General features: G+C 49.3%; 1 long non-coding RNA gene across 4 annotated transcripts; it reads left to right on the top strand.

Moving 5' to 3' along the window:
- Positions 1 to 16307: 16307 nt before the first annotated feature.
- On the top strand, positions 16308 to 30654 carry LOC114005551 (uncharacterized). Of its 4 annotated transcripts, none has more exons than XR_003547391.1 (8): positions 16308 to 16932; positions 17456 to 17565; positions 20978 to 21061; positions 23052 to 23242; positions 25618 to 25788; positions 27732 to 27877; positions 28582 to 28824; positions 28937 to 30654. It is a non-coding gene; the product is annotated as an uncharacterized LOC114005551 (long non-coding RNA). The 4 variants fall into 4 exon arrangements; XR_003547390.1 differs by having other exon boundaries at positions 28441 to 28824; XR_003547393.1 differs by having other exon boundaries at positions 22369 to 23242; positions 28441 to 28824.
- Positions 30655 to 54464: the final 23810 nt, after the last annotated feature.

Genomic DNA, 54464 nt, shown 5'->3' with positions numbered 1-54464 from the left:
CTGTCTCTATGTCTCTCTCTGTCTGTTTGGCGAGCGCACGCGCCCTACAGTGAAAATCTCTCCAAAAAAAAAAAGAGCTGGGCCGAATTGACAGCCATCGCTTTCGGCTTTCTCAGCACGCGCTGGCGAGTAGCCTACAGGACTGGCTTCTAGCCGCGTCAGTCGGAGTCTCACAGCAAAGCAATGGTTGCATTCACGTCCGCTGATACTGAATTTTTATCTACTTTTGTAACGGAAGACACACCAGTTCTTAGTCTGCCGTTACGCTGGAACACCGGAAACACTGCATTTTCTTTGGAACTTAAATTACCAGATACGGAGTGGCCAAGGGCGGAAACTAAACACAAGTCGCCTCTTGCCAAGATGCCCCCGACTAGCCTGCGGCCACCTCAGGCGATACTTCCTCCTCCAAGAGCCTGCATTCCTTGGTTTTCCCCACCCAGGAGTACGTGTCCGCGAACCACCGGCAAGCCCGGCTCCCTGGTATGTGGGGATGACTGACAGGTAAAACATGGCCTTTTTGTCCTGCCCAGAAACTCAAATACCAGCACTGCCGATGGAGGTTGTTGCGGTAATCTTGGAGCAAGACGCCTTAGCGGCGCGGCCAGGAGAGAAGCATCTTTAGCCTATAGCTCCAAACCTCTCCGCTTTGCAGGTGCTTTTGGCCAACCCGAGGCCTTCCCGGGCAGAGCTGAACAAACGCGTCTGTCCCCAGGTGTGAGGAGATGGAGGGAGGGCTTATGCCAATGTGAAGAGTAGGCCCCACATAACACAATGGCATTTTTTGTCTGTTTATTTTGCTAGAGGGCACAGGAGCTCAGCAGAGAGAGACAGAGGGAGGGGGAAAGAGAAAGAGAGACAGAGACAGAGAGATAGCGCTCCCTGGGGGATGGCCACACTGCAATCCCTTTGCCTCCATTCTCTTCTTGGGATTTTGGGCATGCACATGCACCCAGACTTTTTCAAGTCTCTGGGTCTTGGACTTGAACTGTGCCGTCGGCCATGTGGGATCCGCCACCTTAGCCTCCACACTGCCTGCAGGCCCAATGTTGGTTTTATAATGAGAAGAGGAGAGAGAGAGACATGTCCGGCAGGGCCTTGCCACCAGTTCCTCCGGCCCAGACGGCAGATACCGAGGTGTGCGGGAGGCCGGGGCTGTTGCTGCACTGCACACTGCAAGGAGCCACACTTTGCCTTCCTAAGACGAACTTGACTGCCCCGACCTCGCGATTGCCGACTGGCGCTAAAAACCACCGACTCACTCACTGCGACACGACCCTCCTTCCTCGGGCTCAGGCAGCCAAGGAATGGGGCGGGCGCTCACCCTCGGGCCACCAGTCAGCACCAAGATCTGGGGCCACGGTCTTCTTTCTGCTCCTCTGGGAGGGGGAGGAAGCCGTGGTCCTCCCCACTCTGCCCACGCTGGCCCTCAGGTCACCTGGGTGGGCAGCCTCCTCCTGGGGGCCCTCACCTCTGAGAAGTGCAGCTCCGGGCAGGCAGCAGACTTGACACGTGGAGAACATTCCGTATGTACTTCCTTCGAGGGTCTACAAATCTCCCCCAAATACTGCGAACAGAAGTTGTCAAATTTTTATATCCCTACAAGTTTCCAAGGAAGAAAAAAAAAGTTAAAAGGAAGGAAGAAAAGGAGGGAGGTGAGAAGAGGAAGGATGGGGAGGAATGGAGGGAGGGGAGGGGAGGAGAGAAAGGAGGGGAGAGGGGAGGGGGGAAGAGAGGAGAAAAAGGAGGGGGGGAGGGGAGGAGAAAAAGGAGGGGAGAGGGCGAGGGGAGGGGAGGAGAGAAAGGAGGGAGGGATGGATGAAGGGGGAAGAAGGAGGGAACAGAGGGAGGGAGGAAATAGGGAAAGGAGGAGGGAGGGCGGGACAGAGAGAGGGATGACGGAAAGGGAGGGGGAGGGGAGGGAGGAAGGAGGAAGGGAAGGCAGAAGGAAGGAAGGAGGGAAGGAAAAAAAAAGACAATTCTGGGCAAAGCAGCCCAGAAACTGAACTGCTGAGGCCCGTTTGCCCTGCCTCTGTGGGTGAAAGGCCAACTCCTTCCTCCCCCACTTTCTAAAGCGCCGGCTCCAGCAGGAAAACCCCGGCGATTACTAACAGCAATGAAAGGAGCCACTGGTAGCCCCTGCGTTCACTTGTCAATACAGCCGCGCCACACCTGCTCAGCAAATCGGTCCATCAGTGCCCGAGTTCTCATGGTTAGTTTGCGATCGTGATCTGTTACTTTTTAAACACTACATTAACATTGCTCGGGGAAAAAGCGGTGCTTTGGCTGCACAAACATAGCTGTGCAGGTGAGTCCGTAGCTGAAAGCTGTTCCCTGCAGCACTGGGACACCCAACGCGGTCAGCTCTGCTGCAAGGACGGGCCTCCTCAGCCTCCAGAAGGGCTTCGTCACTGCATGGGAGAGGAAGTGGCTAAGATGAGCCCTTGCACTGGCCCGTCCTGGCTAACTTCAGGCTGCGTTGTTCACGAAAATAGCAAAACGAACCCCCTCATCAGAGGCTGTTGGAGAGGCCCAAGTGCAGTTTCACGGCTGCCGACCAGAGGGCACAGCGGGTTTCCGGGACTCATGGCGCCTGGGCCTGCGGTGTCCTCAGGGAGGCCGGCGGGTGCCTGGGGAGGTGGGGACCTCGCTCTCTCATCATCTGGTCATTAACGTCTGTAGCAAAGCAAAAGGGCCCGCCACGCTCTTCTAGTTAGCAGGACTTATTTAAATTCCTCTCCTTCCCCATTCCCCTTTTTATAACCTGCAACAAATTACCAGTATTGATAAACCATTAGAAAATAAAATAAGAGACCATTTTATTGGCAGCTAGGGGAGGAATGCCCGCGTTGCGGTGGTTCTCAGCGTTTTCAGCGCGGGCTTCCCGTGCTCATTGAGGCTGCAGGCAGCACGTGCTACATTTTTGATGTGTGCAGCACACGGAAATCTTGATCTACATTAGCCGACACAGCAATTTGCACCCCGGTTGCACCCTAAAAGGCTGATTATCGTGGTTTCTCAAGGCCTATCAATGAAAGGGCCTGGGGCTTTTAGTGGCCTCCCTCAGCTTCATTTTTGGATGCAGCAGAACTTGTCAAGGTCCCTGTCTCTCGTTTACCTCTGTTGTCAGCGTGGACAGGTGGCGTGACACCCGACTGTACTTCCTGGAGTGGGGCGAGGTGCAGGGGTGCAGGTGTGGGGAGAGCAGGGTCAATCTGGCTGGAGGGCCTGTCCTTACGGCTCCAGGCTCCCATCTCAGGGAGTCGAGGAACCGGCTAAGAGCTCACGTGATAGACTGTCACTATTCACAGCCCAGAAGACACGAGAGCCAAGAAGACTCATTAAAACCCATGGATCATTTTCCTCGGTTCTTTTCCAGATTTGTTAGATAATTGGTTTCCCAGAGTGATGAGTTAAAAGTTCTTCCTTTATGGTGGGAATTCAGAGTATTTAGGAGCAGGTCATTCATTCTGGGTCTATAATCCCAGAACTGAAGTACTCCATAATTCCGCTGCCTTGGGATAGGAGTTTGTCACGTAAATCCCAAAGACCTCAGAATGCTCACCTGCCTGAGGGGGACCGCTGGAGGGGTCAGCCTCTGTCCTCGCTGGGGACAAAGGAGCTGCTGCTGGCTCTGCCCTTCTCAGCAAATCCGTCAGCTGGTGGGGCCTGTGACTTAACACGTCTGTGTCAGACGCTGTGTGAGGTGGGTTATTCTCGGTCCATAGTGTGAGTCCTTCAAAACCTGGAATGCTGCGTCTCCCCCGCGGTCGCTGTCAGGTTACTGTCAAGTTTGCCTTGTACCGGGAAAATTGACTCAGAGCCAACACTTTCAGTCAGGATTATGAAATAGTCTATCATGGGATCCTGATATTTGGCAGAATTCTGAAAAGAAACGTGCTGGCCTGGAATTTAGGAGAAAATTTCATTGAAAAATTTAACTGAGCTTTTTGGAGGCTTTAAATGCTGCTTGTGTAACAAGAGAGTGTTTCACATTTTGGCAAATGCAGCTGTAAATTGTAGCTTGCCACTAATTGTCTAGGTAACCTCAGGGTGGCTGCCTAATTACTTTGGCCTTTGGTTTCCTTACGTTTAAAACAAAATGAAACTAAAGTACCAATCTTTGAGGTAGTTGGGAGGATTAGGAAGGATTATGTCCTAAGACACTTAGGGCCAGGCCCAGGAGCGTGTGCTTTTCATACCACATGTGGCCTTCGCGAAGCCACCAGAGGAGCCAGCGCAGACTGAAGAGGAAAAGCAGGGCAGGCCACCGGGCGGGGCCACTCCACGTCAGTGGCTGTCCAGCCTTGGCCACGAAATCAACCATCAGCAAGGGCTGCAGAGGCTTGTCTTTCAAGAGAGGTCCTGGGAGGGGGCAGGAGAGGAAGTGACGACAGGGAGCATGGCAGTCCAGATTTATGACAGAAGGGGCAAACAACTGAGGGGAACTTAAAACTTAAAAATAAGATTAAGGTCCCACAGGTTCGGCACGGCAACGTTTACGAAGTCATTTAGAAGGGAAGACAAGTACTGCAGGGCCAGCGAAGCCATCACCCGTGTTTTCAGAAGGCCAGAACCGAGCAGGCACTGAGGGTGATTAAAAACACTTCTTCATAACAGAAGGGACACTGTGGGCCCAAAACCAGAAACTAATTTTGGATCAAAATTCGTTATTTAGTGATACTAAATTGAACCCACTAGAACAACAGAAGTAGCATTCAGATGAAGAATTGCCATCTAACGGGAAAGGTACCCCAGGGTGGAGCTCTCTGTCCTCAGCTTAGCTCTCCTGGAGGAGCCAGACACGGGGAGCAGACGCTGCTCAGGTAGGGCGTGTGTGCGGGGCGAAGGCAGGAAGCGTTTCTACTACCCACAAGGAACGCCCCAGGCCGACGGCCCTTGGAGGGAGGCCACTGATCTTGCCTATGAGGGGAGACGTATCCGGAGGGAAGCTGGAGTAGGAAAGGGCTGCTGCACAGGAATCGACGCGGCGAGTGAGAGGGGACAGAGGGTGAGCGTCAGCAGCAAGTTCCAGCAAGCAGCTATCGCCCATGGGCGTTTCTCCAGTCCCGCTTACCTTAGGGAGTTACGATGCGCTAACCCAAGAGCCCCTGATCCTGCGGTAGTCGATAGTCGATAGTCGAAGAGAACAAAGGAAACGGAGAAGGACGAAAGGATCGAAACAGCTCATTTCTAAGACAACGGCCAACTCTGCTGCTCAGAGCAGCAGCAGGTGAGGGAGAAGGCTGCCCAGTGACACCTGCAGACCAGCGTATCCTCACTGACACACGGGCGTAACGGTGCACAGGAGGGCGTCCTTCCCTCACTCGCCCTCTGCCACATTCTTAGTCTAACACCAACGTAGCTTTGTGGCTGCTCCTGCCTGTGTCTACCTAGGAGGTCCCAGGTGGAGAACCCAAATTCTCCTCCTGGAGGGATATTAACCTATTCATACTCCTTTCATTTAGGTAGCTACAAAGGAACCTATTGACTTTAAAACAGTCCTGCACCCCATGTTGTAAACTGTATTTGCTATCATTGTGAATTATTTTGATTGCAAGAAACAAAGTTCCATCTTAAATCAGTAGAGAATTCATTTCCAATTTCATCAAATGTAAGACACCAATTATAACACGCTTCATTATTGAGTGAACCACTAAGAAAAGAAATGCCAATTAAACCAACACAATCCTCTCTAAAGACCAAACATTTTATTTTATACCTATCGAAAGAGAATTATACTTCTATCTTGCTGTATCACATACCACATATATGCTATATACTATATGTTATAAATGTATGTATAGATACAACCATGATATTCTTTCTAAAGAATTATTCATTTAATTTTTATTTGTCATTTATAAATTTTATTTCTCTCTCTCTTTTTTTTTTCCAATTTGCTATAGAGAACTCATGCTCAGCAGAGAGAGATGGTGGGCTGAGGGGTGAGAAGGCGAACCACCAGGCCCTGGGCATGAACCGCAGTCCAGCAAATGAAGTCCAGCACCCCAGCCACCATGCCACCCACAGGCCCCTGCTTCATGCCCTTAGAACATCCGCATAGTCAGTCGAACAGAGTCCATTTTTTAAATTCAGGCCCATCAATATCCATGTTTTTTTTTTCTATTTTTCTCTGTAATATCAAAAGTATTAGCGATAACAACATCTCTTAAAATATGGCTCCACTACTGCCTTGTGAATTTTCTTCCACGCATCGACACTCATACCAGTGTTTTCTGTTTTATTTTATTTTTGCTTGTCACATAGTAATTGTACATACTCACGGTGTAAAATTCAATATTTCAGTACCTGTGCATGGTGTGATGGCCACGTCAGGGTGGTTATCAGAACTACCACCTCGAACATTCCTCATTCTTTGTGGTGGGAACATCCCAACCTCTCTTTTAGCTGTTTGACACCAGGATGCAAGATTTGATACTGTTTCTTTCTTTATCTTTTTGGAAGGTGTCATGGAAGGTTTTCAGACCGGAAACTGGATCCTAACTCTAACACCCTCCAGTGGTTTCACTGGATGTCAAGGGGCTCTAGTGGTCGCTCATGTCTCAGGGAATAGCAGCCAAGCTGACACACAGGCAATGACAACATGTGAGTCCCGCCTGGCCAGCAGTGACAGTAAGATGTGACCATGGCAGGACCCACCTGGTTTCAGAGGTGCTGAATAAGGAAAGGGCAATGTGGCATCCACAAAACGCCCTGTGTCACCTCAGGAGAGACCTGGAGATACCGAGGCTCTAAGGCAGGTACCCTGGAGGCGCAGCAGTACCAGGGACCCAGGGAGCCTTCGCACTCCTGCCCAGACGTCCCCACAGACGCTCCCGTGCTCAGTTCTCTGCCTACAGACCCAGACGTGGGAGTGCCAGCAGTCATAAGCGGACACGACGTCCAGAGGAGTCAGAGGGATGCTGGTTCCAGGGTCTCTTCATATCAGGATCAAGACGACCCCGCTGGAGAACCTTCCACTCCCACCGGCAGGACAGGCACGTCCGCCCTGACTACACGCTGTCTCGCTACTTTACAGCAACTGAGGCTGCTGTCAATGGACCATCTGGTTTATCATAAACGTAATCAGAAAACTGTTCTGTGGAATACCCTGATTTTAAACCATGCCTCCAATGCATCAGCTTCTATACTGTTCCAGGGTGCCCATTCACAGTTTGGAAACTAACAGAGCTTCCGTGACAAGTTCCTTTGGTAACCTCAGTCAGGAGAAAAACCACGAAACCATGTCTGCAGCAACCTCAGGGGTACCTGCACTTGTCCTGTGTGCACCCAAGGGCCCAGGCTGCCTGCAGAGACGGGGTCTCCACGCAGGAGGGACAGGACCCGTGCCAATGGGCAGTCGGCTCTGGGGCAGGACGCCTAACGGAGATCCCTGGGGCTCCCCTTCGAGTCCTGACTTGGCAAGTGGTGGTGGCACCACGAGGACCACTGAGAGTCGTCTCAGCAGACGAGTGGACGCTGCCTCAGTGCCGCCTCACTGCGGGTGGGGCCCACTCCCCCCACCCCTCCAACGCCAGTGCGTTCTACCAGCCTCTCCACGCCGGCGGGACCCTCGTCCCATCTCCCTGGCAGTTCCTGGCTCTGACCCCTGCCTTGGACTGTCACTCGCGTCTAAGTTGTTCTGCCCAGAGATGTGAGCTCGGCCTCCTGTCACTGAGCCATTGTGTCCTTGCAGCTCCTGTTACAGTGCACGGCTGGCCACGCCCTCCAGGCCTCGGCTCCCAAGGCTGCGTAATCCCAGCCACAGCTGAAAAAGAAAGAAAGAAAGAAACACTTGATAAACTCCACAAATCAAAGTCAACAGCTATGGGCCTAGGGCCTACCCATCCAAGGCTCTTGTTTTTTTAAGAGAGGTTTTTGCTATAGGACACGTGCTCAGTGGAGAGACAGAGAGACAGAAAGCGAGAAATCAACCCCAGGACGGTGGCCAGGCCACAATCCCTTCTCCTCCCTTCTCTTCTTGGGATGTAAATTCCCTCCTTTCTCTCTCAATTCTTCCTTGTCTCCATTTCTTCTTTCTTTCCTTCATCTAAAAAACTTTAATATTTTAAATACTGTTAGTATGCAAAGAAATTGGCTTATTCTAAATACTAAATAAGAAATAAAGAACAAAAACTCACACCATGCGTGTAGCCACCACTGCTGAAACACCACAGCGAGTACTCAACATACTCCCTCTTGGCTTGTCTTCCGGTCTCACTTTATTGATTGACTGACTTTTTTTTGAAGTTTTGATGGTTGGAATGAAGAAGATACTTTATATATATACCTACCCAAATTTAGCTGTAAAAATAAACCATTAATAGTACACAGCAGCAGTCTGCGTTCTGGACTACAGGCTACACAAAAGACAAAACATGTCTAGTCATTGTTTCCTACGATCGTTCTGTTGGCACAAGAGGTATTACATAAACATTTCCTCAGTAAGGGAGTATTCACATGATAAAAACCTAGATATGGTTAAGTACTATCCCCGCCAATTTTGAGTACTTCCCCGGTTGTTTAAGCTGATTTTGACTTCTTACCCGAGCAGGTTTGAGTATGAGAGTCCATGTCACCTTAATAATAAGTCGTTTCTTCGTTAGATTAGACGACTATCTGGTGGCACTGAACAGCTCCAGGTACTGCCCTTCACAAGCGTCGCGGTCAGACCTGGCACGCAGTAGGCACTTCAGACGCGTTTGTGTCAGCACCTGCCATCCTGCAGACTCGTCTAAGCGAGACTGTCTGGGCTTTGAAATGGCTGTAGAGTCTGTGCCCTCGCTGTTTAATTACGCAGACTCTCCTGGACTCCCAGTGTAAAAAAGAAAGACGATTGAATTCGTTTTTCCACTGGACTGAATCCATGCTTCCCCTGAATGAAGGGATATTTAAAACGTGCACATTTCCTATAAATAGCATAAACGTCCAAAGATTAAGGAAAAAATTTGTCTTCTCAAACAAAGACATCCCCTAAATGCACACACAAGACACACACACGCGTGCACGCTCACACGCATGCACACGCACTTCATCAGAGGCGTGCTCACGGCCCAGGCACTGTGTTCCATTTCTGTGTACAAATCGATACTAAACGGAAGCTGTTCGAACAGTGCTTAGCATTGCATAACCAAGCTTTCCGGCACTCAATTCTTAAAAATTCATCTAAATGGAAATTAGAGTTTAAAGAGAAATTAAATTATTTTTATCTAGCATTTTGGATTTTCCTGAGAGTGCTGAGTTTCAGGCTTAAACACCCTTACAGATTTTCCACAAAGATGTGTGAACTTACAGTAAGCTGACTTCCTCATAGACAATGAAAACCAGCAGTGAAGAGGTTAGGAGACTGTCCCGGTAAAGGACTCCTGTCCCTGTCTCTGTGGGCTATTCATTAGCTAGGCTGCTTGCTACCGAGGACTCTCCCCATTAAAATATGCTAGCAGGAAAAAATTGCTTTGCTGTATCCGACAAAATGGTAGCATGCATTTATTTGATTTGCTAATCCCAAAGCTAACGTTTGTGTGCAGCGGGTTTTAATCAAATTTTCAATATACTGGGCAGCCAGCCAGTGCGCACAGTCGCTCCCGTCATAAAGGCTGTCTTGGCTGGCAGCTACCACCTCAATTCCACGAATCCAGAGAATTTTAGAGCTGCTAGGAAACTTGAAATATTTGTGACTTGACCTCCTGGCCACGTTAAAACCACTCTTTGTACTCTGTACCTTTTCTGTTGCTAAATTCTTATGCTCTTTAAAAGAAATAAAGCCTCTTCTCTGGATGTTTTTATGGGGCAGCTTGTTAAAGGGTGTTTGGTAGAGTCCTTTTCTGCTCACCAAGTTTAGGTGAATTTTGGAGTCTTTTCTTTTTGGAGAGGTTTTTGCTATAGGGCGTGTGCGCTCGCCAGACAGACAGAAAGAGACAGAGAGACAGAAAGCGAGAAATCACCCCCCAGGGGGGATGGCCACACCGCAATCCCTTCTCCTCCATTCTCCTCTCAGGATCTTGGGCACACACGCACACGTGCCCGGCATTGAGTTTTAAGCCACCGGGTCCAGGACACGAACCACAGTTGACTACATGGGAGTCCAGCAACATAGCCATTACACTAACTGCTGGTCCCAGTTTTGGAGTCTTTTGACAAATAGTGGTCAAGAAGTGATTTCCTGCAAGTGAGGAGACTTGGACAAGAAAAGGCAGAAGAGGAAGCCAGCCCCGTGGAGTGCCTAGTAGGTGGCCGATTTACTGTAACTCTTGATATTTGCTTTCTAAAACAGGCATTGTCTCCACTTTACAGATGAAGACATTGAGACCTAAAAAGTCTAGAAGTGACTTGCTTGACATCTGGAGTTAGCAAGTAGTGAGGTGGGGTTCAAGCCCACTTCTCTAAGGAGTCATCTATGGCCAAAATGTCTTTTTTTTAAAATACTAAACTGTTCCATTGAGTTATTTATGTTGTTGTTGCTTTTATTGTTTGCTTGTTCCTTTTTTTAAAAGAGAGATTTTTGCTATAGGCCACGTGTGCTCGTCAGAGAGACAGAGAGAAAGAAAGTGAGAAATCATCCCCTACAGGTGACGGTCACGCTCAATCCCTTCTCCTTCATTCTCTCGGAATTTTGGGTGGGCATGCACACATACCCAGTGTGAATTTTAAGCTGTCCGCTCCGAGACTCGAACAGCAGGTAACTATCTGAGAGTCCAGTGACATAATCATTATGCCATCTGCTGGTCCTCCCACTGAGTTTTGTTCAAATATCTAAATAGAAAGGCAGTTCACAAGCTTCTACGTGGGCACGGTAGACACAGTCCTTCAGAAGACTCTTCAAAGCAGCGTGTTCAAAAACCTGAAGGAGAGGGGCTTGTATTTTGTCTGGCCGCTTGATCATTATAACTGAATGTGCTTTTACGGGGGTCCCCTCATGTCAGAGAGCTATGGCTGCCCCTTTAGGCGCTGCTGTAGACTGTACTTAGAAATTCTAAGAACACGTAGGACCAGCCCAACCAGGGTCAGGCGCTTGGTGCAGACATTTAAAACTAGGCCTTCGAATCAGGTAGGCACGCTGATCGCTGAAGGGCTTCCAAGCAGCCTAAAACACAGAAATAAGTTTTTCCCTGAGGTTCAGGCGGACTCCGAAGTCAATTCTATCGACACAGTGTGGCCGTTCTTCTGTTTACACCAAGGACAGGAAAAAAAAAATGAAATTCCTATTTTCTTCCCCAGCCCTACCAACCTGACAGACAAAGAAAAAGAAAAGCAAAGGAAAAAAAAGGAATCCTAATCGGACTTCAGGCTTCTAGACCCGGAGTCCAGAGGCAAGCATTACTAAAGGAAAAAAAAGGAATCCTAATCGGACTTCAACCTTCTAGACCCAGAGTCCAGAGGCAAGCATTACTGTTGCTTTCTCTTATTGTACCCTGCAAAACATGATTTCTCGCTGTTTAGTTTTAACTGCATTCTTCCTTGTTTGTTTTTGACCAACTTCTACCTCAGGTTAACACAACCAAGATCACAGCATTTAGTGTAAAAGGCTTCTTGGGAAAGGCAGAAGTCGGCCCAGACATCGAAGGTACGAGGTGGCCGCCCCGTGGTCGCCCCGTGGTCCCCCGCGGCATTGAAAACCACAATGTAAGAGTAAGGGGAAGATCACTGGGTGTGGGTTCTGCCCCCAGGGTCGTTGTCAGGCACTCTCAGTCTTTCTGCAGTTTATTGTCCTACCAGGACAAAGTTCTACCCCGTAACAATAAAGGCTCTGTAACACTCGTAAGGGGTTAGGCGATGTCACCTCTGAGGCTCTCACTAGATTGCTTTTTCTTGGGACTAGCCACCTGACTACGTGACCACCCCACACCCCCATCTTTACCTACATGCCACCTGTAGATCTGTTCATTTCCTGGGGAAAGAAAAAAGAACGCCCTCCCTTTTTAACCCTGTGAGGTGGGGCAGTGAGCTCAGAGCAGTTTCTACTTCTGGGATATGATGTTCGCCATCTCAGAAAGGGTTACGCTGTCTCGCTCAGGTGGGCAACTTCCTCTACTGAGGGTTACTTCCTTTATTTTTTCCTTCCTTTTAATTGCTTTCTCAATACGGCCAGCCGAAGTCAGAGACGTGAAAGAACTTGAGATGAGTAGCCGGTGAGCAGCCATTTACTCTCTTACCCCTTGGCAGTGTCTCTTGCTGACGATTTCCACTCTGTGACCCAAGTACTAAGTGTCCCTGTCACGCAATAGAAGCCCAGAGCCCAGAGACCCCACGCTCGCACCACAGCAGACAGCTCGCTGTCATTTAACCACAGAAGGTGGAGAGGAATTCAAGGGAGACCACGTCAGTGCCAGGTAAGGAGAGCCACCAATGAGGGGAAGGGAGAATTTCTTCTTAAACATCCTGGCTAAGACTTTTTGCCTCTAAAATGGAAGCAAAACTCTAGAAATGGGAAATATTCGCATTTGTGGTTATATTAGGATGTACTTTAGATTTTTCAAACAGTAGGCTTCTTTCCGAAAATTCTTGACTCAGCAAAATAGGGATGCATTTGGCCAACCACTCTCCTCCTCTGATTTAAACCCATTTGTATTCCGAAGGAAATTTAATCTGTACAGTTATGATTCTTTTGTGCTTAACTTGTCAAAATGTTAAAAGCCAATTGAAATAAAAGAAGCTTTTGGATCTTGACTGTTCTATTTTGTTTCGCCTTAGAGTCAGAGAGCTGCCCTTCTGCCAAGAATCCAGCCGAGTACTTTGTAGGCATATGCATTGTATATGAGACATTGCAGGGTTCAAGCAGGTCTGTTATTTGAAATTTAATCTACAGGCACGTATGTACAAGTAAGATTGAAACTTAAAATTTTCAAGAAAATTATCTATTGTCTGTGGCAATTGATCTGAAATGAAGCTAATTTATTTCTTTTCTTGCAGGGGAATCCTGCAATGTTGTTTGAGCTGCATGTTCTCAGTTCTGAGAAGCCCCATCCCCCAAAACAGTGTAATTGTTCATGGAGAGACTGTCTACTTGCTTTTTTCTTTTCTATAGGGTGCAGAAGCTCATCAGAGAGCGAGTGAGAGAGGGCAAGTGAGCAATCACCCTCCAGGGGGATGGCCATGCCACAGTGCCTCCTTGCAGCCTCCTTTCAGGATTTGGGGCATGCACAGGCTCCCAGGGTGATTGGCAAGCTGCCAGGTTCAGGCCTCGAACCTCACAACTGGCTATGTGGAATCCAGTGCCTTAAACTCTATGCCACCTTTCGGCCCCTCCTGGTGTTCTTAACCCATATTTTCTTTTCTCAAAGTTCAGATACCGACATCATCCAGGGCTATCATAAGCTGCACTGTCCTTACTGACTAGCCAGAAACTCCACCTTGACTTGCCAAATTTGCAAAGACTAGTAAGGGTTTCATGAATATTATTCTGAGATGATTAGTGTCTGATGAATTTGTGGTGTTTAATCCACATTCAGTTCATTACTAAGATGCATGCCTCTGAAGTTCCTTTACCCAGTGAAAACTTTGCATCTTCGGAAGAAAACCTGAGGGAGCTCTTTCTAAGTCAGAGGACAGCAGCTGTGTGGAGCTAGCCAACATTCCGGGGAAGGTCACCCTGAATGCCAGTGGTGGATGGCCCCTAGAGCCAGTCATGCGGTGGGAGGAGGAAGAGAAGTCTGTGCTTGGAACTACTGGGCAGAAGAAGAGTGGGCCCAGGCCCTTTTGGAGCGAACCAGTGAGTGCAGCAGAACTTTTAGGGCTGACCTGGGGCAGGATCGAGGCTGGGCAGGGTGAAGCGCCGTGTGTTGGTGTGTCAAGAACGTGTGTTGGTGCGTCAAGTACGAGCTGTGGATGTCGTGGGCCTGCAGAGAGCTCTCCTTCCACGTGAGACCTGGCTCCCCTCACCGAGCTGACCGGAGACAGGAAATTCCACTGCCTCAAGAATACGATGCATTTAATATTCTCTGCCAATCCCTGAATGAAATAGGTCTAGGCGTTCGCTCCCTTTAGGGCTCAGATTCACCTCACAAAGGCACTTGTGAAGACCCACCTCACAGACTCCCACAGGCCAGACAGAGTGGGCCTTTGCTGGGTGCCTTGCTCTCCCTACCTTGTCTTGCTCTGGAACCTGCTTTCATCCTCTGTGTTAGCTCTAGGTCCACGGGACCCGCCTTCAGTCACACCAGGGGAGACACTGATCCCCTGACCAGGGTGTCATTCACCAAGTCTGCGACTGGCCTAATAGTAAGCACAGCCCAGACAGGGACACCTTTTCAGGATCTAACTGGGAAAAGAACAAACTGTGTGGCCCTGTCTGACCAGTCACTGCGTGACAGGAGGGAGAAAGGGTCTCTGAGACAGCAAGCGCGATGCCCCTCTGTGGGGGACAAATCCAATGAAAACAGAGTCAGTATGTGAAGAGGGAAGCAGATACTACCTGGACACGACTTGGCCTGGAGCCCACTTTTCAGTCATAACGAGATAATTAGTTCTCTTCTTTTGCTTGCACTGACTTTAATTGGATGTCTAGGCCTGACCACTCTGTGAGGATCATCCTGGAGGATTAAACTTTACCCCAGAAAATGTAAGAAACTGTACCAGCCCCTCATTACAGACTGTAGGCATATCTGTGCTTGCACTGTTAGCTCAGACACTGAGATTCTTTTCCGACCTCCCGAGGACACCGGAGATGCCCCCAGGATAACGATCCTCCTGTGCCAGTGGGAAGATGAGGACACCTGGTCTCACAGGACAATCACGGGGCACGTGGACTTGCAGCCCGGTCTTACAGCAGGACAGTGGGGGCGGAGAGTCCATGAGCAAACCCGAGATCTGAGTGCTTGTCTTGAGAAAGGAGAGGCAGCAGCCGAGCATGGTCAGAAGTGGAAGTCAGCAATCGGGTGGGATGGAGATGCAGCAGGCAGAGTGGGAGGGCAGCCCTGAGACAGCACATCTCTGATGGGCCTACTGGGTCATGGGGAGAGCCGTGACACATTTTCCCATAGAAAATACATCATGACTTTTCAGAGAACCCAGTGTATGCTGTCCGAGGTACGGTGAGGACTCGGGCGGTAAGGTTAGAAGACTGAGCTGTTGACTGCCCGTGATCGCGGTGCCACCACACCCACAGAACACAGTCACGGGAGCCAGCGGCCACGTGCTAGTGTGCTGTTAGCGCTAGGTTTTACCATAACCCTTCATTTATTATTTACTATCAGCAGAGCTTGGAGCTGGTGGGTGGATAGAAATGCAAAACTTGGCCTTGGCCTTCGAGGAACCGCAGCCTAACTAAAGTTATCTGAATGTGCACACAGACAGCACGCACGCAATGCAGTGTGCAATAGCTAGCTATCACCCCGAAGGGTCAGACAGAAGAGGCCATGAAAGTTCTCGTGAGGCAGACATTCATGGGTGGCCAGAGAGACTGCCTAAGGATGGGAGGGCGTGCAAGCGCTTTTCCGACTGGACGTATTCCTACCCCTTCGGTAGATACCCAGGAGTGGGATTGCTGGATCACATGGTAGTGCTATTTGTAGGTCTTTGAGGAACCTCCATATTGTTCTCCACAGTGGCTGTACTAACCCACATTCCCACCACAGTGTAGGAGGCTCCCTTTTCACCACGGCCTCACCAACACTTACCCATTCTTTATTTTTAACATCATGCTATTATTCCCAATTGCTAAGATGTGAGACCAATCCGAATGTTCATGAACAGATGAATGGGTTTAAAAAGTGTGGCATGTATATTCTATGGAATACTACTCGGACAAAAACAAGGAATGAGACCCTGGCATTTGATAAAATTGAATGAATATGGAAGATTTAATGCTAAGTGAAGCAAGCCAGACTATGAGAGAGAGGCATCGAATGTCCCCACTTAATAGATAGCAAATGTCTATACTCTAGCAGAAACTGGAAGATTAGGAGGTACAAAAACACAGAGTGCACCTGTGGGTACTGGAGGCAGTGTGGGAGGGGAAGGCTGAGAGGGGAGGGAAAAAGAAATAAGCAAAACATTTAAGGCACACAAAACCGGGAAATTACCTACCGATGGTAATGAGCATGGCCATACCTTTGGGCGGAGTGGCATGCAGTGCATTCATGCTGGGAAGACTCATCCTGTATACTACAATGATACACCGTGACTAAATAAAAATAACAATAATGAAGTTTTTAAATAACGGGAGGATTAAGCTGGGCAGGTTGTCGCTATGACAAACATGGGTTTGGACATACCACTTGTTAATTGTGTGGTTTTAACAGGTTCTCAGCTTCTCCGAACCGTTTCCTCTTTTGTAAATGGGAAATACCATTTCAGATATCCAGGGTTAGGGTCAGGATGGAGTAAGATCACTTAGGTACAGCTTAAGAGCCGCCCCCAAGAAGGAAAGGCATCATCCAGTGTCCCCGACCCAGGACCCAAGGGGAAGAGGCAGAGGCTCACACTGCCTCAAAGTGATTCCCACGCCCTGCGTGGCTGGAAGAGCAGTGACCCAGAGTAACGGGAGACGTGGTGAACGAGAGCAGCAGGCAACCTGTCATCTAGTCCTGTGGGAGAACCAACCCTTCCCATCCCGCTGTGCAGTTTTCAGAAGTTCGTGCCATGCTGAGGACCAGGTTCACCGACAGCCTCACACTCAGCTCCACAGCAGCCTCCTCCCAAGGACTGACATAGCGCTTCAAGGAAAGTGGGGGCAAACGCCCTGAGCTCACTGGTAGTGAGTTCCCGGAATGAGGTAGGGCTTCCACATGGGAAGCAGGCTAGCACTAAGCTATTAGGATGTGGACGTTTGCATTGCCGACCCTGAAGCTCGTCACTCCAGGTTAAGCCTTCCAATCACATGCGGCCCTCGCAAGCCTCCATCCTGTGTTTGTTCCTTCCTACTTTCCTCTTCGCAGCATTGCCAGCGACGACCCTCTTCCCAATGGAGCCGAGGAAGCAGAGGACAATCAGGTACGAATAGCCTTTCACGGATCTGCCTTTATGGCTGTAAAAATAATTCAAAGCACGTGTTTCTCCTTACAGCAGGAAACTCATTTATTGCCACATACAAAGGACCTCACATTTTAAAATCTCATTTTTATACTCTCCATCTATGGCTTCTTATACCAGAGAAGTTGACACAATTGTGACTTTTCTGTGGCCAGTTTTTGGAAGATGTGAAACTGGAGTCAAGCGTCCACTTATCCCTGTGTGCGCGTACTCCAGGGAGACGGAATGTCTCTGTCACTGGTGACATTTAAGAAAATGGCAGGACAGCCGTCACTCCGTGCGGTCTGGCTGCACAGCTGCCTGAAGGCAGTGTCACTGTTGCTGGAAGCAGGGACAGCCACAGCTCCTGGGGCTGACAGCAGCTGGGCGGCTCTGCCTTCCGGGCCACATGGACACGCTTTCGGGTCCCCAGCCTCGTCCCTGCTTCCCCTCAGACAGTAGCACCAAGTCTTCCTTGCTCTGACTTCCTCCGCCCTCTCTCAAGTTGACAGAAACACAGATCTGAAATACCTCCCCAAGCAGAAGGACTGAGAGAACTTTCCTGGCTGCTGGACGGTGAGAACATTAAGAGCCTTACTTGCAGTTACCCTGAATGTAAGTTTTTAATCCGAGATGCTGAGGTTTTGTGTTATGACAATTTAATCTCTTGAGTTTGATCTAATGGAAGCAAACACTTGCTACTGTAGTTCTGAAAATGTCTTCTCTAGTGCCATCAAAAATCGTGTCGTTGCTTCAGTCTGACTGTGTCCCACCTGGTTGTAAAGAGAGACTTAATCCGGTGGTGAGACTAAGAGATGAGCCTTTGGGAGGGGGTCAGTGCTAGGGAGGGTCACCAGGGTGGGTGTCCTGAATGAACCCTGGGGGGTTTACAGTGACAGGGGACAGACGGAGACACAGACACCCAGACCCACAGCACCTGCCCGAGAGATGCTGTGACACCCCGAGCCGCATGTGGGACGCTGGCCGGGCCCTGCCCTCTGCAGACCGGGGTGCATGACCTCTGAGGTCACTATTTTCCCTCACTGCACTGAAGAGGACTTCACTGTTTCCCAAGCCACATGAGCCCAGGTGGTGTTTCTAGAGGCCGAAAACAAAACCAAAGCAAACCCACTCTCTAAGCTAGAGGCGGTGCTTTTCCCAGTGCAAATCTAACCATCCAGCTTCCTCCCGGCAGCACGACATCGTCCTTGTAATCGAGTTCAGAGGGTCTCCTCTCCGGCCACCTCCCCATCAGCCCCCACCACTTGCACTCCTGTCCTCAAGCCAGCCCAGGGCCTTGACACCCACGACTCCCTTCACCTGGAAATGCTGCTTCCCCCTTGCCAAAAGTCAAAACCAAACCAAACCACTCTTTTGTCGAGTCTCAGCTTGTATGTCAAGTTCTGAAAGAAACCCTTACTGACCTCAGAAAAGACTAAATCCCTTGACGTAGCTGCCCGGGGCCGCCCCACAACCCCAAGGCACCACTCTTGAAATCACTCATTCGATGCTGTTTTCCTCCCCAGATTCTAAGCCCCATGGGGACAATGACAGGGTCAGCTGCAGGTTCTGTGACACCTACAGTTTCTACAGTGAGGATAGGGCACTGGTTCTTCAAGAAAACCATTACAGAAATATCTTACTTTATGTATTTAACCAGAAAGTAGGATCGTGTGAATGAATTCCTACAGCGACTTCCAGCGCTAGTGAGGGGACCCGAGTTTAAGTTTCTTCATGTTCACGGGGAGTCGGCCTCGGCAGGGCCCACGTCTGCCTTGTCCCCGGCTGTGCCCTGCACCTAACGCATGCATCTATTTAACTATTTGTTAATTTCCTAGTCACTCAGTGAGGCAAGTAGAAGCTATAAAAATCAGTTTTTAAAATATTAGATCAATATATATTTACCAGTGGAACTATGCAATCCCACTAAGAATGAAAGAAGCTTATTGGCTCTCTGAGGGTTAGACGGTCTTCTGTAAAAAGGAGACACCTCATCCTTCGTGCCCCTGGTGGTCGGCGCGCTGTGGCTATGATATGGTCGGGCTGATTCCGACCTGCAGCCTGACTCCAAGTGAAGAAATCTGATGTTTTCTAATCAGGAGCTGCCGCTGCTGCTGCTGCTGCTTCTCTCTTTCTTTATCTATCTATCTATTTTTAGGTCTTTGCCATAGGGCACATGCATTCCCCAGAGTGAGAGACAGAGAGGGAAAGTGAGAAATCATCCCCTGGGGGGACAGCCATGCCACAATCCCTTCTCTTCCATTCTCCTCTTGGAATTTTTAAACATGATTTTTAAGCCACAGGTCTGGGACTCAAACCATGGTCAGCCATGTGGGAGTCCAGCACCTTAATCACCACGCTACCTACTGGCCCCAACATGAGGTTCTTAATCAGGAATCCATGATAGATCGTAAAATTAGGAATATTTATTTCTATGGTCATGTCTCTGGAGGAAGTCTCTGGCATTCATAAAATTCTCAAAATGATGTGAGACACCCCCATCCCTCAACAATTACTGCAGATTAGTCCGGAGGGCGCATGGAATCAGTGGGGATGCCGTAGCAGCTCCAAGAGACCAGCCTCATCTTCGCCTCACTCTTAACAAGTGTGGCTCTTCATAACCACCTGCCTCTGTGTTTCCCGATGTACAATGGGGTGCCAATGCTTACTCACCAGATGCCTCGGTCCACTTTGTGCGCGCGGCCGAATACCACAGGCTGAGCCGTCAGTGGTAGACAGGCATTTGTCACAGTTCTGCAGTCCGGGAAGTCCAGGGTCTCACAGCCACCATCTAGCAAGGGACTTCCTTCTGTGCCACCCCATGGCAGAAGGGCAAAGAGAGGAGTGAGAAAGTAAGAGCGGGCCAAATTGTACTTTTACAACAAACTTGCTCCCTCAGTAATAGCTCAATTCATTCATGAGGGTGGCACCCCCATGACACACATACTTCCCATGGGGTCCCCACTTCCAGCACCATAGCACTGGGGACTAAGTTTTCAATACGTGAAAATTGAGGACACATGCAAACTGCAGCACGAGGTGACCACATGGCACATACATGTAATGTGTGTGTTCATCTATGTCTCGCCCAGTTTCTGTTTCATACATTATTTTCAATAAATGTAAGTCCACTTTTCTAAACAAGTAGCTCTTTCTTGTAGTATAATTTCTGTACTGGTAGGTTAAGTTATTCAAGAATAATATACTTATTTTTCCATCCAGAATACACTGTATATTGGCTCAATCAAGCACATCAACATACATGTTATCAACAAATAATTTTCTATTTCTTATGTCTTGTATATTTTTCTTTTTCTTTTTTTTTTTTGCCATCCTTGATTTCCTATCCCTCACCCCCCCGCCCTCTGCCGTTTCCCGCCCTCCTCCCACATTGTCTCTGGTATCCATGGTTACTTTCTATGCTTTCCCTCCCCCCCATTTAATTGATTTGCTAATGAACTTAATTAGTCTAAATATTTGCAATAGCAAGCGCAGCTGATATATACATACACATGAACCCAAGCCTGACTTTAGGCATAAACCTCAGTGAGTAGAGTGAACATACTATAAAGTAGCCCCTAGCTGCGGCTATACTAACCCATGTACTCATTTTAAAACAGTTTATTCAACATCTACTCTATGCCTGCCACTGCACTGCGCTTGGGCAGGAGAGGGTGGGAATCAAAGATCAGTAAAATGATTTTAAGATATGAAAAAACAAAACTCAAATCAATTGGAAAAAATCAATAAGCAGTTTACGAGCTCGCTCCGTCATGGCGTGCTCCCTCCCGGACATGAGCTTGTCTGGCTGTCTGCACTATCCTCAAACATTTGGATGAAATGAGGAGATGCAGTCAGTTCTGTATTCTTTTTTAATCAAAGGATACTAGTCATCCTCATGTTTTCAAATATGTGTGTGTCTAACGTTAACAAGACAAGCATTTGAAGAGCTGGAATTTTTCAGTCTCAGTGGGATGGTGTCACTTTGGGCACACAGTTCTGATGGTTCCATGTGATAAACCGACAGCTACACCGTCTGACCTCGGCCGAGTGCAACTGGTTCTTACAAAACAAACAGCGACAAACAAAACGGCAATGAGGAATTCTGACGGTAAGTGGGTCTTCGCGCCAACATACACTTACTCAGGACTAGTTTCTGGGTCTCTCAGTCTCCTGCCGTCGCTCCCTGGGGCACGCACGTGTACGTGTGCCGACACCCACTACCCTTCCTGCCCCGCCCTCAGCCTCCCACACCCTACCCCCGGCATTTCCTCGCAGTGAGGCTACCTCAGTGCACAAGGGCTGATGGGACCCCACCTCCACACTCATCCATAAGAGGCAGGAGGGCCAGTTAAAGTGGAATTTCAGATAAACCGCAAGTCACTGTTCATATAAGTGTGTGTGAATATTGTGTGGTAGACTTAGACTACAATGACCCCTTGCCTATCAGAGATCTCAATTTGGCTAGACGTCCTAGGTTTTCTTTAGCTAAATCTGGAGGCCTTACCTCTACTGCTTCCTGAACTATGGCCTGTGACCGCGCTGCTGCCACTCCCACTCCTCTGGGCCTCAGTGCCACTTCCCAGGCACATCGCGGTTCCCAGGATGACTCGTTATCTCAGGACCCTGCTCCAAATCCTGCTGCACCAGCCCTCGCTGGAGCAGCACTCGGTGGGATTGCCCAGCACCGTGCTCTGCAGGACTGTCGTAACGCACCCCTCTTCCCTCTCCAGACTTCTCGGCCACACTCTCCTCTCCCGTGATGACCTCTGAAATAACTAGAGCCTCCCCTACCTGAGTCCCTCCCCAGCTACTGGGACTGTGACAGGACCCTGCCCTTCCCATGCTGTCCCGATGCACCACCAACAGACGTGCAGGCCCCCGAGGACTCCTCGGCTGGGCACACAGTACATCCTCGTTGGCTGGGAGCGAGGTCGGTGTGATCGTTAGCTGCGATGGACACCAGGAGGCTGAATGATGCAGCCAAGAAGAGACACTCATTTCCTGAGAGAGTGTGCAGCTAGATGGGAAAATAGCTAATAAACCCATCAACAGATTAATAGTTGCTCAAAACATAACTTACCACAGTTCCTGCAATTCAATCACGTAAAAACACTCAGAAAATCAAAGCTTTTAAAAATTTCCTCTAGATTTATCAAGGTCTTATCTAATTGCTACAAACACCTAAAGACGTGAGCAAATTAACACAGAATTGCAGGATTTTACAAGATACATATTCATGAACGCATGTTGCTGTGTTCAGGCAAATAATGCCCCAAGACATTGATACACTTAGTGGAAGCCACCGGAAACCACACCCTCTGCTCCCCCTCTCTGCGGATCACAGAGTGGAGTACTGGTAAGCCCAGCTCCGAGAGACCGCTCACAACAATTACTGTACTTCTGTAATTCTTCCAGGAGGGAGATCAGCAAATGTTTAATCAGGAAGCTCCGTAAAAATCCCGTCCCCGAACACTTGACCGCAAGCTCAGTGCTGAAGAGCGCTGCTTCCTGGAAGGCTAGCCCGGGCCCTGCTCCTCAGAACCACCCTCACATGCTTCTCGGCCTTCTTGCTTCTCTATCAGCTGTCACTCAGGAGGGACTGCCGGTTTCCCAGGCATTCGTGGGAATCTCAAGTCACAGCTGTCCCGGGGTCTTCAAACTGAAGGTCCTTTCTTTCGAGGGAGACACACATCCCGCGTGCTCGCCCAGAGTGGGAGCGTGCAGTTACGTTGAATCCCTGGCGGGCTAGGCCCTGTGGCCTGACGCCGTCTGTGTGCGGGTCCTATTCATGACGTTGCTCCCACCCAGGCTGCGCTGCCCCCGTGAGCGGGCAGAGCACTTGTCTGAACGTGGCGGAGCGGCCCTGACACAGTCCTGGCGTGAGCACAGTGAGGGGGAGAGGCGAAGGCGCCCGCCCCGGCCTGCTCTGCAAGGGGCCGAGAAAGGCCTAACCCTCTAGGCACACAGAGAGTGCCGACTAACTTCAGCTCAGCCACGGCGAGTGGGAGGATGCCAGAGCAGGGCACGGTGAGCGGATAAGCCCTACCCAGCTCTCGTCACCACTCCTCCAACCTGGAGCTTACTCATTCCCACTTCAGGAACTTGGGTTACCATTTGCAAAGCGGGCGACTGCATCGTAGCTCCCGGAGATACGCAGAGGACTATCGACAGGAGACAGCGTGCACTTATTGCTGCGTGGAGCATTTCACAACAGTTCCGCTTTGACGGGCAGTGTTCGGGACAGGTCCTGTCACACGCTCACTAGAATGCTGACCCTCCGGACCACAAGGTATACAGAAGAAAGTTAGAATCGCCTACACTTTTACCACTAACTCATAGTAACTGGTTTCCGTAAATCTCTCTTCTCATGCGTTTGCATGTCTAGTTTTGTTTTTACAAAATCGGTATCATTCAGTAGTTTTATTTTCAGCATGCTTTCTATTTACATTAATGGTATTTTTCTATAAAATTAAACTCAATACTGTGACATTAGTGGGTGAATAATTGTCTATAAAATGTATCCTAGTTTACTTCACCATAATTTAATTCTATTAATTAGAAACATTGACTTTTGTTTTTACTATTAAAGTTAGCAATATAAATAAAGGTCTTAGGACATAATCCTTTATTCACAACTTTGAGTATATTTCTACATGTAACATTATTGTATTGAAGGACATAGCTCTTCGAAGAGTTAAACGCATTACAAGAAAAATGATAACTGTTTACACTTGAACCAGCAGATCATAAAAAAGCTTTGGCATCATTTTTTATTAAGTATTTTAACATTTTTGTGCAGAGTTAAAATTAGATCTCATTGTTTTAATTTGCATGCACTTGACTAAATGAAACTAAATATTTTCATACATGTTAACTTCATATATATAAATGTGTGTGCATTGTAAGTGTATGTGTTTTTGTGTCAATATTTATAGCAAGGTATTCACATATTATTGGAAAACATATTTTCATATATTAATCATTTTTTTTTAGGTTTAGTTCACTTCATTTTCTTTGTATGAAAATCCTGTGTTGTGGCCACAGCTAGAGCCTGGGTCTTCTGCACCGAGACCTGGGGTGGGTCTAGACGAGATGGTCAGAAAATCCCTGATAGGAAGACTTGGTGAACATGCTCACTCTCCAGAGGTCAGGGTCAGATAGCTGCAGGTTTTAGAGCTGGACCAACGGTGGCCTGGGTGAAGCTGCCCAGGACCAAGGTGCAGCCCCAGCTGAGGTGTAGACGTTGTCCACACCAGCCAACAGCAGCAGTTTCTTGGGCACTGGGGCCAGGCTGATGCCAGTGCCTTTGGAGGCAGGAATGAGGCACAGCAATGCCGAGCTACACTGCTGGTCACCTTGCAAGGGACAGTGTGAGGCTTGCTGATCTTGTTCCCCAGAAGACTCTCTGCACAGAGACAATTGAAAGCTTGGCCAGGATGATGGCTCCTCAGAGGGCAGTGGCCACCACCTTGGGGCACTTCACACCCAAACCAACATTGCCACTGTAGTCCCCAAGGATGACAGACGCCTCGTACCTGGTCCACTGGCCAGCTTGATCTGCTTCTGCACAGGCGTGATATTCACAACCTCATCCTTAAGACAGGTGCCCAGGAAGAAGTCAATAGTCTCAGACTCCCTGATGGTAGGGAGAAGAGAGAGACCTCTTCAGGACTGATCTTCATGGCTATGACCGGGAGACCCAGCTTGGTGACCCAAATCCACTCCTTGTCTTCAGCTTTGTCTCCTTCATGACCCCGACCAATGGGGCCCTGGCTAAACCCTCCATGGAAGCCACCCCAACTCCCTACCCCAAAGCCCCTGGGCTTCCAGCCTGCCACTGAACTGCCGTCATCCGCCATTTGGCGCAGCCTCACAGAAGCGGCGATAAATGTGTTTTCATGTATCAAGTACAGCCTATGTCGTGCCAACGTCTCTTAGCAGTTTGTCACCTTATTTTAATTTTGTGCAGTCAGATCTTTAGTTCTACTGTGTCTTCAGAGCTCACAAGTTTAGAGCATGCCATTCCACATCGTGGTAAGTAAGATGGTTCAGCTATTGGTCAGTCTGTCTGTGTCTGCACAATAGCTGTGCAATTGAGCTCTTTGGGAGTCCAGCAAGCCTTACCCACGATCTCACTGGCGTTTTCGGAGAGTAGTGAATTATTCAAAGATACCCTCCAAGCTCGGCCTCCATAGCCGTCTTGAATGGAGCTTTGAACTGACCTAGAGTCCCTCGGGAATCATGTTTCTCTCCAGACAAAGCATTTCCTGGTTATGAGAACTAAATCTTACCAGAAGCACCTCAAGAATCTCCTAGGGGACATCAAATACCCGTTGCCTAATGACGTTTTGATGAGCTGAGTCTAGATGAATGTAGGACATACGGACTGTACTTCCTCTAAATAAACAAGAACGTAAAATGGAAAGATGCTTGGCTAAATAGATCTGGGACTGTTTGGGGAGAAAAATGAGTTTAATTCAAGTCTAAAATATAATCCATTTATCAAGTGTCTAATCTCAAAAGAAGTCGGGTCTGTGCTGGCCACAGGTATCAGTAATTCCTGAGAAAAGATAGGAATTGCAGCTATACTCTAGTTCCTTTGTGGTAATGCTTTCTGAAAGAGGGAAGACTATGCAAAGCCTGTCACTTCTCCTTCCGTTTCAGCCCTGCCACTGTGAGATGTTAAGATTCCCTTCCAGCAGGTGAGCCCTTCCCACCCCACGCCCGGCTGAGCCAGCCCAGATGAGAAGAGAGCCCAGCACCGGCAGCCTTGAATTACCTCCGAGGAATCCAGCAGAGTCCAGCCCCAGCTGCCATCTGTCCACAGCGAAATCTGTCAGTGGTGACGATTTATGAAATCTCAGTTGTTTATAAATGGCTCTCTCTTACTTTGCCTACTCTTACTCAAAATCTTATAGAATCATATACTCATTTTTCTTTTCTAAAAGAAGGCAGGTGTCGCATAGTCACTGAAAATATTCATGACATATGGAGTGTTGTGATGAAAAGTGAAGAGGTTGGAAGCCAGCCGCTCGGAGTCCAGGCTGCCGACGTGTGCTCTGCCACCATCGGTCATGCCGGTCACAACTCTGGGCCTCGGGGACTTTCTGTGAAATGCAGGCAGTGCTGTCTCCCCAGCCACACCCACGGGGGGTGGGAAAGGGTCGCTGAGACATGAAACGTAATGCTGCCCCCCACGGCAGTCGCAGGGCAGGTGACATTTTCATGGGACTGTCTTATGATTTTCCAAGTCACGCAGTACAGTTTCAAATGGGTGCTGAGAGCCATGGAGGTGAAGTTGCAGTGAGGGTGAAGATGTTTGGTAATGACCCCCGTCATTTCTCAGGAGTAACCCATACTCCGGTAACATGGCAGTGTCCGTGTTTTCATAAAACTAGGATGTGCAAGTGGTATGTTGTCTAATTTGGAGATTTACCATTGCTATCTGGAATTACTTGGCGGTGGGGGGGTGGGAGAAAAGAATGTGAAGAAAACTCCAATTTAACAAAAAGATCCTCTGCCATTTCCCAAAATGTAGCATGTGTTTCCTAAACAGCGTTGGTAAGGGCTTCTAAATCAATTCAGCGTTTTTCAATAGACTGTTCACAGTACATCCTACCTCCTAAACTCCAATGCTGCAGCCTATGTCCATCATCGTTACTCCCTAAAGAGTGTTCACGAGGCCGTAGATAAGAAATCGCATGGACACCAAACGTCTCTTTCATAAACAGAGCAGATAAGGAGAGCAAGCAGCTAAAAATAGAAGGCCTTATGTAAAGACTTTCCATGGAATTCTCAGTATTTAAAGATATGTCAGTTGAGTATAAAGCCCTTCATAAAATGTTGGAGCATTTGAAAATATTAGCATGTCATAAATCTATGGCTAACTTATTTTAAAATGTATTTGTAACACACACACGCACACACACACACTCATACATGCACACACTCACATGCACTTACTGGAGAGAGACAGAGAGGAGCAGAGAGTGAGAAGGAAAACAAGAAAGCACTCCCCATGGGGCACGGCCATGCCACAACCCCTACTCCTCCATCTCCCTTGGCAGGATTTTGGGTGTGCACTCATGCCCAGTGTGTTTTCCAAGCTGCCAAGTCTGGGACTCCCGGAAACTGCACAGTTGGCCATGTGGGATCCAGCCCCTTTAACCTCCAGACCACGGCCTGACCAAAGAACACTAATGTACTTCTTATCATCTTCACAACTCAAACACTTACCTCTGAGTAAATGAAATAGAGCCATTATTCGTTTTCAGCTGATTTCTTACCCATAGCCTAACAGTTAACCATTGTACGTCAAATCATAGGGAACTTATTTTCTCAGGTGTCAGATTCAAGGATCACAGTTCTTTCCCCACAAGCCTATCTCCCCACGCAGAAGCATACATGTATACCGTACATAGCGGAGTAAGAACGCGTGCTCTGGAGCCTGACACAGCAGAAGGGCCTCCCTGGTCTCTAGTAAATCACTCTGTGACCTGCACCTCTGAGCCCCAGTCTCCATGTCTACAATTGGGCCGCGTAGCGTGACCTCTGGCTTAGAAAATGCAGTCTTCATAATTAGGATACTCTACCCAAAAATATTTTAGCTGTCCCACACAGGGAGTGGTAACAGTCCACATGGACAGAATATCTATGCAGGAGCTGTATTGTTCTTGGGCTTTCTTCCTTAAACACACACACGCACAATTCCCCAAAGCCCTGGGCTTGGTCATTCTTCTTTATGCTTCCTATATTTAAGCCAATTCAATGCCTCTCAGCATCTCACCTAGAGGACCAGAGTGGAGAAAACATTGCTACTTCAAAGAAGAAGACCCTACAAGACACACAGCTCCTTCATGAGCAGTCTCCAAGTGCATGATCTTAGAGGAGTCATATTACCCTATCCAGACCCTTTTATTGGAAGGTAAGTTTGTTTGAATAACGGCAGGCGTTTTCTCTTGATCTGTCTTCCAAAATGTATTTTAATTATTGTAGCATAATATAATGAGTGCACTCAGCTAAGGCGAATGCCTAAAATGAGAAAATGACATTTTTAGAGTATTTGCATCACTTAATTATTCTGACCATCTTTGAGCACTGCTACAAGAAATCTCTCTCATTTTTAATAAGTAAGCCTTACTATGTTTCTCATAAAATGATGCTTGTAATGAACCCTGCCCCCAAAATGCAGGCTCTATTTCACTAATAAGCTTGGTCTCGGCTTCGGGCTTTTTGGAAATGATTAAATATCACAAATATAATGCACATGTCAGAGTACACAAAATGATTGAATAGCAAAGTTTCACTAAGACTGGAGAGGAAATTTCTCAGCTCAAGATAAAAGGCTGGTGAGAATTGTGTAGGGGCTCAAAGCCCAGGGGAAATCTGAGATGTTGAGGGCCAGGGAAAAACATGGAAAGGGAGAGATTCTTCAAAGCATGAAGAGAGATTCTTCCACGAGCCCTTAGTCTTTTAATTTTCTTCTAGGTCTTCTTAAAGCCAGGAGGTTTCTAAAACCCACCCAACCATAGTTGCAGCAGGGTTTTTGTAAGAGGCTTTTTACAGGAAAAAAAAAGTCAGTAGCAGTCATCCCGGGTGGAACAGAACTGCAGCTGCAGCCTTTGACAGATTGCAGGATGACAGGAAGAAGAGTTAAGAGGACAGGACAGGCTGCGGGATTCGAAGTTGGGCAGAGATGCTGTGCATTTTCAAGAGCGAAAGGAGACCACTGCGGACCAGAGCTGTGGGGGTCCGTCCGTCCAGCACAGCCGTCTGAGTTACAGGTGTGCTCCGAGCGTGGCATTCAAAGCAGACCAGAGGATACTAAGAACCAGAGTGATGAGAGAGAGCAGAGACCCATCAGCCTCCAGGGTACCCCCTCTCTTTTTTATACTTTCGGGAATTTATCTAGATCAAGTTCTCAGCACATGGCAACAATCAATTCCCAGTACAATTTAAATATTAAAAGTGAATTTCCCCCCAGCCATCCGGAGGCGACTTCATGGCACACGCGAGGAGCAGCGCCGTGGACGACTCTCCCTCCCGGCTTCCTGAAGGGCTGGTTCCCAGCGTGTGACAGTACACACTCTCCCCGGGAGCGAACAGCAGCGGAGCGGTCCCCGAGAAATGCCCGGGTCTGGAAGGCAGGCGGTCCTTCTCCCGGCTCCGCTGTGCATACGCACCTGCCGTGGTGCAGCCGGCGGTGAACCGTTCCTCGCCACGCCCAGGAGTCGACGGCTGACCTGGGATGTCGGTGGGCACGCGCGTGGGCATGTAACCGCTCTCTTCAGTGTTCTGTGGGCGCTCCTTATCAAAATGCCTCCATTATTAAACCGCCTCCCACAGCGTGGGTGTTTAGGAAAAAGCAGTAAGAGCTGTCACGACCCCAGACTGCTGCTCCCCCCCCAGGATTCAGAGACCGGAGGGGAGCGGTGTGTCTGTAACGTGTTCTTCTCGCTGAGCTGCTTAGACAGGTGTGTCAGGCCTCCCCTTAGCCAAAGGAAAACCATCTCATCGGGGCTCGGCCCTTTCCTGCCTCCGGCAGAGGGTTGCAATCCGGCAGCTTGACGGCCCCTGGGTAGGCTCGCAGAGCCCCAGAGGGCCTCCCCATGCAGCTCCCCGACACATCCCTGCTGGACTCCTTCCCGCCCGGGTAGCACTCTCAAAGCTGGGAGAGGAGAGCTTCTCCCGCCTTCCACGCAAACACCCAGTAGACTCTCCGGCCACCTCGAGGAGGATGACACGAACTTACTGAGGCAGAGAGGACACGCTGACAGAACTGTCGACCTCGACTCAGCTCCAGTGGAGGTGAGACCCGCCACCCCACCCCGGGGCCCACCCATGGTCGCAGCTGGGCCAGCCAACAGGTGGCTGGAGGAGATAGGCTGTGAGCGGTTCTAAAAGCTCCATTTCAAGCACTGCTGGCCAGAACGGTAGAGCAGGCACGGGATGTGCTGGCGGTTTAATTTCCTTAGGGAAGAATATGAGACCAGAAGGCCCAGCCAGGCCCAGCACCCCCAGGGCCTCGGCCAGAGGAGACTGCTCACACTAGCCATTCTGGATCGGCGCCGGGAGGGGTCCATGACATTCAACCCATGAACTGTGAGGAAGAGTTAGAACAAGAGTTAGAAGAGACTGAAATGAAGTGGAAGCTTGCTCTATTTCGGAAAAGAAATAACCATTAACTACGGTGAGAATAATAAAGACAACTCATCAACAACCATTTCCTGAAAGACTATTTTTAGTGAAGCACTTCATCAAGTAATAGGCCTCAAACCCTAGGGAGGGTCTCAGGAGGTAAAGGGAAGAGACCGAGCATTCCTAGCTAATGTGAACACCATGCACGCAGGTGAGACCCAGGCAATCCAGGGCTATGGAGAAGACGCGTCTTATGGGACGGAGGAGAGAATGATGAAGAGAGGAGAGAAATGAGAAGTGTTATTTGCATCACTGGCACGATCTACCAATGGCGACCCAATTAAATGCTATAGACAGGAAGGCACAGGGGTCAGGAAGGAGGTGAGAAAGGATATTCCCTAATATGAAAAGATAATTTGGTATAATGGAGAAAGACAACACCCACTTTATGTTTTTTTAGTTTTTGTTGTTGTTGTTGTTTTTTGAGAGGTTTTTGCTCTAGTGCACGTGGGCTCACCAGAGAGACAGAGAGACAGAAAGTGAGAAATCACCCCCCAAGGGGGATGGCCATGCTGCAATCCCTTGTCCTCCATTCTCATCTCAGGATCTTGGGCACGCACACACGCTCAGCGTGAGTTTAAGCCACCGAGCCCAGGACTCGAACCGTGATCGATTTCGGAAAAGAAATAACCATTAACTACGGTGAGAATAATAAAGACAACTCATCAACAACCATTTCCTGAAAGACTATTTTTAGTGAAGCACTTCATCAAGTAATAGGCCTCAAACCCTAGGGAGGGTCTCAGGAGGTAAAGGGAAGAGACCGAGCATTCCTAGCTAATGTGAACACCATGCACGCAGGTGAGACCCAGGCAATCCAGGGCTATGGAGAAGACGCGTCTTATGGGACGGAGGAGAGAATGATGAAGAGAGGAGAGAAATGAGAAGTGTTATTTGCATCACTGGCACGATCTACCAATGGCGACCCAATTAAATGCTATAGACAGGAAGGCACAGGGGTCAGGAAGGAGGTGAGAAAGGATATTCCCTAATATGAAAAGATAATTTGGTATAATGGAGAAAGACAACACCCACTTTATGTTTTTTTAGTTTTTGTTGTTGTTGTTGTTTTTTGAGAGGTTTTTGCTCTAGTGCACGTGGGCTCACCAGAGAGACAGAGAGACAGAAAGTGAGAAATCACCCCCCAAGGGGGATGGCCATGCTGCAATCCCTTGTCCTCCATTCTCATCTCAGGATCTTGGGCACGCACACACGCTCAGCGTGAGTTTAAGCCACCGAGCCCAGGACTCGAACCGTGATCGACTACATGGAGTTCAGCGACATAGCCGTTATGGTGACTGCTGCTCCCCCCACTTTATGTTTTGAAACACCACTTCTCCTTTTTTCTCTCAAGTCATCCATATTTCTGCGGTGATTTTAAACCCTGGAGAAGACACGGATATGTGATTCTCGTGGGCTGGACTGCTGCCACCCCTGAGCACTGGGAGTCCGTGTTGCCGTCACAGAGAAATGGCGACAGTTAATTAGAGGGAGAGCTAATTAGAATCTAGATCTTCTAAAATTTCTCCTACCTTCAGCAATTCCTCAAGTTTCTGAAAGTGCTGCTTAGGGAAGAAGATTTTCACTGAGGCAGAACTTTGTGACTGCAGAAGTAGTTTTCAGACGGCTATGGAGAACAGGGCTGTAAGTTATTTACTGGTTTGCCATTCGAGCGTGGCGCCGTATGCACAGGGAAATACGTTCGCATGTGCGGTCCCCAGAAAGGCCCCTTCCTTAGCACGTGGATGAAGGTACACTCCCAGGTGCTCATTTGTCATGTTCTGGAGCCAGAATTCACATCGGGGTCAAGTAGATGTTGGGGGGTCTGCTATAACATAATTGTCCATTGCAGGGGAGGGGGCGTGATCCGTGTGAGTCTTTCATGAAATGAAATGAAATCAAAGCAGCTCCTAGACGGAAACAGACCTTAGGACAAAGCCTGCCTTCGGTCTCACAGCGGGAGGCCTCTGGGCTACGCCATCCTCATCTCTGGAATGAGAGTGAGACCTTCACGAGGCCGTTGCCAAAAGCTTCACCTCGTGCTTTGCTTGTGGGATGTGCTCTGTTAGGAAGAATGGCTTCGGCAGGGCTGAGGAGGCCACAGAAACGCTCTCACTAATGAGTTCCCGTTGGTGTGAGGGGGAGGTCGCAGTGGGGGCCATAAAAACAGTGACGGTGTGGCCAGACTCACTCACTCCCCTCCCTCGGAAGTGGGTTTTCTGTCTGGCACCCAACAAAATGGCTTGCCCTACACAAAGATGAGTGTAAATCCCACATCTATTATTGGAGTCTTCTTAGCGTCCTCAACACCGTCCAGAAGGTGGGCCATCCAGCCAACTGGAGACCACTCAGAACTCAATACACATTCGGAACAGGGCCACGTCTTTGCTAAATTACAATCTGCTTAAAATAGATGTCCTCAGAGGCCGGTTGCAAACATGCTGCGTTAGAGGTCCACGTTGGTTTACGTCCAGCCGAGGCAGTCTGGGGCCAGCACACTCAGAGCTGCTGGGCGCCGGGGACACTGCTGCTCCGAACAAGGCGTGCTGCGCCCCCACGGCTCCTGATTTTAAAAGGTCCCCATCTCTGATTGTGGAGAAGGCAAGGGCCGCTGAACAACCGTCCAGCCTCGCAGAGGACACCTAGGGCAGGAAGTGCACCCAGGTAGGCAGAGCATGCTCTCTTCTCGGACCTGAGGCCCTACTCGGTCTGTAGTTGCTTCTCCCCTGAGCAAGACTTCTTGGTTTTCCAACCGAACAATACGTACAGGCCCTTCAAGCTTATTGAAAAGTTACACATGTCCCCAAAATGGCCCTGAGGAGGGTGTTCTCTCTCTCCTCTTTCTCTCTCATGTACATGTACGAGCTCTAACAGGAATTTTATAAAAATAAAGATACTGTACACCAGGCCAGGGACAGTGCTCCCAAGATGTGGGGGATAAAAAGGTGGGGCTCCGGAGTGCACTCCTGGAGGGAGAGTCCAGCTGTGGGCAGAGCGGGGAGTCAGGCGGAGCGGGGACAGCTGCGCTGAGAAAATGAGCATGGGCATCCAGGAGGGCAAGGTGCCTACAGTTTGGGGAAAGAGGGGGAAACAGGTGCAAAGAGAAAACGTCCAAGGTTTACAGAGGATCCCCCTAATCACGCTGTGAAATTCTAATGAACAAACGGAAGTGAGGAAGCTTTAGAAAGTACGAGTTATTACGTGGGACCGCATATCATCGAAGTACTCGGAGGAGCAGTGCCCAGAACCCCTCCTCAGCCAGCACGAGGAACTCGGTCATGACCACCGCGTAGCGCAGGCGTGGACAGTGGCCTGCATGCCCATCCAGGCGGCCGCCTATTTCCGTAGTTTTGTTGAACACAGTCACACCCACTTCTTCGGTGTTTTCTATGGCTGCTTTTGTGGCACAGAGACTGAACTGAGTAACTAGTTGGAACGGAGACAAGCGGGCCCACAAGGCCTCAAATACTCAGTACCTGGCCCAGGACGGAGAGTGCTGGTCGGCTCCTAGGCTAAGGTAGGAACGTCTTGCCTCGGTGACAGGGAGGAGCTGGTCCTGGGCTATGTGCTGCTGCAGTCCATATAATAACTCTTACTCTCAAAAGCGAGATCCAGAAGGATCAGGCTGCTTCCCAGTAACTTAACTGTTCCAGAATAAAGCTCAAGAATAACCATTTGAACACGGAAGTGCTCAGCCCCAACCAGGTAGGATTCCCAATGCCTGGCGTCCCACCAGAAGTTACCCATCATACACACAGAGGAGACAGAGTACATAACGCGGGGAGAAGACCCTGACCAATCAAAAGTGACCCAGAAATGATACAGATAATGACATTAATAGCCTGGAAAGTTAAGGCAGTTATGTTCTCCTTGTGTTGGTGTTTGAGCAAAGATTAAACACGTTGCATGAAAAGACCCAGATCCAACCGTTAGCCACTGGGCACAAAGCAACAATTCCTTCGGGGGTTTTGTCGCATTTAGAAGTGAAATATGTGGTAGCTTGAACACAAGGAAGAGAAGACTAAACTAACTCGTATTGTTGTAAAGGTTTTCAATGTGAACTAACAATATTATTTGAAGGCAGACTATGTTAATGGATATCCATATATTGTAACCTCTAAGGCAATTATCTAAAAAAGAAAACTATAAAGCACAATGCATTCTTTGAATATTTTATTCTTTTATTTTCAGTGGTAATATTTCTATTTGTTTCTTTCTAGAGTTTCCATTTCTCTGCTAACAGTCCCTACTTATTCATGTCTCCTGTCCATCTTTCCCACTAATACTTTAATATATGTTTACGATGATGTTTTCTGAGAAGGATAGGTGTTTATCAGCTTCTACCATTTTGTAATTCTTAATTATGGCTAATGATTTTTACTTTCTTCATATGCTTTGAAATTTGTTATTGAATGCAGAATATTATATGTCAAAATAGAAACAGTAGAGGCTGAAGTAAAGTAAATAATCTTTAACACACACACACACACACACGCATGCACACACACACACACACACAGCTCCAGATAGGACAGCTCCCTTCTTTCAGGCCGCCAATGTTGTTGGCTAGCTCAAGCCAAAGCTGAGTCGTGTTGGGGCTTGTCTTTGCTGCAGTTACTCTCAGCTCACTACTGGTGTCCCACGTTTTGAGAACTGGTTAGGACCTTTCCTTTCAGCCAGGCTGGAGAGCTAAGCACGCCCTGCTCTGGAGATACCTGCATGCCTTACAGTTGAGCCTCTCTTGGTAAACAGCAGGGCTTTGCTCTGTTCTCCAGTCCCCCAGCTTCCCATGCCCAGGAAATTTGCCCAGTTTTTCCTTGCCCCAGTTTGGATCAGATTCACTTGACCAGAAGTAGCGGTGTCTGGGGGCTTCTCTGTACTCTCCTAGGAAGAACCAGTCTTTCACGGAATTTGACCCATTTAGATTTTTTGAATCCCTGAAGTCCCTGGTGACTGAAACACACATTTACGATTTTGTACACAATCTATTCATCCTCATAGCTGAGATGAAAACAATGGGCTCTGGAGACGTTTCCATCCCTGCTAGAAGCAGGTGCTCTAAGAAGCTTACGGTTTAAAATGAAGAACATAATTTGACCAACTGTTCCAGGAAAATACAAATGATAAACAAAATACAAGTGGCATTTGTATTGATTCAAACATTAAATTGGCCCCCATTCCTAAAAAGAACTTAAATCACTGATCTGTGAGACTTGAAACCAAAGAATTTTGATGAATTATTTAACAAAGCATTTGCATGACTTTCAGCTTCATCAGTAAATAAATCATTTGTAAAAGTCCAGTATGTTAAGCTTAGGAGGGACTTGCCAGAGACTCAAACACAACCAGAGTTGGGGAGACCTCACAGGTCACCTGATCCAAACAAAGGCTTCTGCGGGCAGCACAGAGGGCCTAGGAGAACACGGACGGCTCCTCCGTGTAGAGCCTGGGAGAACACGGACAGCTCCTCCATGTAGAGCCTCGGAGAACACGGACGTCTCCGTGTAGAGCTTAGGAGAACACGCACATCTCCTCCGTGTAGAGCCTAGGAGAACACGGACGTCTCCGTGTAGAACTTAGGAGAACACGGACGGCTCCTCCGTGAGCCTCGGAGAACACGGACGTCTCCGTGTAGAGCTTAGGAGAACACGGACGGCTCTACTCCCTCCTGCCCTGGGTCGCTCTCCAGACATATCAGTTCTTATTTTATCATTTTTATTGGATCCTGGGTTAGATATTATGTAAATACGGACTCTGATCTTTTCAAAGCTATGAAAATCACAAGCAATCTTTTCCTCCTGTGCCTACACACACACACACACACACACATGCACACTCACCACACCTCACAGAGATACACAGATAAATACACATTTTCTTACGAAGGAAACTGAGGCAGAGATATAAAGTGACTCCGCTAACACACACGGCTAACCGCAGAAACGTGTTCGGACACCTCCAGCCCAGTGCACGTCCTTCTCCACTCGCTCTTCCTCATCGCTAATGAATCTTCCTGTCTTAGACTATTGTAAATATCCAGCACATCGGTCGATTTCAATGTGCAATCATGGATGAGCAAGTTCAGTGGGTTTGACGGATGATTCCTGGAGCTCTGCAGGCTCTCGTGTGACATCGGCTGGACCCAGGTGAAACGGTAATCACCAGCGTATAAATGACTTGGACAGTGTGATTTCCCCCTGTGATTTAGTTTGCTTTCTTCTGTTGATTTATTTAGAATGTGCTCTGCTGCATCTCCCAACCTCGCTGCACTCCGAGCACCAATAAACGTCAAGCAGATTAGACAGGCCCATTACTCAATGGGCAGGTTGCTAAAAATGGTACAAAGGTGAAATCCGAGCAGTTTCAGATGATGGGAGTATTTACTGGATGTTAGGAAAACCTCTGCTTCAAAAATTCAGAGGTTTGAGAGCTGCTGTAATGTTTTATTAGAAGCCTACACCACCATGAGTCACTGTGCAGAGAATATTAAGCCACTGCAGAGTGAAGGAGCTCTGAGTACCTATTACACAGAGTGGTCTGTGCAGGGACTGGCCCTCTAATAGCCACTTAGAGTGAATACATTTTGCTCTTATCAAAAGAGAAGAGAATTGAGCCCATTTTTATAGCTTTGCTCAGAGATAAATATGAGTAGAAAGTGGTATTTTCTCCTTGGTACTGACCACTTAGGATCGGGCACGTAAGGTCCTTGCCCTGCTATCAGGTCACCCAGCCTCGAGAAGCACATACAAAGTGAACAATTCATTAGAGCAAATCTCAGATTTTGGTATTCTTATTATCGCCATGACGACCATCCGTGGGTCACCAGTTTGGGGGCCAAGTATTGTGCATCATCTCGTTCAATCTTTATAAGAAGCCTAAAATACAGGTAAATCATGGTCAGTTTACACAGGAGCAGACTGCGGCTCGGAGAGGTTAAGTAACTTGCTTGCTATCACGCATTTACTAAATTGCAAAGCTGGGATTTTTAACCCAATTAGTTCAATTCCAAAGTCCTTGCTTCTAGTCCTCACTGTCAGGAGTTGTGCAGACACAGCCCAGCTTAAGGGCAAGCAAAACAGGTTCTTCTGGTTATTACACACTCACAAGAGGTCAGTGTCCTTCACGGGACCGTATAGAACAGTGTCCACTGGTGGGGACGCCACTGTCACTAATGGATTAGTTTGAGAACCGTACCTCTGCAATCTCCTCTTCACCAAGATTGGTGTATTTCTTCAGTGTTTTCTTTGTGAGGTTCCCTTCCTGTGGCTAGTAAGGTATTTTGTGGGGCGTTTGCAGATGGGGAAGCTGTAAGTCCTAAGAGAGAGAAAGAAAGAATGTGAGCTGGCCTTCACAGGAGGCAATCTGTAGTCCCCTCTATGAGGTGAAGTTTGTGTGTGGTTTTATAAACCTACATACATGAACACACGTGTGTGCATAGGCGTGTATAAGCCAAAAAAGGAATAGGGAAACGGAGAGAGGAAAGAGACATTGCTTTCTTCTTTTTATTTCCATTTCTGAAAAATAATAGCAGTTGAATTCATCACTTACTAATCACAAACATTGGTGCTGTACCTTAGACTAGAAAAGCGTCACTTGGTTTTTCAAGGCATATTCCGCTGATTGGTGGGTTCTGCCTCTCAACTGCGCCTTATAGGGAGGCCTGCGTTCTAAACCAATCGCCCTACTTAGCTCCTGGCAGGAACACTGAGATGGATTAGCATGCATAACAGAAGGCTTATGTGACCCTGGGAGACAGGAGAACCCAAAATAACCTTAATACCCTGTCAGCTTTCATTACCAGACCCCACTGAACAAGAAAAGCCTATTTAGCAATCTGTCTGGGAAGGAAAAAAAATCCATATCGTTTTTTTTTCCCTTTTAACTAAGATTTTTCACCCTGTTCTTTTTTATCCTGGGGATATTTTCTTCCACCTCACTTCCCAGACAGCATCGTTGCACTAGACCAAGTTATAAGGTGTCCTGATTTCATCACACGTGTGTGTACACCAGTCCACTGCCCTGCTCCCGCAGTCTTTGCCTCTGTAAGCATGCCTGTAAAATCTGGAGCACAGGGCCAGTTCTGAGCAATGGCAGTCTGGAAACTAAGCGGTGTGTTTGGACAGGGTCAACTCCATGCTGACAGTTGTCCAGGTTCAGGCCTGGGAAAGAGGAAGAGTAAGTCCAGCTGCAATCTCAGAGAGTAAGACCATGCTGGATAAGCACCTGGGTTTCCTTAGACATGCACAGAGCCAGATGTCTTGTCCACTTGTCAGTTGCATTTATGGAACGCACCCTGAGCCACCTAGGCATGCCAAAGGCAGCACACCCCTCAAGGGAGGTGTTTATGGGGAGATTCTAAAAATAGAAAATGCAGACAGCTACTGGCAGAAGAGAAACATAAGCTGTTGAAAGGGCCCAGAGGCAAAAAGCCGCTCATGCAACCTCGAGTTGGAGCAGTGGGAGTGGGGGTGAGGCCGAGTGGGCGAGAAGAGGGAGGGGCCTACATGGCCCACAGAGCCCCGCCCTCTGATGCAAATGACATTTCTGTTTATCCTTTAAATTTGCATCTCATTCATTTCTTTAGCATTTGCAATCCTCTTAGCAAATGTATCTCACTGGAGTGTAATAACGTCCCTGGGGGAGATACGATTATCCTCCTTGTACAATGAGAACTGGAATACAGAAAAGTTACGTAACTTGCCCAGCTTTGATCAGCTAGTCATGGTCGTGGAGCCGGGATCTGAAGCCACAGATCCGAATGCCAATGGCCATATTTTCTCCCAGGAAACCACGCCATGTGCTCGTAATCCCACTACCCGTTCTCAGTTGGCTCGCGGTGCATTTGCGATTCAGCTAGTGCTCTAACTCCTTTATGAAGGCGGTCTGGAGATGATCGTCACAATTTTTAACTGCTTCCTAAAATGTATTCTTAAAATATGCCAGAGCTAATTTTCAAAATTCCTTTCCTCCCTGCTAACTAAACACTGTCCAAATAGGAATCCGATTTGAATGCTCAGGCGAATACAATGCGGAGGCCTGTGGCACACGTGAATAATTCAGCCAGATCTGGGACGGGCCCAATTAGCCGACGCCCGGTCTCCCTTTCCGTGAGTAGCAGATTTGGGCAACCGATGCAGGACGACATTTTAGCCAATGAATTAAAATGAACTGAGTTGGTTATGAGAAATCTATTAATGTAAACGTGTGAACGTAAACCCTTAAAGTCATGATCATGTCGTTTCTGCAATTTAATTTTGACAGAAGTAGCAAAATGCTTTTCTGCCTCACCTTCATGAACCACGGAAAGGAAGACAAATGAAGCGCATGCGCCGTGCTTGTCTGGAATGAAGTCCCTCTGTGCTCCACCCGTCATCCCCAGATGCCGCCTTAATCCGTCTCTAAATCCACCAGGCTTTCTGCTCAGACCCCAAGGAACACACGAGAGCCTGCGGAAACTGCCAACTCGAAGCCTGCAATGGAAGCCAAAGCCCGGAAGACTGGATCGGGAATCTGACTTCAAACAAATCCCCACGCCGAGGATTTAGACATATATGGAAGCTGTGCGTGTGTTAAGTCTAAGTCGGAGAAAGCACAAATTTCAAAACCATGTGGAGGAAAAGAGTGAGCTATGACCCACCCTCAGAAACGCCAAGATAGTGGAGGAAAACAGGTATAGCGAGCAGCCGGTAGAAGCTGCCCTCATTGCCGACTCACGTGCTATTTGCTACTAACCCACGTTGTTTTCAGCGGCATTTCCTCCACCACATTTAGGTGTAAATATATGTAATGTTTATAGATGAGACTGTGATACAAGATAGCAAACACGCCTAAAAATAATCAGAAATTAAAATGAAAGATGTATAAACTAGTATCAACTAGAAGGAATATCATTTGACTTAGAAGGTTTCAGCCCTCAACAAGCCTTCATAAATATGTGTATAAGACAAAAGAAGGTATTTCTACATGTAAATAACTTGCAAGGATTCTGGGACATATGTAAGACAGATTAGGTAGAGCATAGACACAAGATGACTTTTTTTCATTTTCTGATGGGAAATGTTTAGTAAAGATATAAGTGTTTTAAACAGAATTTAACAGCACCAACTAAATTCAAGTGCACTTCACATTATAATGTTGATAGTCTTAACATTTTTCATATGAAATATATTTATGCGAATTAAGTATGTTAAATGACCCAAAGCATGATCAATATTTTTAAAAACCTCTATAAGTTCTTTTCTTTATTTTAAGTAAACTGTTCTCACTTGTCCAGGTTATAAATTCTTCATTCAACAACTACAAGCACAGTGGGTAAACTGGGGAAATGGGAGAACCCTCAAGTCCACACCGGCACAATTAGAGAGACGAGGAAAGATGGGCAAAACCCACGTGCACGCCTGTGAGACGGGGCGGAGCCTGGCGACGTTTCTGGGCCAGCTAGAGCCTCTAAGGACGGAGGGAAAACGAGATGGAGAGTAACTTCGATGCGCTCGAGTTGGCGAATTAACCGGCTTCCCTAGTTTGGAGAACGCCATGACTCCATCAGTTCCCAGCTCCGCCTGAGTCTCCCTTGGGATTTGGGTCTCCAAAGCTTACCAGCCACTAAACCAAGCTCCCAGAAGCCTGTCCGTCTCAGAGGCGTTGGTCCGGCTCCTCACTGCTGTCATCTTCGCCGTGCACAGCAGCCCCTGGGGCACCCCGCAGTGTGGGCTCCCCGTTCTCTCTTGTCACGCAGGAGACTCACGTGAGCACGGGCAGAGGCGGACCACCATGGCCGACCGCGATGGAAAGTCAGACAGCCACGACCCGGCAGGCAGGTGCCGGGCCCAGGCAGCGCTGCGGGCAGCAGCATGTGCTGAGAAAAGCCGCCAGGATGGCTCTCGAGACTCGCAGCCGGAGCCCTCACTCACGTCGGGCACTGTGCTGGCCCTGTGCAGGGTGGTTCTTCACAGCCACTCCAGCTCGCTCATCTGCTGGCTTTTCCAGAACTGGCATGCCGCACTCAGAGTAAGGCGAGCTGCTTGGGTTGTGGGCCATGGCCTCTGTGTGCGTGGATCTGGGTCAGTCGATGAATCCCGAACATTCCCCGCTGGGAAAAACAGATTCCCGCTCAGCAGACTCACGCTAATTCTAAGCACATTGAGAGGTATTTGTTAGAACTGCAGCTAAGGCAGGGGTGCTGTCAGGGCCTGGCGTCCTGTGCCATGGGGCATCGCACTCCTTCCGTCCTTGGTCATCCACAGTCCCTCCAGGCACAGAATTCTGTAGTGGGAGGCGCCGGGCCTTGAGTTTCGACATTGGACCCAGACGACAAGGTGAGTGGTGGAAATGTGTTTGACCTTTGCTAGTGTCTACATCTGAGTCCAAATCCTCTCCGCCAGCACTGCTCAGAGAACCGTGCACGGCACATACCCCCAGAGTCCGTCTAGAGCCCCAGTCTGGTTCTTTGCAAATGAATATTAGCATTCTCCTCTCCTAGGTTTATTACGAGGTATCAGCTCAACACCCTCCCTGATCGTCCCTGGCACGTGACCGGCTGCCAGTGGGTTTTACCCCAGCGAGAGTCCCCGCTGCGCTGTTTGCTGCCGACACTCAGCCGCATCTGGTGGCCTGGCAGGGTGACTCTGTCAGGAGACTGTGTGCTTCAGGAACTGGGGAGCCCTCCGGGAAAGAGCTCCTACAGAATGAGCCTGTCAGGCGAGCTCGGCCTGAGAAGAAAAGCCCCTGTTATCTGAGCAAAAGCCTGGCTCTGACCCTGGCCGCCCCTCCCCACACCCCCAGCTCAGCCCCTGCCTGTGAACTGGTTCAGAGTCCCGGGGAGAAGGAGGCTCTGACCAGCCAGAGAGGGCTGTGTTCTCTGAAGACGTCTGGCTCGCCCTCTGTGTTTCTTCCCCTTCTCTTTCCACGCACTCATGAGCCCGGGAAGGGTCCTGCTGGCCCAGTCACCTGAGAGTCTTTGTTCCCAGATGGTGGGTCGCCTTAGTAAGCCCAACTCGGAGACGCCTGACCTGGTTCTGTGTGCAAACGCCTTGCACAAAGTCGGCCCCTGGCCCCCTCAGCCCCCCAGGTCTGCCTTCCTTGAGTGAGCAGAGATTACGTGACCTCTGCAGGGGCTTGGCTCTCCCAGCCGGAACACGCAAGTCCGGTTCCGATTCCGGTAACAGGCGCGTTCCCTGGGCGCCGCTGCGCCACGGTCCCCCACCCCTCCCAACAAGGAGACAGACGCCCAGTAGCTCAGGACCCTTCTCGGGATTAGCCTCGGGGACCGGCCCAGACACGATGGGCACGCTCCGGGGCGCTTTCAGTTTGACAGAGGAAGTTCTTACATCTGGTGCGCTCAGAAACGCATCTTACCCTTCCACACTGAGGCCGCCCTCGGCCATGTCTGGGGGCAGACAACAAACACTCGTTCCTTCCAGCCCCACCACCGCTGGTTTTTCAGATTGTGCTGTCTGACCAGCCGTCTGGCAATGACAGGAGTGTTCGTGTCTGCACTACAGACGTGACGGCCGGCCGTTGTGCTCGGGACACCTGCAACGGTGAGCACGGACGATGAGCTGGTTTTCCAAGTAATTCATTTCAGCAAGACTGCCATGGTGCATCGTGCATAGCTGGGTAACCATACCTCTGCAAACGAGGCTCCTGTATCGTTTAGTGCACGCGTGATAACCCCGCGGTCTGAGCTCTGGACCCCGGCAGTGCAATTCCACTCTCTTTGGAAGCCTCAAATCCTAACCAATTTGAATCTATCAGTAGGAAGTTTATAGACTGTTCTAACAAAAGCAGCTCCATACAACTGGCAAACAACCTCGAGGGGAGCTAGTTCTCTTAACTGTACGCAGCACCAGCAGGTGGCATGGTGGCTAAGGTGCTGGACTCTTACATGGTCAACCATGGTTTGAGTCCCAGATCCAGCAGCTTGAAAAGTTACAGTGGCATGTGTATGTACATGCCCAAAATCCCAAGAGAAGAATGGAGGAGAAGGGGCTATGGTGTGGCCATTTCCTCTATGGGACAACTTCTCACTTTCCTTCTCTCTGTCTCTCTCAGGTAATAAATGAATTAAGTTAACCGTAGGTAAGTTGTTTTAAGGTTCATCACCTACAAGCCTGAAAACGCCGAAGGATAAACACTAGTTTAGTTTTCTCCACGTTTGTAAAGACCGTCTAAAGCTCCTTAGTTCCCCAGGGCACTTCCAGCCGGGCTGGCCCCTGCACACCTGCCCATCCCCCTCTCGCCACAGAAGACATTAGGGGCCACCCTTGCTTTAGCTCCTCAAAGCCGAAGTGACTCATCCAGTGAAAGCATTTCTCCACACCCAGACAAGCTCAGATACTTCATCGCTGACCGCGTGTTTGAGCAGACGTACTCCTGTTACACACACGGTTCTCAGAAGACTGCACGTCGGGAAGACTAGACAGCATTCAAAGCCTGACTCGGTTTCAGGGTGCACAGACACGGACAGACTTACGGGTCTCGCCCTCGACGTTTTCACTCAGCGGTCTCAGGGCACAGAAACCTATGTTTTTATGAGCCCAAGGGGACCCTAATTCTTGGAATTCACTTGGAGAAAACCTGAATTAGAAAAAGTAACTTTGGTTTTTTAATTATATCGATTGGAAAGGCTTAATAACTTGTTGGCCAGGTAGAAGCAAAATGAAAGGAACTGCAGCCTTTCAATAAACGTGAGCTGAATGAAGGGGACTTCCTCCGGTCTTCAGCTTTCTCTTGAAACTTCAGATCTCTTACATTCTGCAGGGATAGGGTCACGTCGTCCCCAGGAACGTACATGGTCACCTCCTCAATTCCATCCCGGACCAGTCACCCAGGCACCCTCCTGCCCCAGGGTCACGAGCAGGACCCATAATTCACAGCCACAAATCATTGCTTCTCACGTCTGTGCCCGTTCTGATGACGGCTTCCCGACAGCCATCAACAGGTCCGGCCCGGCTATGACTCGCATCGGAGAGGAGCCACGCCTATCTGCGTGGACTGTGATTCTGCTCTGATGCCAACCTCGAGATTTTAAAGCTCTCACACATAATAATAATGAACCCTTGGGAGGCAGCAAGCCGATGACAGGTAAGAAAAGCTTGAACATTAAACATGAGATTAGAAAGCTCGTGGGTTACTGAAACCTTTATTCCTATCTAAAGCTCCCAAAGGTTGTCTTGCTTCTAGAACATATCATTTTACGCCTCCAGGGACAAATCCATTTGACACTTATTTGTCACCTACAAATCAATTGATGAACCAAGCACACTAAGAGGGTTTTAGAGCCTTCAAAATTGAGGCTAACTTGAGCAGGAGTCGCAATGGATGTTGAGGAACCGGGAAAAGGGAAGCCCCGAGAGTCGGTCAATACAGTGAGTTTTAGACAGAGCAGGGGTAGCGTGATCAGCCCAGCTGCAGCAGCAAACTCGGCGTCCACTGGGTAGATAAAGATTTGAAAAGGCAGGACACTGTATTTGAGCATTAGGCATTTTGAAGGGCACAGTGGTGAGAGACCCAGGCAGCAACAATCTCCCCAGATGGACATGCATTAGGGCCCCAGTGGAGATTAGGGCCTGGGACCAGCCACTACTGTGGTGGAGGTGGCTGGATCCAATACAGCCACCTTCATAGTTCAAGTCCCGGGCCCAGTGGCTTGAGAAACATGCTGGGCACATATGTGTGTGTACAAAATCCCCAGAGCAGAATGGAGGGGAGAAGGGATTGTGGTGTGGCCATCCTCCTGGGAAGTATTGTCTCACTTTCTCTCTCTCACTTCTTGGTGAGAGCAATACAACAACACAACAACACAACAACAGTAATACTGGGGCTAATGACATGGTGGAGAATGCAATGTAGTTCTGCTTTTAGGTTTTGGGTTTTTTTTAATTTTTTTTTAGAGAGAGAGATTTTTGTTATAAGGTACATGTGCTCATAGAAGAGACAGAGAGACAGAAAGCAAGAAGTTACCCTCCCGCAGGGGGGTAGCCACACCGCAATCCCTTCTTTATTCTTCTGTCAGCATCTTGGGCGTGCACGCACATGCGCCTGGCTTGAGCTTCAATCCGCCGGGTCCTGGGCTCGAACTGCAGTTGACTACATGTGAGTCCAGGGACACAACATTTACACCAGCCGTTGGTCCCGTATTTGGTTTTAAAGAAGGCAATGCGTGGCCATCCCCCCAGCAGGGTGATCTCTCACTTTCTCTCTCTATCTCTCTGTGTGTCTCCAGCAAGCACATGTGCCCTATAGCAAAAACCTCTCTAAGAAAAAAAAAAAAAAAGAAGAAGAAAGAAAGACAAAGACAAAGACAAAGACAAAGACAAAGACAAAGACAAAGACAAAGACAAAGACAAAGACAAAGAGACAAACAGCGAAGGCGACATAGGGCTGAGCAATGCAGACGTGGGCAGGCAGCCGGCTGGGCATGGTAGAGGGTGCGGCAGGCAGAATGCTGACTCGGGTGCAGAGCTTCCCAGACCCGGGCCGCGTTGTCACAGGCTGTGCAGCAGCACCAAGGCTGACTGACAGCGACGCCACAGGTCAGGAAGCCTTGGCTACGGGAACCGCTCCATCCCGAGGCCACAGTCTGGGCTGGGCGGTGGCTGGGGAGGTGGGAGGCGGCTGGAATGAAATCCCTGCTCTGACCGAGCTGGCGTGGGAACTGCTGCCACAGCCAACCACAGCCTTGGGCCCCTTCTGCATTGGCTCACCCAGACAGCGGAGCCACACCACAGGACAATGGGACCACACCTCGGGACAACGGGGCCACACCACGGGACTATGGGCCCACACCTCGGGACAACAGGGCCACACCTCAGGACGGCAGGGCCACGGGGCGGCGGGGCCACATCTCAGGATGGCGGGGCCACACCTCTGGACAGCGGGGCCACACAATGGGAGGGCGGGGCCACACCTTGGGGCTGCGGGGTCACACCTCAGAACGGTGGGGCCATGGGGTGGCGGGGCCACACCTCGGGACTATGGGGCCACACCACGGGACTATGGGCCCACACCTCAGGACGGCGGGGCCACACCTTGGGGCTGCGGGGTCACACCTCAGGGCACGAAGGTTCTGTTGTGCGAACATCAGCCACACTCTAAAAGACGCGTCTGCACCCTCATGGGCTTCCCATCCAGATCTGCCACCACCTTTGCTTTAGACTTCGGCGGCGCATCAAAGACAAGCCTCCCAAGGAGCTGGGAGGGCCAGGTTACACGGAGAACCTAATAGCGTGTCAAGCCCCCCGAGGGACTCTCCTCCTTTCCTGCCACTTCTCTGGTCTGACCATACGAAGAAAAGAGGCTTGTACAGGCCCGGCATGGCCAGCATTTCAGAGGCGAAGATAAAACCGCTGTCTCCCTCTCTCTCCCTCTCTCTGTCTCACTCTGTTCCTCTCTGGTCAAATTTAAATAAATATATAAAGTTAAATGAAATAATCCTTTATAAATAAAACATAGCAGAAAATACGTCATGCCTTTTCCGGCAGCCCGACGGGGTGGACGAGGAAGAGGGCGAGCTGAGCAGCAGCGCAAGGAGCCGCAGGTCCGCAGGCCCAGGGCGAGCCGAAGAGGCCTTGAGCATCCCGCGTCGTTGGACTCTCCGGCTTAACGCGTGGTGGTCAAGTGGCCTTTTCTTGCTTTACAACATCTGGATGTGGTGGAGATCAAGCCTGGCACCCGGGGGTCAGTGACGAGGTGCTTCTGTGATCCAGGGGAAAGGTCCCATGGCCAGCCTGCAGCGGGAGCAGGGGGACCACAGCGTGCGAAGACGCCAGTGACATGGTCAGTGTTCACTGGGCCCAGGAGTGAGCAAGGTTCAGGAGTGACAAGAGGCAGAGGACAAGGAGGATGTGCCACTCACGCCTCTGAGCCCAGATTTTCTTCTCTGTAAACGGGGTATATTATCGTAGCAGGGTTACATCGCAGGCTTGTTGTAAAGATCGGATAGGAACAATGGAAGTACATTGTAAATGGAAACCTCTATAAAAATGTTTGTTAGAAGACAGCGCCTCACTGCTGTGCACTGGGAGTCAGATACCGGCTGACTCCAGTTCACGTCCCCGCCACAGCAGCACACACCTGCACGCACACCTGCACACCTGTCCAAAACCCGGCGCGGTGGAGGAAAGCAAGTCCCTGCGTGGTCATGTGCTCTCACTCGCTGGCACCCTCCGGCAAATAAACATAGGTTCTAAAAAGGTGTTGGGGGGAATTTTTCCTGTAAATCTCAATTTTTCATCAACCGAAACGGAGTGGTGGCCCTGTCCTCCGGCTGCGACGCTCCAGGGCTCTCCGATGCTCTGGACAAGGTGGGAAGAAGCCAGCCGGTGCGTTAGGGTGAAGCGGGAAGACAAGCCAGCGCATGGCCACTACTGTTTCCAAGACGAGCTAATTCCGCCCTGTGCTCCTCAGGGGATAGGCAGCCTCTCCCCATGCCACAGCGACCTCTGTGGCCTGTCCCTATGCCAGGCCGGGCATGGGGACGCGATGAGGACTGGACCCTAGATGACCTTCTTGTGCTCTCAGACTCCTTCATGTTCCTTCGATCTAGACGTCCGACTCGTTCTAAAGAAACCTCACTCCTCCCCCAGACTGCAGCCGGCGAGCCTTCCGGCAGGCCCTCCCATCCTGACCTGGGCGTTCCAGAGTCCTGTCCCTTCTTCCTCCAAACCTGTCCACACTTCCGTAGTTCCCAGTGGTGGCAGTGAGATCTAGCCCTGCATCAGCATCTCCCAGAGGACACGCACAGCAAATTCACTGTGGCGCGCTACGTCAGCACAGTGAGGGCCAGTCAGGGCACGGTGGTTCCGGCAGGCGGATCCCACGTGGCCAGCTGCATGGTTCAAGTGCCAGCCCTGGCCACCTGAGAAACGCTGAGCGTGTGCCTGAAACCCTGGCAGGAGGGGGACCTGGAGAAAGGGGTGGTGGCATAGCCATCGCCCGCGGCGTGGGATCTCTCACTTTCTCTGGCATTCTCGTCCTCTCTCTCTGTTTCTCCTGGCAAGCATGCACAACCTCTGGAAACTAGGTTAAAATTAAATCACATTAGTGATTATAGTTGTCTGTTATATTAATCCCTCATTTATTTATCCACAAAATGTAAATCAAAGAAATTGTTTAACACTCTAACCTTGGTTTTGATAGACAAACTATTCTATAATAATTCAGGGACAAGACTATTCCAGGTGTTTCCAGGGTTCCTTTCATCCTTAGGCCGGCCTTGACCCTTGCATGATCCCTTCTCTGCCAGGAGCAACATGCTCCTCAAGTTTCTGTTTCAGGAAATAAAATGCACAAAACATTAAATTGCTTAGCATTTCTCTCCAGGGTCAACTGCTTGCTGCCACCATGATCACAGACAAATACATATTGGGGACACTTTCAGGCTGGAGATAGAACTTTCTGCATGGCGGTCCCTCCTCAAGGTTCTCGTTTTTCACTCTGATTTCAGCTGAAAGTGCAAAGCCACCAGCTCTTCCTGCCTTTGCAACTACCTCTTGGCTAGCAGCAGTAGTGAAAAGTTAGAATCCACACGAGAAGAGCAAGCTTCTATTCAGAAAACCATGGCAGCAGAGCGTCTTTAAGAAAACCAGTACTTCAGCCAAGCAGAGTAACACACACGCACACACTAGAATTGAGGGAAATAACTGTTCTAATCTTGTCCCAATTCTTTCGTAAGGATAACATCCGTTTCCATTTTTTTCCAAGTATAGAGCTTCTTATTGTTTCCAGTTCTTTAACTTTCCTCTGTGTCTCCAGAACCACACAGTTCACCACTGCTTTGCATAGGGGAGGCAAAACCAAAACACGACATTCCAGGGCAGGGTCCCGTGGGGCCTTGAGAAGTTTATGTCTCTCTGGAAACTCTGAGCATCTTTTGCCCAGCTGAGGAGAACCTCTGCTTCCCCTTAGCAGCGTTAAACATGCTTCGATCTTGCCCTGCAGCTTCGCCCACAGTTATCTGAGGTTTTCCTGAGTAATGGAAGAGCAGAGTGACATTTAAGGTGGGGCAAAGCGCCACTTTCCAGGAGACATTTAACAAGAGCTCCTGCTCAGAAACCCAAACACAGTTTCAGTGCTGCTCGTTGTGGGCTCTCCGTTAGAAGCGCTTTCTGCAGTAACACTTGGCATCTACGTCACACTTTAAAACAGAAAACAAATTGCTCCTCAATGAACTCTTTCTTGGGAAGTCAGTTAGATAGAATATAGTTTATAGATATAAAACCAAGAAACGAGCAGGTTAGATTGCAATTCCGATGTACGCCGTGCTGCCCGATATCCCGGACCACCAAACCTTCCGTCTGTCAGCATAATTTTATTCAAGAGCATGACTGCATTCGTCTGTTTCAAATTCATAACGCACCAACCACGACGTGACTTTGGGTTCCTTCACTCCAAAAGCACCTACTGATTCCCGAGTGACCGTCTAGACTTCTGTAGTCCCTCTTTACCCAGTAAGTAACGCTTGGTCTAGCTTAGTGGTGAGCTAACTACATCCCTGGCCCTGTTTTTGTAAATAAGGTTTTATTGGAAAACGGCCACACCCATCCGTGCACGGAGTGTCTGCGACTGCACTGGCACTGCGACAGCAAGCTGAGACTGAAGCTTCTCTCACGAGCCGTGAGGGAGATCAGACGCCGTCTGTCCGGAATATTCTCCATGTGGTCCCTGACAGATTGAGCTTGCTGACTGCTGTTCCAGCTCAGCCATCCCCAGACACAGGGACCTCCTGACCACCCTCCTGTGCTCCGGAGCTTCGGCGCCAGCGAGCCGGCCGGGCACAGCACAGGACTCCGCGTCGCCAGCAGCCATTCAGGCGATGGGTGGCAACATCCCACTGGAGAATGCTGTTCCAGGGCTGCAGTTTAACAGTAGTCAAGGGCAGTGCCCATGAAGTGAGATCAAGGAAAACTTCCTGGAGATGGCAGTTATCTTCGATTGCTGCTTCATTTGGGTCATTAGGAAGAACATCCAGAATTTATCCCAGGCGGTAGAGAAAATAGCGTGGAGTCATCACGCGGGTGGGAAGGGACAGGCCATGTGAAGAGCATCGTAAACAGACAGGCTACTCGTGCCAGGAAAGGCTTCCTTCGCGTGGAATTGGATCCAAGCAGTAGACGCCCCTGCGGCCTACTGAAAAGCATTTCCCACAGATGAATGGTGTAAGATCCTTGTTTCCAGTGGGTCTGCCCTGGCCCAGCGGGGCACATAACCTCTGGTAAACAGGAGGACATTTACAACGGAGCAACTGCTCATTACCGCAGCTCACTCACAGGCGGGGTGCCAGGCTCTTGATTGTCCGGTCTTGTTTGTTTCCTTTGCTCTCTGCCCTCTCCATTTATCTTTCAAATGCAGAGTAGAAGGGAGGGTATTGGGAGTTAGGGCTAGGGTACAGACTTAGAGCGACGGTTAGCCTCCTGGGCAGGGTTCTCCCCCAGGGCTTGTTGCAACTCGGACAGTTGGGTCCTTCCCCAGAGTCTGTGGCTTGGTAGATCTGGATTGGGCTGGAAATTTGCATGTTTTAAAAGTGTGTTCATTTATTTCCTCTCTGAGAGGTACCCCGCGAGGTCTCCATGCCACGACCCACCCTAGTCTCTCCCAGAGCTCACGGGCTGTCATCTGAAGCATACAGGGGGGGGCTTCGATGTGAGCCTCCATGTGGGCCAGGCGTGCCAGCTCTGCATGGCCACCTGGACCCTGGGCCCTGGCATTTGCGTTTCTAACGAGCCCTGCTGAGGCTGTAGCTATTGTTCCAGAAAGTTCTGCTCTATCGGGTAGACCAGTGGCTGGGAAGTGGGATCCCACAGCACACTCGCAAAGAGGCTTGGCACGGCGGGGCCCCCTGTAGCTGTGAGCCTGACGGACCAGCAAAACCCACATTGTGCTCCAGCTTCGACTAGAGGGTGTACCTGAGCTTCAGCTGAGAACCATAAGATCATAGCATCAGAGATAATCATAGGACAGACCTCTCATTTTACAGACTAGGTGGAGAGACAAATTCAGAGCAGTTACGTGGCTTAACTGCATCCACTTCTATGGACAACCCAAAGGGCACATCCCACAGGAGGCACCTGCCAGCTAAAACCAGGGACACTGCGCACTTGGAAAGCAGGTAAACTAGTACTACGCTACATCCCCCTGCGGTTACCGAGCCGTCCACAAACGGGAGCAGTGTGTGGACCATCATCTCAGTAGTCATGACGACAAGGAAATCCTCATTGAAAAGAGACCCACATTGCAGGAATAGCACATAAATAAATAAATAAAAATTTAAAAAAGCAAAACCAAAAAAACCTCAGATCAAAAATCAGTTTCAGCTCTTGAATAAATGGTTCAAAACTTATGACTATATTACCTCATGCCTTGAAAAGGCATTGCCGCTATGACTGTATTTTATTTCGTTCCTCACGAGTTTGCTAAATTTCACATGCAAGGAAACTGAATCTGGATTCAGGCCCAAGCCCTGTTCCCTGATTATGGGTAAATGACAGCTCAGGTAACAGCTACAATTGATTGAGAGTGACTTCCGAGCAAAGATGCCCTTAGCTACCTCTGGGCTCCAGGACACTTGGAAATAAGTCAGGTATGGCTTCTCGTCAGCTGGTGCTAGCAGTCTGCAGATACGTGTCCGCATTCAGGGTAATGGGCTTCGACAGAGTGAAAGCCACTGGAAAACAGCTACACATCCTACTGTAAGAGGCTGTTTAACTACTTGTTCCCCAAGGGGCCACCAATCAGCAGCACATTATTTTAGCTTAACGTGTGGGATGTATCAGGCTTTTGTTCTGTTTTGGTTTGTTTTATTTTCTGTTTGTTTAGCTGACACTCTCTGTTTTTCATTTGTCTTTCAAATGTAGAGTAAAAAGGATCCATTTCCTTGTCCAGCCTCATGTCATATGTAGATAAAAATGAATTAATCTTTAATGAGGCAGAAAGTGAGTTATATAAAAGCAATTTCCTTCCAGGCTTTACACGACGGTTCTTGTTCATTTCATTGGGTTCATCAACCAAATGGTTATTTATTCATACATCCATCCAGCGTCTCTCAGTGAACACTGCTATGCAGAAGGCATTGTGACAGACTGGGGCTGGGCTCCCCCCATGTGATTACTGGAAAGGAGGAAAGAGCACACAAGCACCCCTCCTCCACTACACGCAGTTCGAGTCCCATCCCCGCCTACACACCTTTCTGTTAACCATCGCACCAAACGAGACAAAGTCCACTCTTCAGTCATTTTTCAAAGGGGTGAAATAAAGGGTTTCATCTTTAGAAAATTCTAGGTATTATGGAACATTTTGTTTTTTATAAACACGATTTTTCTGTGCCTTGGTGTTCTTTCCGTGACCTTAAGTAACTCCAGCATTCGGACCTCTCTACCACGAACTCCTCAGGAGGGGTCAGGTGTAGCTGCTGCTACTTGACTACTTCCCCAGAATGAAGTCCACCTCCGTAAAGGCTACGATTATTAAAGACGAACTTGAGGGGCGGGCTTTCTGTCGGGGTCTGCTGGGAGCCGTGACAGCCCCCAGTGAACTCCCTCTTTTCCGAGGACACTGAGCTACACCACTGGGGTGACCCCTCGGAGCCCGCCCGCTGTGAGCCATCACTTCGCGTGTGCTCGAAGACTCAGGGCAGAGTGTAGCGTGTGCCTTTCTCATCGATGTCAGGAGACCAGGGTACTGCGTGGTCAGGGCCACTTCGGCTGGGAGGGCGCTGACTCAGGAGTGCTCCCAGGGGTGGCCTTGGGAAGCAAATATTCCCTGGGAAGTGTGGTCAGCGGAAAAGCATCCACGGAATCAATGAAAAAATCACAAAATCAAACCTTCAGGTAGCGACCTTACTGAACCTCCAGGTAGCGACCTTACTGAACCCTCAGGTAGCGACCTTACTGAACCTCCAGGTAGCGACCTTACTGAACCCTCAGGTAGCGACCTTACTGAACCTTCAGGTAGCGACCTTACTGAACCTTCAGGTAGCAACCTTACTAAACCTTCAGGTAGCGACCTTACTAAACCTTCAGGTAGCGACCTTACTAAACCCTCAGGTAGCGACCTTACTGAACCTTCAGGTAGCGACCTTACTGAACCCTCAGGTAGCGACCTTACTAAAAGGTTAACATTTCTGAACCCAATATGGTTGGATGTAACATTTTTGCTGCTGTTTTTGTTTGTTTTTGTCAGATGTTTATAAATATCTCTTAATGTTACCTAATCCAGCCTTGGTAGGGAGGATGTCTACTCTTCAGAGAGCTGTAGAGATCGTTGCTAAGAACTGCTCGCTAGCTTGGCCATCAGCGTCGAGGCTCGCGGACGGCAGCGGATGGTGGTAACGGCAGCAGCGCCAGCCCTCGCAGAGCGGAGACAGGCTTGCTCAGCTGCCGCCGCACCGCGTGGGCATTTCAGGGTTGGCCTGGGCGGTGGGGAGAGTTCATCTGGCTCTGACATTAGACAGTGCCCCACTAAATACTGCCTTTTCTTGCAGATAGCTCGGAGTGGCAGCTCCTCACACTCGGGTACAAAGAACAAAGAACACGCCGCACAGCCTCTGCACCGAAGCACCGAACATGCTCCCAAAACGGGAACGACGGAGAGGAAAAGGAGGGCAGGAAGATGATGCAGAAGGACAACTTTCAGTTTTACAACGAACCAAATCCTAACATGAGAAAGACAATGCTCACATCAGAAGCTGAATGTCTAACAGGTTTAGACCTAGCATCATCACGGACGGCAACATTTAAGCTTAAGGACAGAAGCCCAGCATTTCCTGTCCCTTCAAGGCATCTGTTCAGGTGGTTTGTAAGGATTCCGGGTTTGCAGCAAGCAGGGAGGCGGGTGGGTGTGGTTGGCGCTCCGGACAGGGCCGCGGAATGTGCCCCTCACCGAGGACTAAATCACCGGTTTCCAGTTTCCGTGGCCAAGCCTGGAAGGCAGGGCTCAGCAGAGAGAGGACTGAACTGCGGCTCTGTACTCTCTGCAACTCGGCGCCACTCTGCAGGGGCCGGCACATGGTGGCCGGGGTGGCCCGGGTGGCCGTAAAACGAAGCAGTGAGTGTCCGTGTCTCGGCGGAGGTGGTGGGGACAGGCAGGAGCCCTGAGAGACAAGGCCCCCAGGAAAAGGGAGGGGACGCCCTGATGTGTCCACCGTTGCCAAATCCTGGCGGTAACCTGGAGTGTGAGCCAGCGTGGCGCATGGGGAAGCATCAAGAACACCGAGGTGCTCCGAACTCCAGCCTGAGACCCGACAGGCACGTGACCGAGAACGACTTCCCTGCAGGGCCCTGAAGCGCCACTCAGCCCCTCACTGTTTCCATCTCGGTCTT

This window comes from Tupaia chinensis, unplaced genomic scaffold (genome assembly GCF_000334495.1).
Source record: "Tupaia chinensis unplaced genomic scaffold, TupChi_1.0 Scaffold143985_1, whole genome shotgun sequence".
In the NCBI taxonomy this organism is placed as follows: domain Eukaryota; kingdom Metazoa; phylum Chordata; class Mammalia; order Scandentia; family Tupaiidae; genus Tupaia; species Tupaia belangeri.
The sequence above is the reverse complement of the archived record's forward strand: the minus strand, read 5'-3'. Positions and strand labels throughout refer to the sequence as shown.